General features: G+C 40.2%; 5 protein-coding genes across 5 annotated transcripts; 2 read left to right on the top strand and 3 right to left on the bottom strand.

The window, feature by feature from the left end:
• Window positions 1-7,777: 7,777 nt before the first annotated feature.
• LOC102235415 (elongation of very long chain fatty acids protein 4-like) lies at window positions 7,778-14,589 on the bottom strand. The gene is made up of 8 exons (XM_005804593.2): window positions 14,532-14,589; window positions 11,959-12,025; window positions 11,676-11,863; window positions 11,402-11,482; window positions 10,412-10,468; window positions 9,868-9,982; window positions 9,061-9,188; window positions 7,778-8,099 (listed from the first exon to the last, which is right to left on the bottom strand). Exons 1-8 carry the CDS (start codon window positions 14,535-14,537, stop codon window positions 7,932-7,934), a joined length of 810 nt encoding a protein of 269 aa, XP_005804650.2. The 5' UTR covers window positions 14,538-14,589; the 3' UTR covers window positions 7,778-7,931.
• Window positions 14,590-14,823: 234 nt separating this feature from the next.
• Window positions 14,824-19,244, bottom strand: LOC102235153 (selenoprotein Pb-like). Its single transcript, XM_014470818.2, has 5 exons — window positions 19,144-19,244; window positions 17,747-17,996; window positions 16,836-17,048; window positions 16,641-16,749; window positions 14,824-15,701 (listed from the first exon to the last, which is right to left on the bottom strand). The coding sequence occupies exons 2-5, from the start codon at window positions 17,971-17,973 to the stop codon at window positions 15,483-15,485; spliced, it is 768 nt and encodes a 255-aa protein (XP_014326304.1). The 5' UTR covers window positions 17,974-17,996; window positions 19,144-19,244; the 3' UTR covers window positions 14,824-15,482.
• Window positions 19,245-20,798: 1,554 nt separating this feature from the next.
• Window positions 20,799-24,398, bottom strand: LOC102231696 (THAP domain-containing protein 1-like). Its single transcript, XM_005804581.3, has 4 exons — window positions 23,981-24,398; window positions 23,624-23,783; window positions 22,280-22,455; window positions 20,799-22,190 (listed from the first exon to the last, which is right to left on the bottom strand). Exons 1-4 carry the CDS (start codon window positions 24,128-24,130, stop codon window positions 21,807-21,809), a joined length of 870 nt encoding a protein of 289 aa, XP_005804638.1. The 5' UTR covers window positions 24,131-24,398; the 3' UTR covers window positions 20,799-21,806.
• Window positions 24,399-24,633: 235 nt separating this feature from the next.
• Window positions 24,634-29,194, top strand: toe1 (target of EGR1, exonuclease). Its single transcript, XM_023336138.1, has 8 exons — window positions 24,634-24,967; window positions 25,054-25,094; window positions 25,197-25,293; window positions 25,830-25,988; window positions 26,123-26,236; window positions 26,926-27,074; window positions 27,197-27,359; window positions 28,041-29,194. The coding sequence occupies exons 1-8, from the start codon at window positions 24,854-24,856 to the stop codon at window positions 28,719-28,721; spliced, it is 1,518 nt and encodes a 505-aa protein (XP_023191906.1). The 5' UTR covers window positions 24,634-24,853; the 3' UTR covers window positions 28,722-29,194.
• A 195-nt stretch (window positions 29,195-29,389) lies between these two features.
• Window positions 29,390-32,549, top strand: tmem53 (transmembrane protein 53). The gene is made up of 3 exons (XM_005804591.2): window positions 29,390-29,651; window positions 29,822-29,925; window positions 31,501-32,549. The coding sequence occupies exons 1-3, from the start codon at window positions 29,597-29,599 to the stop codon at window positions 32,200-32,202; spliced, it is 861 nt and encodes a 286-aa protein (XP_005804648.1). The 5' UTR covers window positions 29,390-29,596; the 3' UTR covers window positions 32,203-32,549.
• The last annotated feature ends 19,055 nt before the right edge of the window (window positions 32,550-51,604 follow it).

A 51,604-nucleotide genomic window follows, 5' to 3' on the forward strand; every position in this document is an offset into this window, starting at 1 on the left:
TTGTAACTGCGAAGTAATTTCCCTGCTGGGATGAATAAAGTAATTCTATTCTATTCTATTCTATTCTATTCTATTCTATTCTATTCTATTCTATTCTATTCTATTCTATTCTATTCTATTGCTCCGTGTCCATGCAATCCTTCTGCCATCTTTCTAATATAATATAAGACTCAACAGGAAGTAAGCTTTTCAAAAATAAAACTAAATTTCACAATAAAACTGGCCTGAACAAATATCAACCTTCTTTACTAAATATGACAAAATTTAAAAAAATTAAGCAATGTACAAATAATTTAAATATTTCTTATTTATGACTCTAATACTAGACAAAGACGCGACTTGTGGAGGTCGGTTGCACCGGATTTTATTTAAGGGGATCTGAATAAAGAGTAAAAAGGAAAAAATTGTAAATTTCCGTTCCGTTATAACAATCATGTTTGTTATTCTAAAATTTGAAAAAATTGAGGGATTGTGAATTTGTTTGCAAGCCACTGCATATAAAAAATGATCATGATGTCAATATAAAATGTGTGAACAATGAGTCTAAAAATGGGAGGAAAAGAGTTCGTACTCTGCTTTAGGAATATTTGATTTCAATTCATTTCATGTCACAAAAAAAAAGATAAAGGGACTTTGTGGTATCGCATGCAGATCTTACAACATAAGTCCCAGTGTTCGGTTCATGTTGTAGTGAGTCATCTCAGACCAGAGAACTGGTTCATCATAGCTGTAATCCAAAGAAAGTTTCCCTTATCAGCCAACAGAAAATATTTTTATACACTTTAAACTTCAATTCAAATAGATTTTTTTTATTTGCCTCAAGGCTAAACTTAATCCCAATTTACAGGGAATAGTGAACAAAGTGCAACTTTCCATCGCGTTTTATTGTTGGTGCTGTAAAGCGGTCGTTACACTTTAATGGTTCTGTGCAATTTAAAGGTTTTGCTGAAACATTTTTTTTTTCCCGCTCGAATAAAGCCTGAACAATAAGTAACCAGGATTGCCGGACTTGACCTCTCGTCTGAAGGCACGGCGAGACGAGGTCGCGCTTTGCCTTTCGCCTCTCCCTTTGTCTTACACGGCGGACGTCGTTCAATTCACACTGACGACGAATCCGAACAGAAGAGACAAAAACCCGAACAGACGAACAAGTGGTTAGAGAAGAACAGGAGGAGGGGAGGGAGGAAAAAGATTCCAGAGAAAGATACATACGTGGTGCAGAGATAGGTTCCTTTTATCTGCGGCTATAGAAAGGGGGGATTTGAGATGGAGGAATTAAAAGTAGGGAGGCCTTGATATGCAAATGGGGCTGGTGCTAATCAAAGCAATAAGATTACCCTTCCAAATTGAGATGAAGAAAGGCTCCATTATCTGGGCCGAGTGTCATGTTTAATAACGCGGAACGGCATGGTAATTCAGCGGTGATGCAACGGCAGACTCAGAGAGAGAGAGAGAGACAAAGAGAGAGAGAGACAGAGTATGTTACATGAAAAAAAAAAGAAAACTCCAATGGGATTTTTGAATGAAAAACATAGAAATAATTAAATATATCAAAGAGAAAGTATGACCTTGCCCATATGTGTGTGATCCAGGGTGAGTGTACATTTCTGAGGAAGAAGAAATGTTGGGAAAGAAGCGAAAGGCTGGTTCCCACGAGAAACCCAAAGAGTGTGCGTCTGTGTGATTTAGACAAATTCCATGTTCTTATCTTCCACAAATCACCTGATCACCTGGTTTGCTTTTTGAATAAAAAAAATTCCTGAAAGCGCCACCGTTTCCCACATTCCCAACAATCCCAACACGCTAACGGGACAACGTTAGCTTGACTTTGTATCAGTTCTTTCTTAGCTAGTAGTTGGGACTGTGCTGCTTTTTTGTTGTTGTTAATTGTGGTTTAAATAATTAATAGCCATTTTGCTTTAAGCACAAACAAATAAATAAAAAGAAAGAGGTCATTCAGTAATAAAACTAGCTCTTAAATTATGATAATGCACACTGTTTTACATACATCTCAAGAATCCTAAGTCTTAAGATGTTCAATGTTCAATTCCTATTTATGTTATTTATTTTAGAGTTATTTTCAGGTCGCAACGAGAAATTTCAATGTAGAAAAGTGAAAGGAGAAGGATTCATGCTATTCCAAAATCTTCGCAAATTAAAATCTGAAATGTGTGTCGTGCTCTTCTTTTCAGCCCCTTTAAGTAGACAACCCAAAATAAAAATCCACTGTCTCTCACCTAAATAAAGATAAAAAAAAAAAAAAAAAAACCATCCACGGATGTTTAGTAGTTGTGCAGTTGCAAAATAGATAAAAAAAAAATATTTGAATTAATTGAACAACTTTTCCCAGAAACAGCGTGGAGTTTATATGAGCGCAGAAAAGAAGTGAGAAGCAAATATATACTAACAATCTTAATGAAACCAGATTGCAAATGTTGCTTACTGATTTGGCTTTTTTTTTTTTTTAATTTAGCTTGTTAGATTTGTGGAACAAACCCAACACAGCTTAACAAACTATCACTTACGCAAATGAATACCAATGGCTTAGCATTCTGCTCTTTCAAACAATCTTGCAATATGCTTACTAGAGCTGTAAGATTGTAAAATAATAAGCAACACACGTACTATACGGAGCAGATAAAGACTGTCACCAAGGAAACAAATCATGCGGTCATGTTGGATTTCGAGGGTTGTAGTTGGTGAGAAAAGTCTGGCTTTTTCATTGAGGATTCTGCACTGTGTTGACACTTCTATTAGATTTTTCCACCTAAAAGCCTGGGGATTAAATCTTCTAAGTTAAAACAGAGCATTTTTTTCTTACTTTTTTTTTTCTTTACTGATTTAAAGAGGCACACCTAAATCAATGCTTTCTGGCAAGATGCCGATACTCTGGCAATGTGGTTTTACGAATTCCTTCAAATGTAGTCTAAAAACCTCACCTGCTTAGAGTTTCTTTTGAACCATAACGAATGAAACACAAAGCAACATTTTGAGGTGAAATGACGACACTTGGCAAAATGAAATGTTTCAATTGTGGACTGTCTGTTCTATGACTTTGTACTTTCGAGACTTTATGACGTAGAGCACTTTGAGCTGCCTCGTTGCTGAAATGTGCCATACAAATAAGCTTGCTTGCTTGATCGATTGATTTATCGATCGGTTACAAATACGGTTGTTGTTTTTGAAGATTTCAGGCCCATAAAATGAAAACTGCAGTCAGGCGTTGCTTGAAGGGAAGAAAAAAAAGAATCTGTGAAAGCGATGCGTCTACTGGAGTAGAGCATGAATTGCTCAACAGCACATCAGAACGTGCCAACAGTTCGCTGCACTGTGGAAGCATCAAGATGTCACGTATCGCATAACGTAACCCTTATGCAAACACGATAACATAAAAGTCCTGCGTTATTGGCCAAACGTGTAGAAGTGCTGCTCTGCTTGATTGAACCAGATACAATTTACTTCCTGCTGCTGCCTTGTCCTTTCAGTCGTAATAAATCACCGCAGTGATGTCATAACCACACACGGGATTACGTATGTTGCCATGGAAGTGATGCAAACACACAGGAGGCTCCGATAGAGCAAATGTGAGCGGAAAGAGAGCTAGCAGAGACTGCCAATTGTTTCGTGGTAATTATACCAGTCTATCACTACCGATTTAAGCGTGACCACTGATGGTTGAAAATGCCGCGCGAGGCACCTTAAACTGAGAGCAGCCTCAGTAACTTGGGCAATGAGCCAGTGGAGCCATTAAACACCAAGACAGAAATAGGCCACAGAAGCCGCCAACAGTAAGCATTCTGTTGTTGTTATCTTTACTGTTTCTCAATCCTTCCTGACAGCCTTACCGTCCTTCGGGGGAAGAAAACGGCAGTCACTGGTGATTAGAAAGAGCCCACCACCCCTCACAGCCCCCGACATCCACCTCCGCCCCTCGCCCAGGGAGCTGAATTATGCCTGCATTAATATTTCATATTACACAGGAGAAACCACATGAGTGCTCAGCCCTTTGTCTTTTACGTCAAATGAAATGTGCTCAGCAATCATCGGAGGGTGAGGCGGGGCGGCGAGGGAAGGGGCGGGCAGAGAAAGGAGTGTCGGAGGCGGGAAGAGGGCGATGAGTCAAAACCAAAGAGAGAAAAGGAGGGAAAGAATATGCTAAAGTAATGACGGGGAAAAAGAGAAGCAAAAGGGAAGGAGAAGGAATGGGACCTCGATGCTTTGAGTGACGGAGGCAAACCAGTATGGATGAATGAAAAAAAAACAGTTACACAAAAGGGTTTCACTGTAAAGACGGTTTGCAGTTTGTTTTGTTGCAACCTGAAGTGTGAAATAAACTTCAGTGGAGTTTGAAAACAAAATATGTGTATCGGTTTAGGTCTGGTTGAACGATGTGTTTACCCAGGGATTTTATTGCATGGAGCCACTTTATTTACCTTTAGATAAGCAAAGATAGATGCTGATCTCAAAGGTCATGCAGGGAGAATAAGATATAGTGAAGACATTTTTGCTCAGCATTTTCCATGTAAACTCAACTAGATTGAGAATTTGGGACTCTGGAGATCAACTCGAACTTATTTCGCTCTTTCTGCCATTGCTGAGTCATTTTGTTTACCTTCTGTTTTTATGCTAAAAGTGGCAACGGGCGTCCAGGTAAGTGTCATGCTCATATGCCCATAGTTGGTGATTGTAGCAGTGAACGATGGCTGCATAGACTCCACCACTGTTCTGGAACTATCCAGACCCACACAGCGTATTCTGAAACATTTCCGTCAGAACAAGGATTAACTTCTTCATCACTAACTCATTTCTTGTCTGTCCTGTGTGTCTCGGTGTGGCCCTGACAGGAGTGAGGACCTGTCCATGTGCACCGCTCGCTGAAGATGGGCCCTGTGAACCAATGAAGATAAAGCAATGAACAGAGAGGTTGTGTGCTTGATTGTACAATAAAATTGCACTATGTGTTTTTAATCTTAAAAACAAAATGAAAGTGTTTAGCCTGAGCTTTCCTTTAGGCATAAATGTTGCATTAAACAAAAGGTGCTTCTCAAAAGAAGCTTCTGAATGGGAAACAGTAAGTATTTCTGCCATTTTGCTCAAGTACGCCACAGTTACAGCGTCACGTCCATTCAAATCAAATCACCAAACACCCCCTTGGGCAAGTGTTCTTTGGAAACAATCGCCTTTATGTGTATGATCGTTCATCCCACAACAAATAATAAAAGCCATAAATCAACCTGTCTGGCTGTCAGGATAAATGGCACATCCCCCATGAAGCAGCGATAACACAGATACAGGTGGTGCTGAGTTCATCCCATTGTCTGGAAATAGGGCTGGTGTCACCAGCAGATGGGGTTTCTCTTGTGGAGCACCGAGACAAACGTTCACGACAAAATGACTGATTGGTGATCTTTACAGGATAAGATTCGTCCTCGAGGTTTTAAATAGACAGAATACCTCCTTGAAAAGTGGAGTTGTTCGAGCTTCTTGGTTGTTAATTACACTTAAAGGCTGGTTTGCTGATTAACGCTCGGTTTTCCAGTGGATGAGAGAGTGTTCCCATCACGCTGAGATTGCTGCAGCCTCTTGTTAACCTTCATTGTTTGAAACAACCCCATAACTCACCTTCAAGCACACTTATCTGCCTCTTTGTCCCAAAGCTCTCTCACTATCAACAATTATGTCTCTGTTTGCCGGCGTGTGTGTGTGTGTGTGTGTGTGTATGTATCTCTGTCCATCTCACCGGCTGCGAGGTTAGCAAAAGCACTTCAATATCCTCTCACTCTAACCTGATTATTAATTACAGTGTGCCTCGAGCTGACCGCAGCCCAAACACCGTCTGGCGCAGTTTCCAAGGAGACCGACACAAAGTCATTCCCAAACAAGATTCAGCAACAAAAAAAAAAAAAAAAAAATAGCAGAAAAAGAAAAAAAAACTGAAGCGGTTGCTCGGCTTCTAAATCTTCTCGTGACTTTATCGGCGGCGACACTAAAACAATTTTAATCATGGCGCGCGCCGCTCAAAACTTACTCGAGCGTGTCACGTGCGAGTAAAGAAAAAGCCTTAGCCTAACGGCTGGGTGACGCCTCTCGCTAGCTTGGCGTTGTGTGAAAAGCTTTATAACTTGCTAAGAAGTCAAGATGAAGCCCGTCATCCGGAAGCAAAATTATAAGTTGATCAAAGTGACGGCGAGCCAGAGAGTCGGTTATGCCTGAGCAGAACAGCACTCAGCAGTAATGAACCTGGAGCCGTGCCTGCAGTGAAGCGGAGGGACATCAAGCTCTGAATGGGCGTCTGGCAGCCAGCTGTACGTATGTATGCGTGTGTGTGTTGCTGGTAGCACACTTGTGTTAATACGAAGGGTAGATTAAGTACTTGCCAGCAGCAAAATATGGTTTTTAATGCCACACAAGTGAGTTATTTTAGAAGTTGCCAAACTGTGATGTGAAGCTTTGGAGGTACACAATTTGCCAAAAATACTTCTCTGTCAATTTTTTTCCCCCCACTGATGTAATTTACACTGGAGATCAGCATTTTAGAATAATATCAGGAACACTTGATCTTTTTTCAGAAAGAAGCTAATCTTTTTTTTGCTCAACATTCGAACGCTTTTGAACATTTGAAATCGCCATCTGCTACTTAGAACAGAGTTTTGACAAATCCCCCCCCCCCCTCAAAAAACAAAGGCATTTCATCAAATAAAACTTACATTTACAGGTTACAACAGTTAACAATTAATGATTTTAGTACAGCTGGAATGTGGTCACAAGTTTTCTCCTCCACAGGTTGGATACTAACGCCTACATCAGTGAATGTTTAAAAGTTTATCCTGTACTGCGGGTGCTGAAGTTAGCCAACGAAAGATGTAGAAACACTCAAGTCATGTGACAAAACTGAAGAACATTACTTTAAATATCGATTACTAAGTATACTATCATGCTGTTTTTCAGAAACTTGAAGAAACCCCAGATCACGGGTGTCCAAAGTGTGGCCCGAGGGCCATTTGTGGCCCTTGGAGTGATTTCATGCGGCCCCGCAAATTTGGCCTGTCCAGCATGCAGATACAGATGGAGACTTTTTATTTTTAATCAAGATAAAATTATTACTGACACAATTCTCTTACCATGGAAAATACAAAGTACAGCACAAAGTATTTGCCTTTTTATAACCAATGATAACTAGAAACACGTCGATCCAGAGATTTTGACTGGAAAGCCGACTTTGCTGCATCCAAATCACCTTTTGTTTAAAACCCTTTTGTCCCCTTAAAGGAACCAAATTTAGTGTCAGTAGCATTGGTTCCAAGAGAATCTGTTGGTTGAACTTGGATAATTATAGCAAGTGTTTTGAGAGAGAAAGTGACAAAAATCTTGTTCCTCAATCTGAGAACTAGTTAGTTTAATAGGGTTTAAAGTAATTTGAAAAGTATTATATTTAGTATTTTCTCAAAATAAAGTATTTATCCTCAATGTGACTTGGCATCAATATTTAACACACAATCACAATCAAGTGCATAGGCCAGTTTAAACAACGGGGGCCAATAAAGAAGTCAGAAATACTACTGAGTAGTTTCACTTAAACATTGACCATATGTTTAAATACATCAAGCATTAGATGTCATTTAAGGTACATAACCTGAAAATATTACCTGTGTGTGTCCAACAAAGGATTTTTTGGGGCAATTTTTCCAAAGATCAATGGTGAGACTTGAACTTTTACTAGAAAGCCGCTTCCAATGATTGCCCAGTGATTACCATATTCAAAATATAGCCTCAGAGTGGTACCGTAGAATACAGAACTCTGTACCAATATCCAGTCTGTGTCGTCTCAAGCTTCGGCCATATCCGACTGTTGGCTCTTCTGGCACGTTTTCTTGGTTTAAGGCAGTTTCATTTCTCTTTGACTTGATTATTCTTTGCATCCCTTGTGTCCCTTAAGTGCTTTTGGTCTTCTTTGTGAGGTAGCTTTGGCAGTAAAAGTTACTGAAGAGAACAATGAGGCTGAGCGAATAGGCCAACACGACAGCGTTCATGGAGTCGGGGAAGTTGCAGTCGACAAACAGGTTGTAGGCGGTGTGCGTGGTGACGATGAAAAACTGCAGCTGATCAGAGAGACAAGAAGATGGCAAATGACTAAAATGTGCATTCAGGAGACATCATCAACACAAAACATATTTATATTAAACTTAGTCAGTGGAGAAATCATAAGCAAATAGTTCATCTGTGCCGAGCAGAGAAGCACATTTACCTTAATAACACAGAACTGAGCAAAATTTTTACCTTCTAATCAAATGGTCCGGTTATTAGGAAAAATAAGTTGATAAAAAAAAAAAACTTGTTTTGCTTCTCATCTATTAAAATTTCTTCATTTTCTATAAATCTTTTTATTATGTCGTTAAAAGTTCTTTGTTTTCCAACTACAATAGTAGAACGCTTTAAATAATTTGATATGTTCTAACAAAGGAATCTTGTTCAAAGCGTCAAGCTTGATTGTCTTATTTCTTGTGTTCTAATTCTACAAGCCTCCCAGACTGGACCCCAAATTAAAGGAAAAGTTCAGCTTTTTTTAAAAGTTAGGCACTAAGTTTTTTATTAGTAATAGGTCACCTACATATGGTAGAAATAGTTTGTAGAAAAGTAAATAGAATCTTGAGAGAGGAAGAACGCCATCTGTTAGCCAGTTGAATCCCCGGATTTAGGTAATACCATTTTAAAATAAAATGAAAATCTTGATATCCAGGTCAGCACAATTCTCTACAGTTTCCCGCAAAAATGACCAGGTTGTGGTATGACACCAGGGAACTATAACTAATGATAATTTCACAGATCCTAACCCACTATGATCAACATTTCCTCTAGCAGAGAATTGTTCAGGTTTGATGGGCAGCCTCCAACGTCTAATTGGGTCTTTGTTTTGAAAACCATGGAGACCACCAGCACATATTTTATGCTATTTTATAAGCAAACACCAGGTTAAAAAATGGTACAGGTGAAATACACACTTATTCAAGTACCGATGTATCTTAGCTTCATATTATCTCTGACACTAGCGTCCGTTCTTACCAGCTGCAGAGAAGTGAGGTATCGCTTCCACCACAGATACTTATTCATGTGTGGCCCTAGAGCGGCGAGCCCGTAGTACAAATACATGACTATGTGGACCAGGGTGTTGATCAGACCAATCAGAAAAGCTACAGACAAATACACAAGATGGGTTATTTACAGAGTTGGGTAGTAACTATTAAACATTTATTCAAATGCATTTACTTGTGGAACTTTTTGGGAGAAAAAAAGAACCTTTAGTAGAATTTTTGCTATGATGTACTTTTTACTTTTACTTAAGTCATTTTATCATGAAGTATCGCTACTCTTACTTGAATAAAAGTTCTGGATTCTCTACCCACTGAATGAAGAACAAACAAGTTTGAATAAAAAAAATCACCAGGAACAGACGCACACCTGCAGCTTTTGTTAAAATTAATAAATTTTATATTGAAAAGAATTGATTTGGCAAAAAAAAAAAAAATTTTTTTGTCTGATTTTGTTATTTTTTTGTTACTTATGTGAAATACTGTCACTTTGGTCCTTAAAATACAAAAATTTCCACTTAACGTAATATTATGGTCCTTCTGACGAAGTAATTTTAAAACATTAAATGATTGATAATTTGATCAGTTACTCACTACTTGAGTAGACTTTTTACCAAAAGGAAAATACTTTTCCTTGAGTAAAAATACTTTTCCTTGAAGTAGTGCTAATCTTACTTGACTACAATTTGTGGGTACTCTGACCACCTCTGTTTGTTTATCATCATCTTATTCATGGTACAGTCCTTGTGGATTCTGCTAGCACAAAGTGAAACGTACTCACACTGACCCCCGGCTACATATTTAACCCCGGCCCACCAGTTAAAGATCATGGTCGCATGGTGATAGACGTGGAGGAATGTCAGCTGACTGTTCTTCTTCCGCAGAATGAAAAATATCTGCAAACCACAAACACACTAAATGAAGCAAGAACAAAACATTTAAGGCCATACTCCTGGTTATATTTTTAAATAGAAACCTGATGCATATTTTCCTGCAGCATAATTTTGTAGTAAGTCATACAAGTGTCTGAACTTACTCTTATGGATGATTTTTTATGCTAAAAAGATAAATGTTCTCTTTATTGAACTGATTCTGAAATAACCAAGTGAAGAATCTGACTGAACTACATAAAGCCTAACAAATGCTGGTCCAGATTTGATGTGCTTTTATGTTTTGACCAGTGGAGGGCAGTCTTTCTTTAGCTTGACCTTGTCAAAACAATACGCAGTGACGCCAAATTAAAACCTGTGTTAAAAATGTCCAGGAGAAGCATTAACTTATGTTACAGTTATATAACTGCGTGCAGCTCCGGTGTGTGTACTCACCGTGTCACTGAGCTCTATGACTTTAGAGAAGTAAAACCACCAGCAAACTCTGGCCATCTGTCCAACACAACACAATGAGACATCAACACTTTCGTTTCAGGTATTAAGCTGCTCAATCTGATAAATTAAAGGGAAAAAGAAATCTAACTTTATTCAAATTCGAAAACACTTTATTGATCACAAAGGGAAATTAATTGTTCGATTCAAATTCTTCAAAGACTTATTGTAAAATCTAAAAGATTAGAAAAATGTGAAAGATTAGAATTCATCTTTGGTTAGTTATAGTCTACTATAAAGCCCATACCTACATTTGAACTACAGAAAGTACATTGCATAGTAAAAATGAGCTAAATTGTTTTAATTATAGAGGCTAATATATCAGGACACATATATATATATATATATATATAAATTCTTTGCTCCCAGCTGTTACCATGGCTGGCAAATTCCAACTTTTGCAAAAAAAAAAAAAAATCCAAACAGTCAGACTCAGTTTTCCCAAATTTTTAGTCCTTTCCTTTGTTTTGAAGTCTAACATACTAGAGTTCATTTTGCATGATACTCGAAAACGAGACTGTAATGCAGAAAGTCCAAAATTCAAAATATTCTGAAAAAAATAAAATAAAATAAATCCAAAAGCGAACCAGGAGGGCAAAATGAAACAGGACGGACTTACGGCAACATGGAGGAATGTTAAACAGACTAGCACTGAGAAGATGAATGAGTGAAGAACAATGAAAACCAGTGAACTTATATACTGAGGGAAGAGTGGAGAATGACAGAGAATGTAGGCAAATTAATCAAGGGAAGAGAACAAACAGGGCGACTGAGTTACGTCGAAAAATAACACAAAGGAAGCCGAACACAATGAACGTAAAACTCAGTGAAGCAAGGCTAAAAGAAAAGACACAATGAAGGACACAGAAAGAAGGAAAGAAGAAACACAATCCTTCAATTATTAAACTACAAATAATGTATATTTTTATTTACCCGTAGAGCCAGTGGATTGTTGCTGTAGTCGACCGGCTGGCACAACAAACTGTAACCGGCCAACCAAGATGATGCTGTGAACTAGAAATGTGGAAAAACATTGCATTTAAATAATTGGGTTCTGGTGGTGCTACCTTAACTTTACACGTCAACAACTTCCTGCCGGTTATTTTAACATTAAAATCAGTGGAAGGCTTAAACAAAAAATATATATATATATTTTCACAAAATATCTCAGTTACGTTGAGTTCCCTTGTTTGTGTTCAGAGTTTACCTCGTAGAACATGTAGGCAGACAGGCAGACCATGGCAAAATTGTAAACAACCAGGACGGGTTTGAGGTTGATGGGCTGCCTGTTCGCCATCAGCTTTGGCCCCGCCCATACAGTGATCAGGTAGCACAGGAATATACAGGTAATTGGCACAGGGGAGTAGACCAGCAGCCAATTGTCTGTCCTTTTGTCTGTTCAGTGAAATATGAGAGGAAAGTTACAGCACAAAATACTGCCAAACTATGCAAGGTTCTGTACGGTAACGAGCTGAAAAATATATTCTTACCTCCATTTTCCAGAATGCCTTGGTAGAATAATAGGAGTTTCTGCCACTTGGTGACAGCATTGCTACCCTGGGATGAGCACATGAGCATAATGCAGTTTTTTTTGTGTGTTTTAATTGCCATACCTAGCTTTAGAGCTTGAACTGAAGAAGGCAAACTCGAGAAATAGCTCGAAAGATAAATTTCTCAATGGCAGAAATGGAAACAACATAACAATCCACATCCTAGACGTTACAGGTTCCATTACAGAGTGAATTTGTAAGAACTCTGATAAATGGTGACCTATAGAGCCGCATAGATCCTGAGTTTGGTCTGACAGGACCAGCATTGGTCCGCAAATTTTACCTGTTGGTTATGTAAAGAAGGTACTCTAAGAAGAACCCAAAACTTTTTTGCCCAAAATGCTTTGAACGGTGAAAAACCCTGAACTCAGCATCCCCACTGACTGCAATTTAATAGTTTGTTGCTGAACCTTTTAAGGTAATCAAAGTGATTTCTGTAACTGCCAATGAGACTTCCGCCCCCGTCCACACGTATGTTGTGGTTGTTTCTACTGACGCTCTAGAACAGGGGTCTCAAACTCCAGTCCTCGAGGGCAGCAGACCTACAGTTTTTAGATGTGCCACAGGTACAAAACACTGGAATGAAATGGCTTAATTACCTCCTCCTTGTGTAGATCAGCTCTCCCAGCCTTGCTAATGACCTAATTATTCTATTCAGGTGTGGTGCAGCAGAGGCACATCTAAAAATTGCAGGACTGCGGCCCTCGAGGACTGGAGTTTGAGACCCCTGCTCTAGAATCATGTTAGCTTTGGGTCGATGCATTCCCTTTACCTCCCACGCTTAGCAGGACCTGCGATCTCTTCAAAGTTAAGGCTTTATCTTTGGCGACAGAGACGTAAGCCCCAATGTATTCACAGATCGAACCCTGATCAACGGCTTTACCAAAGAAAGAAACCTCCCACTGCAAACTTGATTGAGCCACCTAGCGATGAGCTGGGTTTTTAGCATGAGGATTATGTTGGCTAATCTCCTGATGATAGATAATAACTAATAATCCTCTTTATGAACGACTGCCTCCTGTTGAAGACAGGGCGATGAACCTTCAGATGCGGTGTAACAGTGCTGCCATCTAGTGTCGGAAAGCAAACTCAAATTCACATAGTTCTTCAAAGTGCATTTAATTTTTTTCAGTGTTGCGTACCTTCGTTTGTTGTATTTATTTCCTCTTTTTTGAGTTGTTTTGCTTTTCTGGACTTTATGTTATTATTATATTAATAACTGAATTTCAGACGCATAATTTATGACAACTGAAAGAGCTGTCTTTTTCTTCTCTGCATAGTTTAGCAACCTGTGAAAATAAACTCATCCCCAGAGTATTTTGTGTTTTGCTTAATGAAAGAGAATATGCAGTTGAACCCAGATAATTACACAGACTTTATTAAAAATAAATAAATAAATACAACACTTTTTCTGGCATTAAATCAGACTAATCATCACAAGTTTTGAGTCATTTCAGCTTACCTAAAACATTTTTACCATCTAAATTCTGGAATGATCTGAAAAATATTTATGATTTCTTTACAGCGTTTTGAATTCTGTACTATTTGGTTTCTGCCTTTTTTCAAGTTCAGTAGTTTTTGGTGTCTTTCCACCAATTTCTCTCTAAAGTTTTTGTGGAATTTTGGTTCCTTCTCCTGACAGAACTGGTGTAACATAGAGAAAGGTTTATAGGCTGCACCAAGGAGTATCATGGTTCTGATGCTCCGTACTCCAGCTTCTTCCCACAGCTCAAAAAACATGACTGTTAGGTTAACTGGTCTCTCTAAACCTTCCTTTAGACATGGGTGAAAATTGCAATCTGGCTCCTTTTGTTGCTTTTTGAGTAATGTTCTCTTCTTTTCCATTTTTAAAAAAAATATACAATGTATTTAGATATTGGGCTTCAACTGCATCTTACTCTGTCAATCCAATAAGCTTATAAAGTAGTAGTGGAAAATATGGTGTGTTTTTTTTTCTGTTCTCCACAGCTGAAAGTGACTTGCAGCAGTATGAACTATGCCGCCTTACAGAACATGCTGTTTACAGAAAGCTAAGCGGTTAAGCCTCACCTGTAGCCTCCCAAGGATTTATGGTAAAAAAAAAAAAAAAATCCCTCCCAGGATCAGAATCCCTCAAACCGACTTCAGCTTTATTTAGAATATTATAAGTGGATACACTAATGTTATACATATTGATGCAGAAAAGTTGAGCAGTCAGCCCCCCCGCCCTCATTCAGAAGTAGCTGAAGTAGTGACCCGCCCTGCGCCAGATAAAGCAGGGACTCCTAACGCACTGATGGGGAAGGACTCCTGCAAGCAGCTTCTGCCAGTTCTATGTCAACGGCTATTAAACAAAGCAATCAGCAATATATATATATATATATATATATATATATATATATATATATATATATATATATATATATATATATATATATATATATATATATATATATATATATATATGTCTGTTAAAGCAGGTGGCTGGCGTTGGAGCATGATCTGTGCTAAAAATGATCAAATTGTTACTTTACCGTCATTTCGATGGTCTAGCAGACTCTGTTTTCTGCCCAGTGTTGCATCTCAGCCAAGACTTAAGCTGCTCTGAGGTAGTCGACCTGTCTCCGCTGTGTGTAAGTGTGTGTGCGTGTGTGCGTGCGTGTGTGCTTTTGGCTTGGCATATGGCTCACCAGCTAAATCCACCTTATAAGTGTTGGAGTGTACAAAATTGTACAAATGAGGGAATAATATGCCATTAAATCACTATAAAAAATGAAGTATTTTTCTACAGTATTGTTTATTTCAGATACAGAAAACAAACTGTAATTGGATTCTGAGTTTTTATTTTATTAATTACACAGAAATGCGTTATTACAGGACATTTTGAGTTATTGCAGCTCACGTTATGAAGCAACAGTTTCTAATTACTCAATCTACCATGTAGTTCCGCCTTAATCTGGAGAAAAACAAAATAAGTTTAATTTATAATGAGAGATTCTAAGAGGAAATTGTAAGTGCACAATAAACAGCATCTAAAATAAGTCATTAAGTCATGTGTGTAAGATGTTATTCCTGTTCTCTGAACATTGTAATCCTCACATCTTCTCAAGCAGAAAGCAAATCGGGGCGAATCAGCTTTAAAAAGACATTCTGACTGAGTGAGACCAGCCAGGCAGCGTCGTTGCACCTCGACGTTTGCTTCTGTCTGGATACGGCAGCGGTCAGAGTCTCTCCTTTCTCTCCCCCTGGACATCCGTCCACAGCCCCCTGCAGGCAGGCTTTACACTCTGGACTTCATTAATGGGAGAACTCGGAGGGTCCTGGCCACTCTTTTCCAAATACAGAAGCACCAAGCTGCACTTTTTAAAGCAGGTTTGGCACATTGTATAGCGGGATGTGTAAACGTTTCAGAAAAATAAAATAAAAATGGGCTTCAATTCTAAAAAAGAACAAAAAACCCCCCCTGAAAACCTATGAACACTGGTTTACTTGTGGTGGGGGTGCTGGTGGGCATGGTGCGGATGATACGGAGCTGGGAATATTACGGGCCTATCTTGGTCCTGGGTCTTATTTCGAGGAGCGGGCTGATGATGGAAGAAGCTGGAAAGATGGTGATAGTGGTGGGGGATCGGCTGAGTCTTCTCGGTGGGGTCGACCCCTTCGTCCGGTGGCTGGACGGTATCTGGAGTCCTCGTGGAAATGGCCTGCGAAAGATAAACGAGTTGGTTTCGTCGTGTTGCTAATTGGTGTCTCTAAATTTTGAATACAAACAATGAATGCACAACGAATGAACGGATAAATAGATTTAAGGCAAAGTGACGCTAACATCAGGTCGACAATCAATTTGTGATTGTCGAATTGTCAAATAGAGCCAATGCTAACTAATAATTAGCTCTATTTTAAATTAGACTGATGCCTTGTTAAAGAACGTTATGATAAATAATTTGTAAACTCAATACAGCATCTGAAAACTACTCCGGCCCTTTATACTTACTCAAATGCAACATGTTACATCCTAAAAGTGTGGAACATCTTTTCATTTGTGTTTCAGGTTATAGACCATGAGAAAATTGTGGATAATTGTGAAATGAAGAAAAAATATGTTAAAAAAAAAAAAAGAAGAAGAAAAAAAAGCAAATATAATCTATAAAAATCCTCAAAAATCTACTGTGCATATGTATTAAGTCTCTACATTTGATTGGAACAAGTGGAATTATTCCAAGCGGCTTTGCACATCCAGAGTCTGATCTTTTTCAAATTACCTCAGTATCACCTACATGAAAAAACATATGCTGATAGAAAATGTTTTTATTTTTATTTTTTTGTCAAGGGTTTCAAAATAAAGTGGGAAGAGCACAAATGAACTCTACATTCTTTGGGTTTGTCTTTGCAAAAAAAAAAAAAAGAAAAAAATTGAAACTAAGATAGGTTGTGTTGATCTATCACACCAAACCCCAACAAAACAGATTGAAATTTGATGTAATGTAGCTGACTTTTGTTTTTTTATTTTTTACCTCTAAAACAATATACTTCATAAAGAACCATCACGAGCAATCAAGTGTGACAGCTTGAACATTTGAGCGGTTCTTTTCCCCGCCCGTCTGGGTTCGCCCGTGCGCCTCCCCAAAGGTCGGGTCACTCACAGAGCAGTTGCAGATGTCTCCCACGTAGGTGGCTCTGATCGCGGCCTCCACGTACGGGTTGTGCATGAAACTGTACGGCAGCACGACGTGGAAAGTGAGGAGGCCACACCTGAGGACGGGGAGGAAAAGAAAAACGGCATTCTTGGAGCGACTTCCAATTTAGCGCTCTGGTCGGCGACGGAGGCGCCTTTTTACCTGTCGTAGATCAGGAAGTCGTCTTTGTCGCCGTCCAGCACCTCCCACACGTCGGTCTGATTAGCGTCCTGCTGATACACTGGGACACCAGTGGGAGCTCTTTTCTTCAGCTCCCAGTACAGGGCTCTGGATACGGCATTTTGCTCATTGACGATCAGGAAGGACACGTCGGTTACGTTGCTGCGCCTCAGTTTGGTGCGCAGGCGTCCGATACTGCGGATATTCAGACGAGTGAAGAATTAGAGCTGAGATTGTGTGCTTTTAACTATTTAAACTGGGGATGCACGATATGTCGCACCAACATCAGTATTGGCCGACATTCGTCATTTTTCAACATATCGGTATCGGTCTGACAAATAAAACTGGGTCGATATTAAAAATTGATATTTATTTCTATCTTGTTGCAGTCTGTTTCTTGTAGTTTATTTCCCCCAAAGGTGTAAAAAAAAAACACCCAGGAAAATATGTATAATGTTGGCAAATATCAGTTATCAGCCATAACAGTGAGACTGATATCGGATATATCAGTTCATACTTTTTTATATGTATGTTTTAAGAAATAAAAGTGCCACTGTATCAACTTATTTTAATAAAAAAGAATCTGAAAGATGTCTAATGATATGCTGAGATGCAGCCCTGTCAATATGCAAGTACCTCTGCATCACATCATCTTTATTCCTGCTTCATAAACAGGGTCAAATTAAAAGTTGGAATTTTCTAAGGATGAGAGAAATAAATAATAATAATAATAATAGAAAAACAGACATACTTATTCCAATAGTTTTTAGATATCCTTTTATCATCAGTTTGAATCAAAGCAGTGATCTGTGTCAAACTGCAGCAAAAATATACAGGGTGATCAGAATCCACCTTCAAGTTTGATTCGGACGTTTGCTACTTTTCTCACTCACCGGGACGCCTGAACCAGACAGAAGTGTCAGCTGGCCTTCAGCAGAGCCACCACCACCACATTTCCGAGCAGCTCCTGCGCCGGCGAGCGGCCCTTTATCTCCCAGCGCGGCGCGGGTTTGCAGATCCTGGAGGCATTTTTGTCGCCCTCCACCAAGAGAGTGGAGTGGGAGGCCCACAGCACACCCAGCAGGGCTGCACTCTGACACAGCAGCAGCAGAGAGCGCATCGTCACCCTCTCGTCTGCCAAAACTGGATACACACAAAAAGACATCTATGACATCATCTGGATCGTGCACAAATATGCAGTCTCTTCTTCTCAAACGTCAGAATGCTACAAATGTGGCGGCTAGTGATGACTAGATTTTACAGGAAGGACGTGTTTTGTTTTGTTTTTTTTTAAATGGTTTTGTGGTAGAAAAATTGTACGTGAGCGATATGTTACAATCTGTCTTAGTCTGATGGACGATGAACTACAGAACAAACGGAGTGTGGAAATCGGGCAATTATGGGCCTTCATTTAATAATAATAATAATAATAATAATAATAATAAACGGTCAGTCTGGTCTCACAGAGATGAAATAACAAAAACCTCTTTGTTTCTGTCCACTTGAGTGAAGATAATTGCAAAAATGAGAGCCAGTATTTCCGAGTACACGGACAAAAGGGTAAGGAATTTCAGAGCAACATGTTGACGGGCAAACACTGAGCTGCAGAGACAGAGAGAGATTAAAGCTTTGTATGCCTACAGCCACAAAGTTTACCGTCTTTATGGCAACATTTTCACACACGACAACAGCATTTACTCCTGCAATTACCCAATACTTTTGTTTTTTTGTTGGATATAAATAAGATATATCCAAGTTTCTATTCACTTTTGAACTTTTAAGTAGTATAAGTGCTCACAGTCGCGGCTCCATGTCGAAAAATCGAATTAACAGCATCAGATGGAGTGAAACTACTAGCTTAATGATTTGGGTCATACAAAAACCAACAGAAAGGGAGGTAGTTTTGACCTTTCTTTGGTTTAAATTTATGTAAAACAACAAACAAGACAAAATTATACATTTATAAATTAAACATTTATATTCTATCTGAATATAAATGTATAAAACAGGTGACTATCAGTTTTGCAATGTGACAATAAAAGGCACAAAAAAGGGGATCGTGGATTTTTAAGGTGGACTGATAGAAAAACACTCAAACTGTAGCATAAATGGGTTTTAAGGACTAGACATGCGCATATGATGCGTCAAAGAATTTAAAATCTGATCTAGAGAGAAAAACCTGTAATGTTAGTGCATATTATTAAAAAAAAAACAAAAAGATGTATATCTTTTTTTTACTTCACAAGAATACGAATAGAGAACAGTTTTAGGAGCAAGGGGAAAGTCTTACCTCTATCCGCCGTGTTTGCTGCAACTCTAACTGGCACACGGCAAAACCTCTGAAGTATAAAAGCTCTGGCGTTCGCTCAACACTTCCCCCAATTTAAACAGAGAGACACTCTGAGTGCGAAAGAATGTGACACTCAAAGTGTGCACAGATATGGTAATGTTGTGAAGAAGTACTCAGTATTTGTTAGCTGTGACTTTGCTGAAACTTAGACTGTTTTCATTTTTTCTTATTTCCTGTTTATCATTTTTTCCAAACAGGATTCTTCTTTATATTTGAGAGCGACGAAGTGAAATTGTCCGCAGTGGTAACAGATCAAGCGTCGCTTGCTGGGTAAATGGGAAACATATACAAGACTAATATTCCTGCAAACTTAAGACAAAAGTCTTAAACTTAAGCACTGTGTTTTGGTTTGGGTGACAGAATACACCCCTAACTGAATGAATGTATTTTTCAGCTTCCTTTTCAACTTTTGTGCTGTCTGTTCACTCCACAGTTTAAATGCCAAAAACACTAAAGTAAGAATAAAATGCTAGCCATCAGTTAGAATAATGTAACTGGTGAATTTCTGTTACATGTGATTTTTTTTTAAAACATAGAAATCGGTTACATTAGTCTTGTCAAACCTGTTATTAAAAAACATTGCTTTACTAACAAACCTGCAGAACAAATATCTAATCTTGCACGTGAAGGATTTGCTCAAAGTCCATATTGACTAAAAACAAGTGCGTCAATTAAGGGCTGCTAGACAGCTGGCTAAAGTTTAGGTTCCTGTATTAAAAAAAGAGTACTAGCAATATAAGTAATGTTTACTTCAAACATGACAAGGACTAAGCTTTAAGAATATCTGCAAATACTATGCTGTTAGGAATTTGTATTTTCATTTACATTTCACATGCTGACTGTCATAAAACTGTAGGAACAGTAAAAACACTTTAAGCGATGTCAAAATGTTGGTGTACATTAACTTTAATTTCAATTCATGTTCTTTGAAACATCATTTGAAACGTGGTTCTTTGAAACCAAGGGGTGCCCAAGTCCAGTCCTTGAGAGTTGCCGTCCTGCAATGTTTATGCTGCGTTCCAGTTGTACTCGGAAATGGGAAATGCTGACTTCCCAGTCGGAAAAAAAAAAAAAAATCAACTGGAGCGCTCCCCGAAGTCGCCCAGTTGCGACTTGTAAGCTATGCGTTTCAAAATGGCCGCTCCTCGCGTCAACAGTAGTAAGATGTGATGTTTATTTTTTTATATAAAAGACTCACGTGGGTCTAACGTCAACGTTACACGTAGCGCATGTAAATCTAATCTGAACAAATTAAAAGTGGTGTTTGCTTATGGAAAGCATCTTAATATTATGTTTGTAATGCAAACAATTTCAATGGGCGTCGCTAGGTTGATACTTTCTTCTTCTTTTTTTTAAAAGAAAAACTAGAACGCCGTTATCTTGGCTCGGGTATCAAAAACCAGATACGAGCTCCAATTTCTGAGGTGAATGGAACGCAACATTAAATGCGTTCCTACTCCGACACACCTGAATCAAATGAACTGCTCACTACCAGGCCTCCAAAGAGCTGAATGACCGGTTCACACTCCATTCCAGTAGGTGGCGGTAATGCACATCTAAACGTTGTATAAAAAGAAGAAACATGACCGCTAATGTGGGAACGTAGCTGTTTTATTGGACGTGACTTCGGCACCCATGATCCAAACAACAAAAAAGAAAATAAAGGAAATAATAATAATAAAAAAGGCAATAAAATATCCATATTCTGTTGATTTTGCGTACATATTTGAATAGGATTTGGATGAGGTGAACACTTTAATCCCAATCCCTTCCCTATAAATCAGGAATAATTCTATCATGAAATGTTAAACATAAAATCTGATTAATCAAGACAGCTAAGTGACAGAAACCAGCCAATGTCTACATTCTACACAGCGTTTTTAATGATTTAAAGAGAGATCAGATGGATATGTTAAATTTAGTCTGACAGTAAACTGCATTACTGAAAACTGGAGGATATTTCGATTTGTTAAACCAAATCGAAATAAACCAAATACAGTTTTTTGTAAGAGTATAATTGACAAGTTCTCTCAGAGAACTACTGTTACTAAAATCCACAAAATATGCTGAAATATGCTGAGTAGATCACCAAATGTTTTTTAAAGGTTGCCTCAGTCATCTCTTTTGTTCCTAATAAAAAGGTCATCTTACCCAAAATGTGCAACATGTTTATCTGTTTGCATTACACTTAATTTTTTTAAATGTATAGAACAAGGCCAGTAAAAGACTCAGCTGTGCCACAATTGACGGTAAAAACAAGCAGCAATTTCACAAAGCTATGTGCAAAGAGGTTTTTTTAACAAACGTCACTCACATTTACAAGATGCATATGAATGAGCTACATTGTGCACATGCTCCTCACACGTTCAGGCTACCAGAACATGCCAGCATCACAGCAGGAATCAGCAGAACATGAATCCAGGCTACATGTAAGCCGGTGCATCAAACATCACCTGAGTGGATGTAAAATGTGGGTACAGCCAGGTGACCTGAAGGCCAGAAAACTTTAAAACCAGTACCGCAAAACTTTTCTAAATCACGGACAGTGTAATCTCTCAACTTATCCCTCTACAGCAGTTCAGAATCAGTGTAAGTAACTGGGATCAGGATAAAACTCCCATCAGTTCTTCCTCATCATTGTCCCCGACCCCTTCTGTAGGACTGTCGCATGTGGCCATAAGCCCCAGGCTGAGCTCTGCCAGCTCCTCACAGCTCATGTCGGTTGTCACCATGATCTTCGTCTCCAGACGGTTGCACAGAGTCCTGTACGAGGGCAGAGGGTAGCCGATCTCCCTCAGGTACTCGTAGCCTTTGGTTCCGACGGCACAGCGGATCTTTCTAGCTTTCAGGATCGTCTCCGGCGACCAGACGGCGCGCCGTGAGCGCTTCGTGAGGGACAGCGCTCTGATCTGGTCCTCGTACAGAAAGTTCTGGAGCCCCTTCTCGATGCGATCAAGCCGATACAGACGCTTCTTCATCTCTTCTGCCTGGACAAGAAGAAAAAGGGCTCACTGGATTTATTCAGTCCTTCAACAACTCAATGCTGATTTTAGTCTTCAAATAAGATGTCTCCTACCTCTCTTTGTAGTCTTGCGGTGTGCTGCATCTCCTGCTCCAGTTTTTTCTTAAGGAGCTGACACTGCATGCAGCGGTTGTGGTCTTCAGATGTTCTTTCTCCATCCTCCTCTTCAAGGCCAGACAAAGGATTGCGTCTGGCATAGCCATGATCGCCAAAATTTAGATCCTTTTCCACTGGAATCACAAGAAAACGTCCAAGTGGAAGAGCAGTGCTGTGATCGAACGCATTTGAAACGCAATTGACCAAGTAGAGTGGTAGCCTGATGTCTTCTAAAGCTACTTAAGAAGCTTCTCCTTTAAGGCATACACATGAGGTTTTTGGTGTATTTTTGTGCCTCACTATGAAAAGAGCAATGAAAATTTTACCACAACAGAATAAGATATAATACTTGATCTAATATCATACAAACTTATTAGCAGTTCTGTCTGACAGAACTGCTAAATATACATTGCATTATTTTCTTAAACACTGGGGACACATTTAGTTTCTAATTATTTATTTCAAAATAGGTCATGTGCCATTTGGTACATGAAGTTGTACAAAACCTGTGATAAAAATTGTTTTGGGGTGCCTCAAGTTTCTGAACATAAAACCTCCCAATAAATAAAAGTGCAGTGAGTCCATCAGATTTTTAATCTCGTTATGCCAAAGCACACGATTACAGTTAGTGTCAGTAGAGTTCGAAACACCCCACATTAGGACAAAAACAAAAGTTGCTTTTTTCCTGACCTAACTTCCAAACAACTATTTGGCATGTAGAGGCAAAGTCTAATGGTTACTATGGAGACCCCACCCCCAGTACTGCCAAAGTTATCCAACAGCGACCTTTGGAGTTTATTTCTACCACCCTGACCATTCTGAGAGGATTTACTATATTATTAATATTAATATTATAGAACTACCCCACAGAAACAGTATTGGATTTACATTAAATTATTTAAAGTACGATCTTAGTCGAAGGCCACAAACTCTAAATCTCATCCAGCTCCTCCTCTTTGCTAACCCATCCTCTGAAATGACCTCACAGAAACCCGCTATTGCTAATAATTGTTTTACTACATTGACAATATGCTCTGCATTTCACGTATTATTGAATATTTGAGTAAGGTCTGTAAGTGACCTTAAGTGACCTGGAAGATGTCTCTAAATAAAATTTATTGTTTATAATGATGGATCTTTTGTCAGCCTAGTGGTCAAGAAAAGAAAAATCAGCTTGAATTAAAAGAAATGTGAAGGTATGATAATTTTGAAGGAATCCTTATGATCTAACAATCTAACGGTCTAGATTGTTATATTATTCCATTTTCCAAGACAGGGACAATAATTAACTTAGAGAAGTACCTGGTTCAGATTTTAGTGGCAGCAGGATATATGGAGAGGTGACTGCAGGGAAAGGAGGGTCTCCCACATTGAACAGCGTGGGAATAGCATTGGGCTTCAGCTTTTTCCCACCAGCTGGAGATCTGGCTATTTCTTCAAACTGGCTCTCCTCAAAGTGGTCCTTGCGAAAAGACACATCAATAACAGTGTAAACACGCAAGTTATCAATGGTGGTGATCTAGTTAAATACGACAACGAGGGCTATTCTTCGACGACGAAGAATAACGCTGCTTATTTGTTATATTTAATAGATCTATTAAATGTGCAAGGGATTGTCCTGAATGAGTTATTTTAGAGGGACACAGAAAACTATCTTACCTGACAGAGTCTGGAGTGAGGAGTGGGCTCAAAGTCACGTCGGCAGTTCATAACCCATTTCTTCTTTCGCACAGGGTCTTTGGGGAATCTAAACAGCTGCTTCCCTATGCTAGTTGAATTGGAGCAATTTGGGGCGGAGCAGCCTCCCATTACACAAAGTGAAAAATAAACCAACCACCAACAAAACAAAACTTAGCAAAGAAATGAGTTGGCTCAGCTGGGGTCTCTTTAAACCATGACTTTTGGCTGACAACTTTCACAACGTGAAAATAAGGCAAAACAAATGTTAAGTCGTTATAGGTTTACTGTTACCCCACAATATGTTAGCATAAAAATACCCTATTACAATATAAAAACACTTTAATTGGGATAAAATATTAAGGAGTTTGTTTGAGCCAAAATGGCGCGCGGCCCTTCGGTGTTTGAGTCCAGTGACGTAATTTTCACGTGTGTCAACAAAAGTGCCTGACTGAAAACAAATTACTATAAAAAAGAACAACCAATAAAATGCGATTTTACAAAACCAAAATCAGACTCTTTTTAAACATATATTTTACTCTAATATTACTGGCATTTTAATAGAGAATCCAGTATTTTTTACCTCCATTTCCATTCATGCGAAATTTCAACCACCAACAACTGAGAAGCACGCTGAAATGTTTACGGCGAGGCTCATTGATGTACTCGGAAATATGAAGCTAATGAACGTTATCTGAAACCTTATAAAGGAGACGTAAAATCAGTAATTAGCTAGATAAAACATTTTTAATAGCTAAAAACGATTTATTGGGTAGTTTCCTGTGTTAATGGAACTCCCATGTAGCAGTTGTTAAGTTTAAGCGAAACGTTTTAGTAACAAAGTTTAGAGAAAACATGCCATCTTCGATAGTAGTTCCTGTAATTGATGTCCATAGTAACAATTTCAAAGAACTATGGCCAGCCATGGTGGTTGCAATTAAAACATCATCCTTCATTGCGATTGACACGGTAAGTGTTGCTCTGATCTGAGTGTGCTTTCTAACCATGTGTGTGTTGCTCAGTTGGAAGAAACTACAACCTCTGTTTTGCTGCAGGAGCTGAGTGGTCTGGGAAACAGAAAGTCCCTGCTGGCTGAGTGAGTGTACATTTTTTATGCCATAAAATAATAATAATAACCCCCTCATATGTTAGTTTGTGATCAGAGTTGTTTCTCTGACTCCTTTCTTGTATGTTACAGATCAATAGAGGACAGATACAAGGCAATATGTCACGCTGCTCGCTCTCGCTCCATCCTTTCTTTGGGAATTGCGTGTTACAAGAAGCTGGACCAAAAGGTACCACATATACCGGATATTATGTATTATCAAGTAAATGCTTAAACTATGTACTGTGTGTGTGTGTGTATGCGCGCATTTCTTTTTCCGTTTTGTCATGCTAAAAAACAAACAACAGACAAACAGGAAGTACTGCATAATTGTAAACGGAAAGACAAATGCCACAAGTTTTCCTACAACTTACAATCTAATAATAGGTGAGACATGCAATTGGTCATCGATTGGAATTTTATCCGGAATTCCAGACTCTATCCTCACTGAGGGATACCAAAGGATGTTTCTATGTCCTGCATTTAGTGGCATCAGAATAAAGGGGGAGGGGGCTTATTACAAATGCAGGCCTCATTTTTCCAGATTTTTATCTGGGGAAAAAAAATCCACTTTTCATTTATATACACATTTTTGTCCATCAGTCACATAAATCCAAATAAATTAAATTATTGTTTGTGGTTGCATAGGTACAAGATGTGCAAAAAGGTCAGGAGTAAGATTAATTTAGGAAGTTCGTTGACGTAAGAAGCGTTTTTCTCCGTCAGCCTCCAGACTCCTACCTGGTCCAGGTGTACAACCTCACCCTGCTGTGTTCAGAGGAGTACATCATAGAGCCGCAGTCGGTCCAGTTTCTGGTGCAGCACGGGTTTGACTTTAACAAGCAGTACGGCAGTGGGATCCCGTACTGCAAGGGCAACAATAAGGTGAGAATGCCTTGGTGTCGGTGTCCCTGCTCCATCCGAACCGAACGGCCAATTGGCCCTCCTCGGCTCCTCCTGTGATTACTTTGACTCCGTTTTCCCTTAAGTGTTCTGTTGCACGTTTTCATGTCTGCAAGGGAGGTTCAGACGACCGTGGGGTCCACATCCGAACTTTGTTTACTGAGCTGCTGCGAGCCAGGAAGGCCCTGGTGCTACACAACGGCCTCATCGACATGGCCTTCCTCTACCAGGTACCAGAGAGCGCTGCTTTGACTCATTTAAGCTCCAGAACCATGAGGCGGCGTATGGGACTGAAGACAATGAGTTGTGATTAATTGGTTATTGAAATAAACGGCAAGTAATTTAGTACTCAAATTATCGTTGGCTGGAGTATGCGAACTCAAAAAAAGGCCGTTTGCTGAAAAAACAACACATTCAGTGCAGGAATGAAGTCAAAACTGTACAAAAATATACACATTTTGCATTTTAGATGACAAATCTGCTTCACCTGTCGTGGTTTTAGTTTCACCTGGTTCAAATTCAGTACAATTCTACTATTAAGCACCTTCTGCGGTCCAATTATTAATTGTTTAATTGAAAAAAAATAACATAGTCAACAGATCAGATACAGATACATTCTTTGCTATATTATTGCATTTTAGGCAATACAATTTTATTTTCTTATTTTTAGAAACTCTTAAGTTTATTTGCATTTTTCTAACATATTTTTAATATTGTATAAAATAAGCCTAAGTGGCTAAATCCACTTGCGCGATTAATCGTCAGAATAATTAATTGCTAAAATAATTAGCTGCAGCTCCTGGTATCATCTCCAAATATTTTTGTCACTGTTGAAAGACTAACTTTCAACAGTTGGTTATAAATGTATTAGATATTAATGAGACTAATTGTTTTCTTTCTGGTGGGATTTTTTCGGAAGAGTTTTTATGCCCACCTCCCCGAGCGGCTGGCCACCTTCACAGCCGACCTGTCGGAAATGTTTCCCGCTGGGATTTACGACACCAAATACGTGACTGAATTTGAGCTGCGGCTGACCGCCTCATATCTGGAGTACGCCTACAAGAAATGGTAAGCATACAAGCAACTCAGTGACATGGCGATCCTTTTATCGGCGACACTGTCTGCTTTTGAAGACGCCCAGTAAAACAGTAGACCTGAATGTTTGTTTTTCTTTTTCCATATATCACCAGCAAGCTGGAAAACAGCCGCAGTGTCACTTCTGGCTCAGCTGGACCTCACGTCCACCTGGAATTTTGCCAGTACGCGGGTGACTTGTCCACCTACGTCGACTACAGACAATGTCCGGCCGTAACATCCATAGAGGGACACACGGATGTCTGCCAGCGCTTCTCAGTAAGTTTCACTGACGCTCAGCAACCTTTTAAGTTGAAGAATGTTCCAGTTTTACAAAAAATATAGTAATCGAGTTTTTTTTTTATTTTACATTTTATTGCTAATTTTTGTGTTTTATATTGAGGTTTTATATATATAGTAGACGAAAGCATAATGTGTACCTGTGAAATGGAAGGAAGACAATATGTTTTTTTCCTCCCTTTATTGTGGAAATCTAAAAAAAAATCTAAAAAGTGTGGCATGCATACAAACAAAACATACATACAAAACACTGCCTGTGCTACAAAATACAAAAACAACAAGCAATACCTGGAACTTTATGTTAAGACACGCTCCATCCAATCTTAGTGAGTTTAAACCATTTCATAAGAGGCAATATTTTCACTTTATTTGTTTGCTAAACTGAACAGAGATAGTATGAGTGTGTAAAACTTCAGCCGTGTATGTACTTTTCCAAATACAATAAAGTTTTTGTTATTTTCTACTTATTTTATTCCTGGATGTTTTTGAAACATATTAGGGTTTTACATTAGATTTTATTTAGTAAAACAAGCTTTCAGTTCCTACTAATGTGAATGTTGCATGACTTTATCTAAGTGTACATCTTCTACCTTTTAATTAAATCAAACAAACCCAACGCCGCCACAGTATTTGTTTATTGTTTTTGCTTGTGTTTTTCAGGCTTTCGGCTGGTGTCCAAACGGCACCAAGTGCCCGTTGTCCCACGACACAGACCTGATCATCCTGCAGGATGAGAAAGGCAAAGATGAAAAAAGGAAAAAGCGGAAGAGACGCAGGGAAAAAAAAGGGTCATCGGATATAGCCGAGGACTGCTCCGCCTTCGACGGCACCCCAAAGGATAAAATACCAAACATGGAAGCGGACAAGGAAGAAGCAGCCGGCGACCAAATGGAGGCGCACGAAAAATCACGCACCGATGGAAACTCTCGCATGGACGACGGGTGGGACACGAAAACCGACGACGAAGAAGAAAACGGAGTCGGTGAAGAAACGAACCCCGGAGACTCTGCGGCGAGCGCCGGAGAAGGTACCGGCGTCCGTTCTGCAGAGTCTAAGGCCGAGGCGAAGAAGAAGGCGGACGCGGGATCGCACCGGGCGGGCTTTGACGCCCACATGACGGGATACATCTTCGCCTACGCGTGCGCGCTCCTCAAGAAGGAGGCGGAGCCTGGGCCGGAAGGAGCCGACGCCGAGTCGGAAGAGTCCTGGCTCCCCATCTGCGTCAATAAGATCTATCTCAGCGGCAAGGCAGCGCCCCTCAATGTGGTGAAAAGCACCTTCGCCAAGTCATCCAAGGCCCACGTTCAGAAGATGGAGATGGTGTGGGGACAGAAGATGTAGCTCAGTTTCTCTGTAATGTCATTTTATCTCACACAAGATGAGGTTAATAGTATTCGTTTTATCAATTTGGCAGCTACTGGTTGGATTAGTGTGAAAATTTGAGGAACTATCTGAGACTGGTCGGTCCTACGAGTCTTATCGAGCCCGGGTCAATCGTTAATAAATTCATGTTAACGAAGAATATGATAGATAACATCGTTTTGACCAGCAATTTTCTTTAAGCAGTTACAATTCTTTAAAAAATAGATCAAAATGTTTGGATCAGCAGTCAGTGTTTTATTCTCCTCCTCTGTTCATCAAATTAAAAACATTGCCTTTTTTAATCAAATGAATTTTCTTAAATTTATGTGCCAACCCATTTAATTATCCGACATTTCGCTGGAAATGAGTTGTTTGGCATCCACAGTTGCCATAATGTAGATTTGTTGCCTCTCATTTCTCTTGGTAATTAAAACCTTATGAACCCTCCGAAATCTGTTATTGTGGTCTCAGTTTGTCCAAAAGACTTATATGAATTGTCCAGAATAAAATTAAGAAAATATAAGGTGGCGTGTAATCTTACATAGCAGTTTGTATCCATTTCAAAGTCCAAAGGAGCTGTGAATCTTTAGGAGCGTTTTCGACCGCCGTCCACCCGGGGGCGATAAACCAAAGACAGATCGCTGCTCATGCTGTAAAACCAAAGGAAGAAGAGGTTTTCCTGTCGGTAGGAAGGCTTCTGTTGTAATACTGTCTATGGTAGTGAATCAACCTGTTCGTAGTGTCTTTTTTTTTTTTTTTTTAAGAAAATACATAATTGTGTCCATGTTAGCCTACTTTCAGTCGCTTACGACGTCTAAATGAGAGAACGTTAGCCCGCCGGAGAGCTTTTAGAAATGGCTGCCGACGATATTGACTATAATATTGTATTTCCGGATGCGGGCACATCAGGTGAGTAATTACCTGTCATAGTTACAGATGCACAGTCCTCCTTGTATGTAACCCATACAGTAGCTCCATCCAGCAGAGCCGCTGTGTGTGTGGTACCGTTTCTGCTGGCGCTGTGCTAGTGTTAAAGCTCTGTGTTGTGTGTGTGTGTGTGTGTGTCGTCCTGTTTTCAGAGAGACACTGGCAGGGGACAAAGGAGCCAGTTGTGATCCTGTTGGGCTGGGCTGGGTGCAAGGACAAACACCTCTCCAAATACAGCTCCATCTACAATGACAAGGTCAGGTCAACGAGATTAGAAAAGCCATAGCAGACTGTGGATTATTCCAGTCAAAATACTATAAGGAAGTGTAATTTTCTTTCACTATCAATTGCACAATGACTGCAGAACAGCAACCGGATGATGGGAGATTGAGTTTCCACGGCAAATATAATTGTTACGTGCCAGTTACAGTGTCAGTATGTAATTTGAACCCACACTGCGGAAGTTCACCTGGAAACCTTCTCTCTCCCTCTCACTGCTGAGCATTGAATTTTTATAACCTGTTTGTTTTGTTGACAAAATGGTGGTGACACTGATGCCACGGCCTTAAATTTTTATCACAACATTTGGGCGTGCTATTGTGAAAACAATTCCAGTGACGATAACTGTTCATTACTTGTTTTTCAGGTAACTGTATGGCTGTGACTGCATGACACAGCAGTTGTAGCACCACAAACACTGCTCTTGAAAAACAAACGCGCTTGTTGTTACGGAGCTCAACAACAATGAATCCACATTCTCATCACGATAAGAAACGTAAATAATAAACGATGCGATAAATGCCCACCTCTTGGTACAGGCTGTACCGCGAGCACATGCATGATGTAGCAAGTTTCAAGTTGTAGATGTTGAAACAGTTCTGCCAAGAATCAAATTAGAACTTGATAATCATCTCAGTAAAACACACCAAGCACATCATTTGGTGTTTCATGACCACATACCTGATAATTGGCCAATCCAGTCTTCTCTCGTAATTTTCTCATAGATCTTCCATGTGTCCAGGCAGAGTGGGAATGAGTAATTCATAGAAACACATTTAAAGTAGAATTTGACAATAAGGAGGAAAAACCATACAATAAATAGAAGTTAGTCCACTAAAAAGTTACCTTCTGTGATGCCACCAGAGGCATATGTGTATAGAAGCTTATATAGGGGTGTACGGGTGGGTGATATGGACTAAGGGTTTTATCACAATATCTTGTGGTACTATTGCAATAACGATACAAGTGATGATATGTATATGTTACGTTTTTGTTGGTGTTTATGAACGTGAGTGCATGGCACAATTACAAATACTGTTCTTGAAAATCATATGCATTTGTAATGCATTTCTTTAGGACACTAATCACATAAAGAAGTGTGGTTTGTGTCACCGAAATGCACACAAGAATTTAATAACATTTTCAGATTTATTGATACAACTTTAATGAACAAGCAGGAGAAAATCGGTGAAAAATAACAATCCAGACAGTTTTTAAGGGTTCTTACACATTAATAGAAATTTATCGTAACAACAATAAATCAACATCACATAATAAGAAATTTATCACGATAAATGATGAACGATACAATAAATTCCCACCCATATTGGGGAGGATAGAATTTAACTTTATCAAAGAATTTTACAGCAAAATTCTGACACTTAATAGAAAATTGTCCAGAATGTGTTGATCAGTAGGAGACAAACTATATCAAGACTTCGCTTGATTTATTTTTACTGAAATCTCTGGTGGCTTGTAGCTTTAAAATCGCTGCGACGTCACAGGAAACTGCCATCTGTCGGCTTTATTCTACTTTCGGCTTCTCCCTCAGGGATGCGTCACCATCCGCTACACCGCACCCCTGAAGACCGTCTTCATCTCCGAGACGTTTGGCTACAAGGAGCTGAGCGGCACCGCGCTCAAGCTGCTGGAGGTCCTCTACGACTACGAGGTGGAGAACAGCCCCGTCTTCTTCCACGTCTTCAGCAACGGCGGCTTCATGCTCTACCGGTACATCGTGGAGCTGCTGCACAGCGACAAGCAGTTCAGCTCGCTGCGCGTGCTCGGGGCGGTGGTGGACAGCGCGCCTGGCAGCGGAAACGTCCGTGGAGCCCTGCGCGCGCTCACCGCCACCCTGGGGCCCCGGATTAGCCCCGTTTTAAAGTACGTCCTCCTGGCGCTTTTTGCGGTGAGCGTCTTCCTCCTGCGGATCGTGCTGTACCCGGTGACGAAGTTCATCCACAAGAACCACTACGACGCCGTGCGAGAGCGGCCGCCCGCCTGGCCCCACTTCCTGCTGTACTCCGGAGCGGACCAGGTGATCAGGCACAGGGACATCGAGCTTTTCGCGGAGACCGTGGTAAAGAAGGGCGTCGCCGTGCACAGCTGCGACTTCGCCTCCAGTGCCCACGTCTGCCACTTCCGTGATTTTCCCGAGCAGTACTCTCGCAAGTGCCGTGACTTCCTGGTGGCTTGCATGAAGGACTCCAAAGGACCCGAAACGAAAAAGAGACAACACGTTCAGAGTCAGTGAAGCTTTGCTCTCTCCAGAGTTTGGAGATAATATGACTACTAAGCCTTTTTTTAATTTACTTTCTGTGGTTTGAAAAATCCAAGAAACTGAAAAGCTTTCTTCTCATGACTTCTGCTACATTTCAATTTAATGTCCCACGGCACTGTAAGGGAAAGTTCCACTTGTCTAAATTAGTTTATTTTAATAAGATAAACTCATTTAAACTACCGTATTTTCCGCACTATAAGGCTCACCTAAAAACCTTCAGTTTTCTCAAAAGCCCAGAGTGCGCCTTCTAATCCGGTGCGCCTTATATATGGACCAATATTGAGCCACAACAGGTCTCGCAACTACGCTAAGCAGCCACCGACTTCATTTTCCCCCATAGAAGAAGAAGCGCGCGGTGCACGCTGGGTTTTGTGTAAAGACCCCAAAATGGCTCCTATTAAGAGACACGCTTACGACGCAGAGTTTAAGCTCAAGGCGATCAGTCACGCAGTAGAACACGGGAATAGAGCAGCAGCGAGAGAATTTAACATGAACCAATCAATGGTGCGGAAGTGGAGGAAGCAACAAGATGACCTGCGTCAAGTAAAGAAGACTAAGCAGAGTTTCCGAGGGAACAAAGCGAGATGGCTACAGTTGGAGGACAAACTCGAACAGTGGGTTGTTGAACAGAGAGCAGCAAGTAGAAGTGTCAGTACAATCACTATTCGAATGAAGGCAACAGCGCTAGCACGCAAAGTTAACATCAATGAATTTAGAGCTGGTCCTTCTTGGTGCTTTCGGTTTATGAAAAGACGTAATATCTCCATCCGCACACGAACAAATACCACGTCACTTACTTTACCTCGGGGAAAATAATAAAACAGCTGTTTATTCATTTTGGGAATGAACGGAGTTTTCAGAACGCTGGTTTGTAATCTATTAATAAAGTTTGACTGACCTATCTGACTATTTTGTTGACGTTCCCTTTAGCGCAGTTCCATCTAATGGATGCATAACGTAACCCCGGCCTCTACTGTAGCGTCTGTTCTATGCGCCTTATAATGCGGTGCGCCTTATAGTGCAGAAAATACGGTAGTTGAAATATGCCAGTATGACATTCCCACAGTAGGATAACCTTAGAAATGTCACAGTATTTATCCACACACAAGCACAAAAGAACCATGCATAACATTTTGTAATTGCTTTTACTTAAAATATTGTAAGAAAATTTATTTTACAGATTCAAAAAGTGAAATTTATATCTGGATTGGCGTATCAGATTTTATGATATATATTGCGATACTTATAAAAATTCCGACAAAAACTAAAGCTTAAAGTCAGTCGCTGTCTTTGCAGATACTTCTATTGCACAATAGTGCTCTAAATGTAACACATACACATTATAACATAAGCCACATTAGCTTTAGTAAGCAGGCCAACTGTATGGCTAATCGCCACGCGATAATCGTATTCAAACATATTTTCAAATGCACATTTATGGATGCTTTACTGGAACCAACAGGGAAAGTTGGAGATAGGGTTTTTCACACTATTTAACACAGGGATCTATTTCAGCCATTCTAGTTTAGATGACAGGCACGAAGCTATTGAAAGGACTTTGGCCCCACCACACTTTTTTTTTCTTCCACTCGATTTTCCATTAGCTTGCTAGGATACAGCAAAGCGTGAGCAGGCAGCTTCTTTAACAATGGCTTTTTGCGGCTTGCCCTGCTTGTGGATGGAGTCGATAACCTAAACCTGTCAAGTCGTCGCTCATAAATAGCATTTCAGTATTTTTCTCTCACTGGTTGTGAAATGTAAAAATCTTTTGAGAGACTAATAAGTTTTGGTTTCTTAAAGTTGTGGAGAATTGTCATGAAAAATTGTCATTTTTTTTCTTTTCAGATTAGTTGCCACAAGCATTGAGATACTTGCTTGTGGCAACTGGAAAAAAACAACCTAAAATCTTCTAGGATAATTTATTGCTGTGAAATGTGATGCATTGTACATTAATAGTCGCCAGGCAGTCTGACACAGATCTGACTGCCTGCTCTGTTTTGTCTATTTATGAAACGTAATTTATGATTTCCTACTAAAATAAGGGTGCTTTATAAAGAAGGTGTCGCGTATCTTAAGTGATTCATGTGAGTCCGTCCTTTAGAGTTGTCGCTGCCTTACAGAATTTGTGTCCAAATCAAGTGAAGTCGACCTAATGTGTGATGCAGATAAATTTAGTCCAAGGATGAAGCCTAGTGACGATGAATGTATGTGTGAAGCACAACCGATATGTTCACTTTTTAACTGATGTGCCTTCAATAAACCAGAATGCTCACAGTAAAAAGTCTCCTACCTTTTTCCACAAGATGTTTACTTTATTAGGGTCAAAATCAGCAGCAGAAATGGCCTAGTTAGCCCAAACAATTGGTTCAAACACAGATATGGGAAAATTATTCTAATCATGATAAATCAGGAGTTATAAACCATCTCATCTATGGATATATAAATAAGGCAATTGTATGTAAATTTAGCCTTTTACAATGGGGGCGCTCTGAATGTAGTTTGCCCAGGGCATCAAACATGCTAGGGCTGCCCCCTGTAAATGAAATTGACATTGAAAATAATGTACATTTTACATCCTTTCTGGTGTAGCACAAGAAAAGGGAAAACGAAAAATAGAGAAAAGACTTTCGAGTTCTTCTCACTTTGAAGATGCAGCCTAGGAAGATTTGAACGAGGAAGTATGCAACATGTCTTCTGTAGTTCGCGCCTATCAAGTTGGGAATGTTTTGTTTACAGAAACTCTGAACATTAAGAAAATATGCATTTAAAACCTATAAAGTGAAACCTTGGTTATTGAGTCAGTTTAACAACCTGTAAAATCCTAACACATGGAAAGAAGTTTGAATTCAATCAAAGTAAAACTACAGGTCACATTCGAGAAGGCGCTTCTTGTTGTTTGAAGATATTTGTCGCTTTGTATGTGGCTCCCTCTGGTGGACATGTGTCAAAATTTCTATTTTAAAATCCCTGCAAGTGTTTTTTTTTTTTTTTTTTTTTTGCTTGGTCTCACTCACTACCTGGCAACGTAAACTAAATGACTCAGATTTTTATTTTATTTTATTTATTTTTTCATGTAAAAATAAATCTGATCATGACGAGTTCATGGCAAGCTTTGTTTGTTTTCCAGACTTGCCTCTTTTCTTCTCTTGCCAAACAAAAAGCACATCACTTGAATCCAGCCACTTCACCTGCTCTGCTTTCATGAGACACAGAGAGGACTGTTCGAGTTGTGTGTGTGTGTGTGTGTGTGTGTGTGTGTGTGTGGGCGTGTGTGTGTGTGTGTGTGTGTGTGTGTCTATGGAACAACCCAGTGGCGATGACTGCTGAATGTCTGTGTCTGTCAGATTTGACATTTGGAGGAGTAAGCAGGTTGGCATTTGCCTCCGCTCCAGATCTGGCACTGGTACTTCATGTATCATGAGGAGCAGCTCGGAGGGGCGAAAGAAGAAAGAGGAAAGTTTACATATCGGCACAGACAGATGAACATCGCTTTCTGAACTGCACATTAGACGAACTGCAGTCCTTTGGTGATGTATGTATGAGGCCTCAAAATTCTTACAGCACTAAATCATCATAACTACACAAGAAGGTATAATTTCTTATCTAAACGTTTAGCAATATAAATACACATTTTTTTCAAGTGGAAGTGCACGGATATAACCCACAGTTCTCACTGTACGACGTCACACTGGGTGGAGTTGTGATGGATCGATTCGCAATGTTTTGCCAGCAGTTTGGGCTAAATGATGTCCGGTTTGATTTGGTTGATGTAGCCAGATGCAACCAGCAGGGGGAGTCTACCGCTAGCGCTACCCATAATGAGGAGCACCGGAACTTCCTCTCCGCCCGCCGGAGCTGAAGGAACATGTCTGACTCTTTTATTAAAATATTCCCCTTCTTCAGGTATGTGTCTATAAACACACATGTACGGTTGTAAGCCAGTTTCTTAACTCTTGGAAAGCTTGTCAGCATGTTTCTGACTATATTTACACACCCCATTGTTAGCTTCGTTGTTAGCTACCATACTGTTGTTCCATGCTTGAGATCGATGTTGTGTATCTTTGCAAGCTAACTCGGATAATAATACACCCTGGAGCAGAAGGAACATGTCTGACTCTTTTATTAAAATATTCCCCTTCTTCAGGTATGTGTCTATAAACACACATGTGCGGTTGTAAGCTAGTTTCTTAACTCTTGGAAAGCTTGTCGGCATGTTTCTGGCTATATTTACACCCTCCATTGTTAGCGTCGTCGTTAGCTACCATACTGTTGTTTCATGTTTGGGATCGATGTTGTGTATGTTTGCAAGCTAACTCGGCTAATAAGACGCGCTTGAGCAGAAGGAACCTGTCTGACTCTTCTTCAGGGCTTTTACAAAGTCATGTAAAATTTCACCACTTTGGGAGTGAAATTAAACATGCACACACAAATTTGCGTATCCCACCAAAAAAACCCCACAAACCTTTAGATACGCTACAAATTTGCTCTCCAAAATATAAGCAATATAATTGCAAATTTCAGCTTTGAGGGAGCAGTTTTTAACTGCCAAACATAACAAATTTGACTGAAACTTATGCACATGTTCCTTTCTTGAAAGTATTTTTTAGCTAATTGCAGTAAATAAATAATAAAAAAAGATTTTGCATCCACCATAGGGTTCGCCCACACCTTTTTCAGCACTCAAAGACGTAGATCCACCTGAAGAGGGCAGCATTGGCTCACAGTTTCCACAGTTCAGGTTCTAGGCGAGGCCTCAGCTTCACATCAGGACGATTAAGGCCATGTTCAGACATTATTTATGTCTCTTTAAGGGACAGAAAAATTATGACCGTTTGGACAGCTTTACAATATTAGAAAGTGCCAGTGCTTTACTGGTTGCCAACAAGACTTTTGCGATTATATCCATCTTTCCTATCTTCAAGGTATTCCTATTGTGCAAATAATTTGACTTTACAGGGATTACAGGGGAGAAAAAAAACCTTGTCGCCATTTCAAGTTAAAACAAAGTATTTTTAGGTGCAGGCTGCAGAGAAGATGAGGGAGAACAAAGAATAGATCGGTTTGTGCGGCCGAGATCGTCATACGCCTCCCTCTCCCCTTTAGAAACCCACTGAAAGAAGAAATTACACCATGGAAGTTAATGAAGTCTCACAAGTTGATGAGGGGAAAATTGTGGCGAGGAGGGGTCAGCGCTTTCTCTTTAGCCTTTCCCTCTTCTGCGGAAAATGGCTGCGGTCAAGATCCATACTTTTAGAGGACGCCCGGCTCTCCGGCGCAGAGATGGAGTGAGAGGGATGAGGGGGAGAGCACCAAGATTAATGGCATTAAGTGGTAGCACTTGGCAATGTGGTAACATATCGTCTGTGTTCTCAATTTGGGGCTGATGGTTTCATAGACCTTGGCTGTGCACGGCGACTTTTAGCTGTGATTTAGTGGATTCGAATAATCCGCGTGGCTTTTCATCATCACAAGACCCGCGAGCCTCCACACAAAGACGAGCCCTATCAGGGGCCGCATTTATCAGAAAATATGATCAACATCTTTCAAACAGTTAAATCTTCCCTCGCTGCACTTCTTTATGGTTATCGTGCCGCTGAGCAAAAACTGAACTTTGTCCCGGAATTTCATTTATTCCCCTCTACCATTTTCCCTTTAGGCTAATGTCACTGCAAATTGAAGTGAAATGTTTTTTGGTATGTACAGGTTGACATTTTTAGAGTCTACCATGTGAATCCCGTTTCTAGATCATTGAAAACGGATGTGCATTTTATCTGACAGGAACATGCGTTGCGTAGAGGTAGACGTGCACTCAGAGATATGATCTAACGGATAATCTCCGCGCCTGCCTCTCTGGTGATTTGGACTGGTTCCGTATAATGCTTGACATTTTGATTTTACGTCTGACACACTTTGATTTATGCGAACAAAGTACAAGTGATGCAGTCTCCTCTCTGCGCAATCTGGTTTCCTGTAAAAACAGGAAGCCATTTTTGTTGGCGCCCTTGTCAAAGATGCAGGAAAAGCCTTTTTTTTTTTACCCCCAGCAATATCTTTACAACAAACATAACTTATACATTTAAGTTTTAAGCACTAGCCTGGATGAGTTCCCATATTAATCAGGTCACCACACACAGTTATAATAAACTCCAAAGCTCACCATTGGACAAGTGTAACAAAAAGTGGTCTGTTAGCATCACTCTTTATATTTCCTCCTATATGCACCATATGGGCAGTTGCCCAGGGCAACATTAGGAAGGAGGCTGCATGAGCAGAAGACTAAAATACATTCTTGGTCAATCAGCTCTTGAACAAGTTTTCTATTCCTTTATGTCTGTACAGTCAACGGAGACAGTGTTGTGGTGAGTAGGCTCCCTCCGCTAGCAGAATACGAAGACTAGGTTATGTGCTTCATACAGAACTACACTGCATTTTCTCCCAATCCATAATCTAGAATGTTTTCCTACAATTTGATTGGTTGTGGGCTAATTCAATAGTTATAGCTAGTTGGACACTACATGGGACCTTGCTGTTTGGTAGAAAGGCTTACCAGTCCAACCTTCAAAATCAGTAAAGCTGCAACAAACACTCCAGCTTGGTTTAGTATGACGCAAAGGATAGATATGTATAATTACACTTCTTTGATCTTGTTTCGCTTGCAAAGTTCCTGCCAGGAAACTCGTTGGAGTTTATGATGCTATGAATTGTTAAAGTTCTCAGGACATTTAAGCAAAAAAATATGGAGGCCTTGCCATGAAGTTGTGAATAGTTCACCATTGGATCAGCAGGAAATCGACACAAAATACCTCACCCGAACAACTATCAACCTTCTTCAATCACATTAGCCCCTATACTCTCTATATTATATGGAATGAGATGAAGAGACAGCAAAAAGATGGACGATCTAGAGATATTATGAAAAGAGTTTTGTCAAAGATCCCTCTTCAACCTTATGAAATGACTCAGAAGAAGCCTAAGTCATGTCCTGTTTCATGATTTCATATCGTCAAAAGTGATAGTGTCTTCTTTGTGGGAGTTTGTAAAGAAAGTAAAATGACAGCATTGGAAGAGAATAAAGCAACTTTTTTCTAAATGCTTTAATGGTTATGCTACTGCAATGAAAGATTCATTCATTTTAAGGCTTTTTACAAGGTTGCTTGAATTTTGTGATTGTGTGATATTAAAAAAGCCACAACACTTCTTATACCTTGCAGTTTAAAAAAAACATTAAATCTGTAAACAACTTAAAAAAAAACAATCGTTTTGTGACAGTACAGCCAACATAAAAAAACACACACAATATATAGCCTACTCAAACCTGCATTGGAATATTCCACATGTATAAGTTGTTTTGTAAAAAAAAAAAAACCCAACAAAAAAATAAATCCCACAGATTTAGTTTAACCAAATAAACTCCACTTCTCATCTCATGATCTGACTGGAATGTTAAGATCCATGTCTTAACCGGTCACAACAACGGCAGTGACTTCAGGCTATTTTTCCAACCTTTGGTTTTTGTAATAATCAGTCATTGTACTCTTCTCATACCAACAGCCAGGTGTGCCCCGCCGTCTTTTACACGGGGTCACACGCTGCGTCGAAGCCTCGCTTTCCTCCCCGCGCTCCGCAGGACCAGCCTTGTGATCAAGTCGAGCGGAGAGCCGACGAGAAGTCACTCAAGTCAACCTCTCTTGCCTCTAATGAGCAAAGTGTCCGGCGGAGGCCACATCCGAGACAGCGTGCAGTCTCTCCCCAACACGCACGCTAAAGTAAGTGGGTCCCGAGTGAACCACAAACACCTTCAGTGGGGATGAAACCGGAGGATTTCAAGCAAACTCCAATCTGCCTTTGAGTAACTTTAAAAGGTCTCACAGTGTTTGGATTGAAGATTGAAGAGAAAACTGATGTGTGTGTGTCTGTGTGTGTACGGTTTGAGAAAGGAATTGGCTTGTCCGACTAGGCGGGGAGCCGCCATCAAAATCTCCCCTGGTCTATCTCAGTCCCTCAGCCCTCTACTTGAGACCAAAAGCAGCGAAAAAAGCGATGGGATGTTAGATAACAAGAGGGGAAAAAGAAAAGACAAGGCGACACTGAGAATGGAAGATGGAAAGTGAGAGGAACAGCAGTGTGGAAGCCCCCTCAGCATGTATGCTGCCTCTCTCCCATCGTGTGGTGCGGCAGGACCAACCCTTCGCAGCCTATTCAAAGCGAGTGTGTGGTAGCTCAGGAGATTGGGTGTGTGTGTTTCTTCACAGATGTCCTTGAACAGAACCCCCTCGGCTCTGCGGATCCCTGCTGCCACTGGAGAACATTTGACAAGCAGCAGGCTCTTGTTAGAGCGCTGTCAAATTAAAGGTGTGTGTGTAAGGCTGAGGGTGTGTGTGTGTGTGTGTGTGTGTGTGTGTGCACCTTTCAGAGGCTCTATTCAGAGCCCTGTCAAATTAAAACTACCAAACAAACTGTGCGTGTCACACAGACAGGCCAGGTCCTGCCTGTGATGGCAGCGGTAGGCTCAGGGCTGCTTTGTCTGTGTTCATGTGTGTGCATAAGTGTAAGGAAAAAAAATAGAAGACTTTTCAGCAGGCTTCCTAGTTTTTAAATATATATATATATATATATATATATATGCATCCTTCACTTGTTTGCAAAAAACAAATACATACATTATTGTGGAGGCAGAATCTGAAGGGTTTTTGTGTTAAAGTAAAACACACGTGCACACAAAGTCGACCTCGGCGAACTGAAGGCTCCCTGTGGAAAATGTCGCCTTATTGCACAGCAGACATGGCGGCGCTTTTTCAAACGCGAGCAATCTGTTACTTTGCACGACTGAAAACAAATATGTTCGATTAATGCGAGTCTTTTTGCTTTAATTCAGAAACTAATGAAAAAAACCCCCAAAACACAACGCAGGATAGATGCGATGTACATCAAATGATGAATGAAGATTAAAATACGAGCGTCCACAGCGGGCAGGGGGGCCCCGACACAGATATATATGCAGGCGCTCTTTATCTACGGAGTCTGCATCATTTATAGGATGTCCAGCTGTGTGTGGGGTGTGTGCAGGGGCCTTTCACGGTGTCAGCGTCTGCAGTGGCTAAATATCAGCAAAAGGCAAATATTTCAAGTCGTTTGTGTTAGCCGTTTATCGTCTACGCTTTTGGGTTTTGTAGCTGCCGCTCATTGGGGTTAAGACGTCACATTAACAATAATTTATTTCATTTCATGTTTAGCTGTATGGCGCTTTGCAAAAGTGTCCACACACCCTCCACGTTCCCCCTTTTTGTCATGTTACAGCAATTCACTTAATGGACTTTTATGTTTTGAGATCGAAACAGCGGACAGTTGTGAAGAGGAGGGAAGAAGATACGAGTTTAACTGTCTTTTAATAAAGGGAGTCTAATTAATACTTTGTTGAATAACCTTTTGATCCAATTACAGACAAGTATTTGTTGTGTGGGACTCAGATTTGCCCAGATTGAACAGAAAATATTTGTGGATGTCAATTTAGCATAAACAGAGCAAAGTTAAAACACACATTTGTTAGAAATTGCAATCTGACAAAACGTGGAAAAGCTCAAGGGACATGATTACTTTTGCGAGGCACTTGTTTTATTCTCGTCTTTGCCTCTTTTCTGACAGAGATGTCATTTACACATGACTCCATTTAGCCTCACAATGATATAATCTTGATTATAAAAGGCTAGGAGAGGCTGCGTGGTGCTTTTCACCTCAGATGAGTCAAATAAATTGTATTGACAGGTGGCAGGCGGGTTCAGGCGATTTAGACATTTTGACAGAGGAACTGCACGGCTCGCATCGGGAGACGTATGATTAGCTCATTTCATCCGGAAGCAGGTGGTGACAACATGCCAGCTCCAGTCGAGATGTTTCAGACTTGTACATTTTTTACATCAATGTCAGCTCTTGAAGGTGCCAATAAGATGCCAGTGGACGCTTCGTTGTGTTGGTTCTGATCCATCAGGCAACAGACAGAGAATTAACTAAAGGCAACATGCAGGGACTTTAGTTTTAGTGTGGTGGTGTCTTTGTTCTTTGATAAAAGACTATGATGCATGACTGAGATTTTTGATCCAGGTAAAGACGTTCTGTTCATGTTCTGATGGAGCAGTGAATCTTCAGCTCTCATTCTCATTGACGGACATTTTCAATATTAATACTGTGCTACATTAATCATCTTCTTAATATTGCCTTTTGCAAATCCCCAACAGTGTTAAACTGAATGTATGCATGATATAAAAAAAAGCAAAACATCACTTTTTTCATGATGCTTTCACTGAGAGGTTGTGTTTATTTGTGTTCTGATCTGATTTGACCTTAGTTTAGTATCTTAGCAGTTCGGTTGACTTTTTTCCCCCTCCCTTTTCGATTGTGTTTTCGAGTTTCCTTGTCACTGTTGGGTTGGTATCTTGATTTATTCTTGTGTTCAGTTTCAAGTTTGGAAAATGTTATGGTTTCTGTGTCTATTTCTCTTACTACTTGGTCTTTTTGACATTCAGTTTCCCTCAGCTCTTCGAGCCTTACTTCTCGCGTCTGCACTGCGTCAGTTAATCATCCACACCTGGTTCTTGCTTATGCAATCATTCCAAAATGAATAAATCCTCTTACCTTTTCTTTTATCTTTGTCGAATCCATTCAGCCAAGCTCCTAGTGACCTTGGTTTTTCTTTTTTTGTTTGAGGTGTTTTTAATTGTCCGTAGTATCCCACATCACCAATTCAAGACATGAAATAAGCACTTGGTAGGTTTCAAGGAGTTCCTCTGCACAGATCTTCAATCAGTATTCTCAATTTTAGAAGTCAGTATAGGTAGAAACCAGACATGAGCTAGATCTGGTTTCTGGAGGCGTGTAAATAAGGGTAATATTACAAAGCCTGGAGGTCTACATCAGTATTACCAGCCCATTCCGAATGTATACTTTCCCAAACTAACATTCCTGCATTTCCAGAGGATGGCAGAAAAACGCACGTGCAACTTTTCCCTCCATTTACAAAATGTTATGATTTACACAGTCGCTGGAAGACTAATAACTTTAGAAGTTTTTTTTTCTTCCATTTCTCTTATCTTGTTGCAGGGAAACCGATTCATCTTAAAGAGTGATGAGGGGAGGTTGCTCTCTATGCAAAACGCATTAAAGCCAAATGAGGAGTCTATTAGTCAAATCTGCCTGATAATCCGTTTGCTAAAGGACCCTGGCTGCTAACTAAGTAGATTAAGATATGTCACTGCCACGGCGACCACCGTCGCAATCCTACACCTTTTTGAGTTTTTGCTCTCGAAAGAAATGCGTGCGCCCACAGATTTAAAATACAACACAACACAATGCAGGTTACTATGCGTTTTGTTCACACACGTGGAAAAAAAAAGAAAGTGTTGATCAATTACCTCTCCCGCACTGAAACAAACCACCGCAGAAGTGCACACGCATAGTTCACACCCCGGGCACTTATCTGCATACAGTGTCTCCCCGCCGGATTCACTTCATAGAATTAATTCTCTCCACTCCGCCCACTCTGTTGTGCACGTCTGAGAAGAATGCACTGGGGACCCATGAGGAGAGCGTGTTTGTATGAACGCGGACAATTCATCACGGCTTCATTAACATTCGAGGTGTTGCCTCCCTCTTACCGGCACGCGCTCCGCTGCGATGGCCCTGCAGTGATAATTACAAATAATTTATTCCTACTGGTTAATTAACCAATATCCTTTTGCACACAAGTCCTAAAAAAGAAAATGCGGAAGACATTTTGCGTAAGTACGCACACCCGAATCCACCGCTCCTGCTGTAATTGCTTCAACTTTGTTTTGTGCCACTGGAGCTGCAGGGTTTGTTTTTTTTTCATCCTCTAAAGTTGGTCTCTATGATGATCCTGTTCATGAAAAAAATTCATAAGTGTGCAGCCAGAGTGTGTCCACCGAGTGTCAGGATATGTAAAAGTTTTGGACTCCTTCCAAAATTATTAGTGGCCATTTAAATTCTGATAATTTCTTAAATCTAAAAACTCAGAAGAGGTGCAGCCAGGCTGAAAGATCAGAGGCTAATTAGACCAAATGTTTAGAGCAAGGTCACCAAAAGCAAGGAAAAGCTGACTTATATTTATATACTTGTAGTTTCTTGTGGGAAACCCATAAAAAGTAATTAAAAAAACCAAACAAATCTATTGGGTAACAGAAAAGATTCTAAAGCGGCATTCTAAAGTGCAAATGCTGCGATGTTGCGGAGAACGCCTTCAGAAATGTTCATTACTGTAAAGCAGCTGTAGAAATCGCGTTAAATACATTCTTCTTTCACAGCACTGGAGTGAAGTTTATACACATTTACCATGGGGTTACATGTTTGTTTGTTGTTTTGCACTTCTCTTTCCCACGATGAGTCAATGTGCAACATCAAAGAGTTGAGAAGTTTGAATTGATTTTATATTTTGTCAAAACTAGGAAGTCAGAAATGAGTCCAAAATTGATACATAAATCTTTGCTTAATGTCCATGCTGCTTTTCACTCACACATCATTCCATTCATAGTTTTCGTTGGCGTTCTGGATGGATATTTGCCCGTTGTTCTTTGCAAATTTGTAGGAAGGTATTTAAATTTTTCTAAGTGTAGGGACATTCTGGAAGCTTAAATACCACTTTCTTTATTCATCCCAAAACTACTTTGGATTTGTTTTAGCCTGTTAACACCAGCCCCTTGTTTTTGGTTTGCTTTGTACAGAGAGGTTCTGGACCCTGGACTGTTGAAAAACGATTGCTTCCTGCAGGGGTGGACTCTGTTGAAGTCTTAAATTGCTAACCTTTGTCTTTCACTTATGTAGTGTGCCTACAATTCTACAATTTGACTTTGTGTATAACTTCTCCTTCTGTTCATTGAACAGATTAAATTGAAATTCTACCGGACAAATCCTCTTCGATGGGAGGCAGCCCAGATGGAGCACTGAAGAGAGATTAGAATCAAGGGGAATTGCATAGGAAAGGCGATGGCCAGGCTGGATCTGCTTGGGATCAGTCTGTTTTTGGAAACTAGCTAGATCCATTTCTCCACAATCATCTTCTTGTCTTGAGGTTAGACCTCCTCCTTCAGTGTTCCATCGACCTCAGAGAATTATCCAGTAAAACCAGGATTATGCTTGACACAAGTTTGTAAAGTTTTTCTCCCCCCTAAACATATTTCTTGTCATTGTGACCTAAATCTTTGTCTATTCTGACCATAAAACTTTACTGTATAAGGTATTTCGCTTCTCTATGCGTACAGCTGTAACATCCATCAACACTCCAAGGGGGTTAGCTTCGAATGCAGAGACTGCTTCTTTTTAGGTTAGCATCCTCTGCTACGTTATTTGTTTGCCTTTTTAGCTGCAAACTCTGCGCCGATAATCTGGGTTTCCAAAAGTCTCAGTGCATCATCAGTCACGAGCAATTTCTTGGAATGTGATGCAGGTGAAAAATATTCTTATTGTCTTTCAAAGCCACAAGCAATTACCTAGGATAAGTTATTCTGGGCAGGACGTGCCCTGTTGGTGTGAAGGCGAGCTGTAGACAGTTGATGGCCCAGGGCAGACATCAATGTCCACATCGCTTCAGACCTTGGAGCTGGTTGACCTGTGCTGGGCCTGTCTTGTTTCCAGCGGCCGTTTGTTACTAATTAATGGACTGGAGCCCATTCTCCAGCGCTGAGTGCAACACAAACCGCATGCATTAAACATGACCCTGCCTTAATCTGCTGCCACCCCACGGAAGACAAAAAAGATTTGAGGCGGAGAGCAGGGGACAACCGAGGAGCCGGCGAAGCACCTGGGACATTTCCGAAGGGCCGAGAAAAAGCATTTGGTCCTTTGATTAACCCTAAAACATAGGCTTGGTTTGGCGCAGGAAGGACACACAGAAGCGAAGTCAACAGAAAGGGCGTTTTGTTAAGCTTACATGTGTGCACTGTGCTGCTAGAGCCCTAATTGTTTGCTCTAGGATACCTCAGAGAACATTAAAGTGCTAAAAGCAGTGGGGGGAGCAGTCAGCCGTGAAGCCATTCCCAGCTTTCTATCACAACTGTTGTATGTGTTTTATCTGACATGAAAACACTTAGTGTAGCTGAAAAGAGCCTTCCGAAAGGCTCGACTCGTCCTTCAGGACCGAAAGCGTCCTTGGTGGCCGTCACAACGCGCGCATAAACACACGGAGGCACGCGCGCACACAGTTTAACACACATTAATGCATAAATTGCCATTATCTGAGCTGCTACCGATGGCAGGAGCGCCCTCACCAAGATCACCTCGGCTGACAAAAGTTAATTTGCACTAATGATGTTTTACTCCTCTCATTACCTTAAATCATCTCCTTCCTTCCTCCGCCCTCCCCTCTCGAAGCAAAGAGAGAGAGACACAAATGGAAAGGTGCAGAAAGAGTCTCGTCCAAAGAGGACCTCGGAGAGACCGAGCCAAAGTAGGATAAGTAAGGCACAGTGAAACGCGCAGTGCTAAAGGAGCAGTCAGCAGTTTGTAATTGTAAATGGTTGTCTCCTAAACAGCTCCTCTCCCACCTACTGTTAAATATTTTACACTCTTCTTTAATTTTCAGAGCCGTTCCAGTTCGCACTTGATGGGGGCCCCTGCATGCTCCTAAGTGTCTTAACTGTACAGCCTGCCACACTTGTATTTATGTTGTTGGCTTAAGTGGTGGACTTTGTAATGATAACAGAGTCTAAGCCTAACAAGTGGAGAGTGTTTAATGTGTAAATGAGCTTTTTTACTATCCAAGTTTGAGTACTATAGTTTTTATGAGGGGATTAAAGTCATGGCTGTTGGTTGTGTTTTGCCAAACTTCCTCCACCTCACAGTTGTCATCCCTACTTTTCGCCCATTGCGTAGAAAGTGGAATCACAATGACATGAATGCGGCGTTTTAAATTTGGCCTCTTCGAACGGTAGAGGTGTGTACTGACATATTCAGTGACATTAATTTTCTTCTATTAGCAAGAAGTTAATCTGTTAATGTTTTTCTCACTAAAAATTATTAAATGGCAGTATTATGTAAAACAAATCCACTTTTTAAAAAAAAAAAATTAACATTTTGTTTTAATGTTTTTCTGTCACCAAAAACAAATAACTGGAGTATTGCGTTGATTTTTTTTATGCATGTTTGAGCAATCCTTGAATTCGGTCTAACACTGGTGGGAGAAATGGCTCGTGGTCTTTTGCTAAAAACAAAATATAAATTCTACAACTGCTAAAATCTGACTTTACTCCATGTTTGCTTACATTTCCTGAAGAAGGAAGCTGCGCTCCTGTCTGTTTAGAAGGTTTTAGTGTCGCTTCCTTCAATAGTTGTTGGTGTAATGCCACCACAGACGAGGGAGTAAGCAAGTTTTTCAAAGGGTTTGGTTCATTTGACAGTGCAGCGTGAAAGCGAACAGCACCAGCCGAAAACAAATTTTTCAACTTTGATCCCCAATTGAGCCAAATCTACCGGACTATCAGGTGTAAAACACCTGTTGAACAACCCCATTCACTCCAGTTAGGCGGAAATTCTTCTTCATGTCACCCTACACCTACTTTCTGCTTAAACTCGCAAAGTATTCTTCCTGAGTCTATACCTTTGATGCATGTTTCTATTGGACAGCTTCACAGATGAAAAAAACTGCCCCATTGTCTCAAGCCTGTAAGAAAAAAACGAGATTAGCCTTCAGGACTATTGGAAGCCCCTATGTAAAGTGTTTGAACATCTCTTCCGCTGTAAAACCTCACTCTCCAGAGTTTTCAGGCAGGGAGCTTGCGTCAAAGTTATGTGCCTCTGACCCTTCCCTCACATCAACTCTGAAACCTCGCAGTCATTAGCAGCCAATTGATGAGGGGAGACGGTATTAGTCTGAAAACATTTTCAGCTCATCCTGAGAAGGAGCCATTTTTACAATTGGTTTAAGGGGTTATGAATGTGCGCACGTTCTGTTTGAAATAGGCAATGCTCATTTTTTATCTGTAATTGTTTCTGGAGGAGGCTTTTAGTGAGAGATGGCTTAGGATTGTACCAGGGTCTTTCCTGTGTCTTTATTGCAGAAACGCAGCTCTTTGCCGTTTTTTTGTTGTTTTGAAGGACGAACCTGGCATTACGTTGAGAATTAACAGACGTGAAGCAATTAAGCTTTTCATGGCTGATTCTGATTTCTGCTAAGCTGCAGATTTGATTATTCTTTTCTTCTCACAATGATGAAACGGAATAAGAAAAATTGTTCTGCAGGTTCTTGGATAGAGGTGGTAATATTGATTCCAACAGAAAATGAAGGTACAGTGGGACTATGCAGATTTGTGCGTCACACATTTTTCCCTATAATCCATGTAGGAGGAATTAGATTCTTATAGAATTATAACCTTAAGTGAACTACATGCAGTATTTGTACAATACTTGTAAGACAAGTGAATTGCCAAGATTTTTTGGGCATCATTTGAAACAACAAAGCAACATTTAGTCTTACTAAAATTACATAACTTATTGAATATTGCAATAAATTAAATACCATATTTTTAAGATTTAAATTTTAATTTATAGGCAGTGGAAAAATAACTTTTTAAAAATATCAAGGGTTTATTGCATAGGATATTCTAGCTTATTTATTTTATCTCAACCCAACAAACTGAAATTAGCTGGATAATTGGTTGGGCCATTTGCTCAAGTAGCAAGCCCGGAGTTAGCTGCTAAATAGACATGCTGCTCATAGTTTGGCAACTTTAATTTTGAAGCGATGACACTTTAAAATGATTGGTGACACAATCATTAAATAAATTTCACAAGTAGGACAGGGCTTTGTGTTCGATCTGTCTTTAAAGCTGGAACTTGGATCTTCAACTGATGCCAAATCTGAGTAGATTGTGCTTCAGCTGCACGCTGGAAAACCAGTGGTTTTCGCTAAATGCTACTACGCTAACTACAGCTAGCATTACGGGACAATAACAATTGTATCTGTTGAAAACCTAAAAGGACTTTCTCAATAGTGAACATCACACAGCAATATGTGTGGTATCACTTAAAACATATACAGTAGAGAAATCAGTCAGAAAAACTGATATAAATACTAAGACGCAAAACATTTCACTGTTTTGTGTTCACGGCGGCCATATTGGATCTCTGTCTGAATTCAGACGTCAAGGAGTGTCTCCAGACTTACAAATCCAATTTCTGAGTATGAATTGAATGCATCATCACTTTACATAAAACCAGTTACCTGGGCGACTGTGGCTCTATGGTAGAATAGTCGTCTTGCGATCGGAAGGTTGTAGGTTCGATTCCAGCTTCCTCCTGCCACATGTCGATGCCTCTGGGCAAGGCACTTAACCCCAAATTGCCTACCGATCTGCATATCAGTGTATAAATGTGTGTGTGTTTGTGAGTGCGACTGGGTGAATGTGACTCTAGTGTAAAGCACTTTGAGTGGTCAAAAATGACTGGAAAAGCGCTATATAAGTTCAGTCCATTTACACTTTCTCATCTCAATAAAAACATCACTTTGCTCAACCTCATTACTGGTTATTGGTCAATTTCAGAGGTTTTTCTTAAACTTGACAAACTGAACCAAATCACATGTACTATACAGTGACGTGTTAAGACATAGGTAGACACAATTGTTAATGCATCGTTAACTGATAAATGTCCTACTTTTACAAAAGAATATTGCAATACAGTCCTGAATAAAACTTAATATTTTTTACACATAAATAATATTTCTCCTAAATTTCATCACCATCATTATTGATGATGCTCACAGCTCCAAGAAAAAAACCAAAAGGCTTTGAAGAGGTTTGTTCTTTGTTGTCTGCACATATTGGTTTCATCTTCATCATCATTCTGTCAGTAGCCAAAAGCACAACGGATGTCAACCTGAATACCAAGCTCTCTCTTAACATATCTGCCACAAGCCTATATTCAGGACCACACACACGAGCACAGACAGATACGTACATGACCAGTGTAAGGTGGCAAGCGTGTTGGGTGAGTGATGATCAGTAGATATGAAGGGGAAAAGGGATCAGGAACTGGCTTTCATGATGGATCAAAGGGTTACATGACAACCAGGCGAGGACTTCCTGCTTGACAGGAGCGCTGCTCAAATGGACAGCGCGACATATCACGGATTGTGTGTATGCGTGTGTCTGTGTGTGTATGACTGTATAAAGAGAAAGACATCTTTCCCCAAAACAGGCAGTGTCCAGTATCCAATGGAATGTCTTTTCCTCATGCCATGTTCTGCCATCTCTGTGTGTCTTCATCTTCATCTCTTCTCTCCCCGTGTCTCCAAGTCGACGATGTGCCTGAAACATCCAAGGAGATTTTGAAATGAGGGATTTCACTCGGTTCCTTCAGAGGCACTACTGATCAACTGTGCAGCCGTTATGGGGGGGGGGGGGGGGGGGGGGGTAAAAATCTCACATTTCAATTCTGCAGAAGATATATCGACGGTATTTTTTTGTGGGTGATCTGGAAAAACACCACAGCTATCGACGCCCATCTCCTCGATTATATCCTCACACCCAGACGTCAATGGCATAGAATCACGTGCACCAAATGTAATAAAAGTAATTTAGTGCCGAGGCAAATTCCATAGCTCTGGGCCTCCATCCCATGTTAAACAGCCAGCTGACCTTTCGCGTCTGATTTCATAAAGAGGGACACAATCTGATTATGCTTGGACAGGAAAGGTCAAACGCACTGGCAGTTGTAGCGAATATGGGGCCACTAGCTGGCCACAGTCGTGCAGAATGGCTGTTTGAGCTGTCGCCCCGTGCATGCCTCAGTGTGTGTGTGTGAATGGGTGGGGGAAGCTATGGTTGTTACCCTCCATGGCCTCTTGAGCCCTCAGCAAAAAGGCCAGCATATCTGACATGGGTGGCGCGCTCCCTTTTTAAGTCGCAGTGACCGGACTCACTGACACATACACACACACACAAACATAGAACACACTAAGTGGTATCGCACACCACCTTTACTGATAGTATCTGAAACCTAAGTGAGCCTTGAAGTGAAATGCCTGTTTGTGGTGGTTTTTTTCCCCCCTCTGTGCTTTTACTCTCTCTTTTTTCCCCTTTTGACTACTGGTCAATGTGAATGTCACAGCACATTGTGAAGGTATAAGCTTTACCTATTACTTGAGTCTCTGTTGTCAAGGCTTTGATGGTGTCCATGGATCGCCTGAGTTTCATTGAGAGTTTTTTTCTTCATTCCAGGTAAAGAAGCCTTCTGAATTTCTGCCTTTAACAGACATTGCAAGTTTAATACATCTCTTTTCTAGTTTCTATAAATGTCTTTTGTTATTGTTGTAAAGACCTTCCGGGCCACTACGGTCTTCTGGTTCCGCTCTGTGTTCCCAGAACCAAAGATG

The sequence above is a fragment of the Xiphophorus maculatus genome, chromosome 6 (assembly GCF_002775205.1).
Source record: "Xiphophorus maculatus strain JP 163 A chromosome 6, X_maculatus-5.0-male, whole genome shotgun sequence".
NCBI classification, from domain to species: domain Eukaryota; kingdom Metazoa; phylum Chordata; class Actinopteri; order Cyprinodontiformes; family Poeciliidae; genus Xiphophorus; species Xiphophorus maculatus.

What these genes read in the sequence shown, in the direction of transcription:
- LOC102235415 (XM_005804593.2), bottom strand. An exon ending in AGGCATTCTGGAAAATGGAG is followed by an intron (nt 11,864 to 11,958) that starts GTAAGAATATAT and finishes TTCACTGAACAG; the next exon opens with ACAAAAGGACAGACAATTGG. An exon ending in ACCTCACTTCTCTGCAGCTG is followed by an intron (nt 8,100 to 9,060) that starts GTAAGAACGGAC and finishes CTCTCTGATCAG; the next exon opens with CTGCAGTTTTTCATCGTCAC.
- LOC102231696 (XM_005804581.3), bottom strand. Translation starts at nt 24,130, where the DNA reads ATGGGAGGCTGCTCCGCCCCAAATTGCTCCAATTCAACTAGCATAGGG. An exon ending in CTCACTCCAGACTCTGTCAG is followed by an intron (nt 23,784 to 23,980) that starts GTAAGATAGTTT and finishes TCTTTTCGCAAG; the next exon opens with GACCACTTTGAGGAGAGCCA. An exon ending in CCGCAAGACTACAAAGAGAG is followed by an intron (nt 22,191 to 22,279) that starts GTAGGAGACATC and finishes CTTCTTGTCCAG; the next exon opens with GCAGAAGAGATGAAGAAGCG.
- toe1 (XM_023336138.1), top strand. Translation starts at nt 24,854, where the DNA reads ATGCCATCTTCGATAGTAGTTCCTGTAATTGATGTCCATAGTAACAAT. An exon ending in AGAAAGTCCCTGCTGGCTGA is followed by an intron (nt 25,095 to 25,196) that starts GTGAGTGTACAT and finishes TGTATGTTACAG; the next exon opens with ATCAATAGAGGACAGATACA. An exon ending in GAGTACGCCTACAAGAAATG is followed by an intron (nt 27,075 to 27,196) that starts GTAAGCATACAA and finishes ATATATCACCAG; the next exon opens with CAAGCTGGAAAACAGCCGCA.
- tmem53 (XM_005804591.2), top strand. Translation starts at nt 29,597, where the DNA reads ATGGCTGCCGACGATATTGACTATAATATTGTATTTCCGGATGCGGGC. An exon ending in TCCGGATGCGGGCACATCAG is followed by an intron (nt 29,652 to 29,821) that starts GTGAGTAATTAC and finishes TCCTGTTTTCAG; the next exon opens with AGAGACACTGGCAGGGGACA. An exon ending in GCTCCATCTACAATGACAAG is followed by an intron (nt 29,926 to 31,500) that starts GTCAGGTCAACG and finishes CTTCTCCCTCAG; the next exon opens with GGATGCGTCACCATCCGCTA.